General features: G+C 37.3%; 3 protein-coding genes and 3 long non-coding RNA genes across 14 annotated transcripts; all 6 read right to left on the bottom strand.

Annotated features, from left to right (window-relative positions):
* Positions 1-11,931: 11,931 nt before the first annotated feature.
* LOC104431876 lies at positions 11,932-17,425 on the bottom strand. Of its 8 annotated transcripts, none has more exons than XR_005549564.1 (7): positions 17,382-17,425; positions 17,116-17,239; positions 15,720-15,777; positions 15,547-15,629; positions 14,894-15,452; positions 13,250-14,772; positions 11,932-12,433 (listed from the first exon to the last, which is right to left on the bottom strand). XR_005549564.1 is itself a non-coding variant. In XM_039308957.1 (5 exons), the coding sequence occupies exons 2-5, from the start codon at positions 17,218-17,220 to the stop codon at positions 15,183-15,185; spliced, it is 606 nt and encodes a 201-aa protein (XP_039164891.1). In that variant the 5' UTR covers positions 17,221-17,239; positions 17,382-17,425; the 3' UTR covers positions 14,810-15,182. The 8 variants fall into 8 exon arrangements, 1 of the variants encoding a protein (XP_039164891.1); XR_005549562.1 differs by having other exon boundaries at positions 11,932-12,437; XR_005549567.1 differs by having other exon boundaries at positions 11,932-14,772; positions 15,547-15,623.
* Positions 17,426-17,763: 338 nt separating this feature from the next.
* LOC104435773 (disease resistance protein RUN1-like) lies at positions 17,764-19,402 on the bottom strand. The gene is made up of 3 exons (XM_039308547.1): positions 19,379-19,402; positions 18,890-19,216; positions 17,764-18,777 (listed from the first exon to the last, which is right to left on the bottom strand). The coding sequence occupies exons 1-3, from the start codon at positions 19,400-19,402 to the stop codon at positions 17,764-17,766; spliced, it is 1,365 nt and encodes a 454-aa protein (XP_039164481.1).
* A 657-nt stretch (positions 19,403-20,059) lies between these two features.
* Positions 20,060-23,594, bottom strand: LOC104431867 (disease resistance protein RUN1-like). Its single transcript, XM_039308549.1, has 2 exons — positions 23,347-23,594; positions 20,060-21,806 (listed from the first exon to the last, which is right to left on the bottom strand). Exons 1-2 carry the CDS (start codon positions 23,592-23,594, stop codon positions 20,639-20,641), a joined length of 1,416 nt encoding a protein of 471 aa, XP_039164483.1. The 3' UTR covers positions 20,060-20,638.
* Positions 23,595-39,671: 16,077 nt separating this feature from the next.
* Positions 39,672-40,282, bottom strand: LOC120291188. The gene is made up of 2 exons (XR_005549088.1): positions 40,202-40,282; positions 39,672-39,990 (listed from the first exon to the last, which is right to left on the bottom strand). It is a non-coding gene; the product is annotated as an uncharacterized LOC120291188 (long non-coding RNA).
* A 13,479-nt stretch (positions 40,283-53,761) lies between these two features.
* Positions 53,762-54,752, bottom strand: LOC108959124. 2 transcript variants are annotated; one of them, XR_005548974.1, is made up of 3 exons: positions 54,637-54,746; positions 54,268-54,374; positions 53,762-53,914 (listed from the first exon to the last, which is right to left on the bottom strand). It is a non-coding gene; the product is annotated as an uncharacterized LOC108959124 (long non-coding RNA). The 2 variants fall into 2 exon arrangements; XR_001986647.2 differs by having other exon boundaries at positions 53,764-53,914; positions 54,659-54,752.
* Positions 54,753-54,945: 193 nt separating this feature from the next.
* On the bottom strand, positions 54,946-58,673 carry LOC104443308. The gene is made up of 5 exons (XR_005548973.1): positions 58,465-58,673; positions 58,226-58,385; positions 55,431-55,775; positions 55,196-55,333; positions 54,946-55,112 (listed from the first exon to the last, which is right to left on the bottom strand). It is a non-coding gene; the product is annotated as an uncharacterized LOC104443308 (long non-coding RNA).
* Positions 58,674-72,089: the final 13,416 nt, after the last annotated feature.

A 72,089-nucleotide genomic window follows, 5' to 3' on the forward strand; every position in this document is an offset into this window, starting at 1 on the left:
CGTCACCAACAGAAGGCCGGATGAGGCTGAAAAACAACCCACAAGCTCACGGCTTAGGCTGGTAAACCGGTTTTTGAAGGTCTGGATCGAGAGAGTTGGACGGCTGGTTGATGTAGTTGAACGTGGGGGACGACGCGGGGACAAGCGAGGCTAGCTGCTGGTTGCTGGTGGGCTAGACGGCGCGAGCGGCGGACGGAGGTGGTTGGGCGTGCTCGGGGATGACGTGAGGTGGTGAGGAGGACCAGCTGGGTGATGGACGGTGAGGCTGGCTGGTCGACTGGAGCTGGAGTGGCTTTGTTTGGGCATGCGGCTGAGGGGATGGAAGATGGAGCAGTGGCAGAAAGCAAAAATAGAGGAGAAGTGTCACGCCCCGATCCTCAGGCACGTGCACATCCTTCTATTTGGTCGATTTTATAATGCGATATCCCAGGACTAGTATCGCCGACCCTTTCATTTATTAAGCACATGCGGAAGCAATTAAAATCCCCAGACAATAAAACGATGGGATAGAAAAGCGGGCCATATTTTTCATATTGAAATTTATAACCAAACTTTTATACAAAACAAAAACCACTTCAAAACTATTCACATCAAAATGGAGATCTCAAAAGAAGATAGGATCTCAATCCATCCATGCCATACTCAAGGCCCATCTCGGTATTATCTTCTTCTTTCAAAATCCTTCCCTTCAAGTTTCACCTCCAAGATCTCCTTCCCGACTTCTCCTCCTCGCTCCTTATCGGGTCCTGAAATGTTTTTCCCTAACTGGATGAGACTACGTCTCGCGAGTTCTACCCCACTAAGCCCGATTAGTAAACCATTATACTATAGGCTGCCTAAACACGCACAGGGGTAGGGACGTACCTTAGCATCGATCCCACCCGCAAGTCGGTACAATTCATAATAGGCACCCAAGCAATCATAACACGATCGAAGCATCGATCAAATCGACATAGTCGATTATATGCTAACAAGACCACTCACGGTCATTTCCATTCAGTCAATCAATTCACAACATCAAATCAAAGCAATGATCAATCGACCTCGTCGATTACATGTCAGACGGACCATTCTAGGTCAATTCGATTATTCCATCTCAATCATCAATTACGAACTACGGTCCTCAGATCACATCTTAAGCAAAGGTGGAAGACACACCACCACTCGACAACATTCAATATTTAATGGCTTTACAGTCCCCCACTCGACCACTTTCGAAATTCAATGGCTTTACGGTCCCACTCGACCACTTGCAAGATTCAATGGCTTTGCGCACTCGACCACTTTCAAGATTCAATGGCTTTACGGTCCCACTCGACCGCTTGCAAGATTCAATGGCTTTACGGTCCCACTCGACCACTTGCAAGATTCAATGGCTTTACGGTCCCACTCGACCGCTTGCAAGATTCAATGGCTTTACGGTCCCCACTCGACCACTTGCAAGATTCAATGGCTTTACGGTCCCACTCGACCACTTTCAAGATTCAATGGCTTTACGGTCCCACTCGACCGCTTGCAAGATTCAATGGCTTTACGGTCCCACTCGACCTTGCAAGATTCAATGGTTTCTCAATGAAATAGTTAACCACAACCATTTAGGAATATATCCTAAATTCCACATTCAATTCAATTTGGCACAATTCAAAGCTCAAATAAATAAACAGACTGCACCACGACAATCAGCACGAGATTTCGGTCGTCGGCCATCTCAATCTTAATTTCCGAAAATAATTAATTATTAATTAATTTCGAAAATTAATTATTAAACATTAAAAATTCCGTTTAGCTCAAAATAAGGCCCAATTAAATAAACGGACTTCACCACGGTCATCAGCATAATTTTCCGGTCACGGGTCATCCTAGTTGAATTTTCAGGAAATAATTAATTAATTAATTAATTTCAAAAATTAAATAATTAATATTAAAAATTCAATTTAGCTCAAAATAAAGCCTGATTAAATAAACGGACTTCACCACAATCATCAGCATAATATTCCGGTTCGGACCATCTCCCTTGAATTTTCGGAAAATAAATAATTATTTAAATTAAATTCCGAAAATTAATATTTAAATGCCCAAAAATCTCACTTAGGCCCGAATCCTTAAATTGAAGCTCAATTAGGGGTCCGAAAATTCCCGAGACACTCCCAATAAATAGTAGACCACGTCTACTTGTTAATTGCACAATCAATTTATCTAAATCACATCACAATTGACTAATAATTGCTAATTTATTCTAATCTAACAACCTAAATAAAATTAATTAAATCTAAACCAACCTTAAGCATAATTAGCCAACTAATCCAGGATTAGTGAGATTACTCACCAAATCGCGCGCAAATCGGATCAATTCGACGGCGGCGACGTGAGGAACGATTGTCCCCAAAGCACGGCTCGGGTTCGGGGCCCGGAAACGGCCCAAAACGGCCCACGAACAGCTGGATACCCACTCCGTGGGTTTGCTGGTTCGGCCACAAAACAGCAAGAAAGAGAGAGGGTTGGGGGCGGCAAGAGGTCGGGAGAGCGGGTGGTGGCTTGGCGAGGCCAAGCGGTGGCCCACGGTGGCCGGAGGTGGCCGGATGAGGGCTGGACAGAGGCTGGGCAGCGGCTGAATCGCGCACGGCGGGGACGGCAAACGCGAAGGGGCGGTGGCGGAACGCGCGGCGTGCGCGGGTGGTGCGGACGGCGGCCCGGCGGCGACGGTCTTCGGCGAGCCGTTGCTGTCCGTTCTTCTTCAGCTTCTGGTTTTCACGAAGAAAAAGGAAGAAGAAAGGTGTTTCGGTCACGAGGGAGAGTGGGGGAGAAGAGAGAGAAGAAGAGATAAGAGAGAAGAGAGAGAGAGAAAAGAAAGAAAAAGAAAGAAAAGAAAAGAGAGGGAGAGAGAGAAAAAGGAAAAATAAAATACATAATGCATTTATGTACATTTTCCTTTTCTCTTTTCCTTTTCCTTTCTATTTTCTTTTTGGTCTTCAATTTTCCTCCGATAATTTCTTTCTTGAAATTTCGGACTCGTCAATAAATTGACGAGCGATGAGACAGGATCCTATTTATCCAGTCAAATTAAAACCCGAAAATCGGGATGTCACAGGAAGATGAAGAAATGATGAAGAAGCAAGAAGAAGGAGACAGTAGAGAGATTTCGGCCAGGGGAGGTGCACGCATAAAGGGGAAATGGAGGGGAAAGAAGAAGGCCAAGAAGTCAAGGCTTGGGCCAATAGGGGGCCATGCAAAATATCCCATGCACTTGAGTGTTCAAGCCTCCAAAGTCTTCAGCCACTTTGTCAAGGGACCAACCATTGGTGATTTTCCTTCCAAATCTTCACATTTCAAGTCATTTTAGTAGCCAAAAATGCCAATTAAGGTGCCCATCCAAATTTCCAAAATCCCTATTTGCCGAAATTGATTTTTCCGCAATTTTTTGGGCTCGACGGAATTGCTTCAAAAGATGAGACGAGATCCTAAAAATAAATCGTGACACGCTCAAACGTTCAATTCCCGAAATCAAATTCAATTTTGCGGTTAAAGATCGACCGAACGCGATTTTAGTACAATCTAACCTACCGAGTAACTTTTAGGGATTTTATTGCGTTTGACCTGTGGTTGGTAATTTTCTATCTGCGTTTGTACATCTTCGACTCGTCGGTGACTCTTTGTTGTCGTATAAATCGCAAGGTTTCAATTATGGGCATCGAGTATAAAATTGACAGAAAATCGGGTTAGTGCTATTCGATGTGAATTTCATAATCATGCGGAATCACCGCAATTCAATTACATGATTCCGTCGAATCGACCTATATCTAATCACAATTCGATTATAACGGTGTCGTATTGACCATTGCCGATTATCACGGTCGAGCAGTCGATTTTCGATCGAATTCTCAAGTCTGCCATGTTTATATCCCTTAATGGCTTCACCTAATAGATTAGTTAACTTGTGAATAATCAGCTCCGAGAAAAAGGACCATGGGCACGTCGACGAAATGCCCATTTCATTTTATCGGGATGGGGTCGAAAATTCAGGATGTCACAATAACAATACAAGATAATTGAGAGAGAAGTCAGTCGCTTGATATGGGATTTCTTTGGGCTGGTAGGTCATCAAAAGTGATGCAAATCTAACCTTCTTTGGTAGCCTCCAATCCATTATCTCAATTCAAAAATAGATCTTATTGTCTACCTTGGAACCCCAAGATGGAGTGTATCTATGTAAGCTTACTTTAGGCAAGGATCATAAGTGTACTAGTATCTACCACTAAGATTCTTAGTAGAAATCATTCAAGGGTTGGCTCAGGTACTATAGTGCACTCAACATGTTCTCCAAATCTAGAGGACAATATGAGGCGTGGAGCTTTCAGATGTTTCTAGAAAAAATGCCTCTTTTCTAGACTTTTCCATTGAGAATAGATAGCATGAATTGCCAAGGCTAGCCATCTAATCCTAAGCTCTTACAAATTTAAATTACCAATGGAAAAGGTCATGTAAGAACTTAAGATACTTGGATATAGCGGCATAGCTTGAGATATCCTATTAACAAGTAAGTTAAACTCCCACCAGCAAACTTGATTAATCAAAATGAAGCGTGAAAATGCCCCTTTGTAATCAGAAGAAGATAAATTAACTTCAATTAGTACAAAATGTGAGAAAATTTCCAAGCTATACTCTACAATCTAGTATACATTGAATATGTCCTTGTATGGAATGCTCAATCATTAAAAAAGAGGAAGAAGATGAGCTAGAAGAATCGTTACAGTTTGAGAAACAAAATCATAAATCTCTGAAAACTATAAAGGTGCCCGACAACATTGAGACGGTATTCTGTAGGGCCTAAACCTACTAACTCCACGTGGGTATCAAACATTTTTGCATCTGACATAGCTAGTATATCTAGCATATATGACATCCCCACCAATTCAATTTCTTTACTTTCATGGACACTTTAACTAGTGGGCCCAAAAGGATGATAGCATGCACACACCCTTTACCATTCCAAGGATGCATTGACAATGTTTGGAGAAGTTCAAGAAACATCAAGCTCCTCATCCTTTGATGATTTTGTTTCCTTTTAGAAGTGCCTTGCGAAAGCTCTCTCGAACATTTCAGCACTTACATTAACCATTGGCATGATAACTGAATCATGCCAATGAGCCAGATGAAATCAATCCACCAACTAGCATCAACAAACTAGTAATAATGCTAAGACGTTTGCGGGTCTCTATTTGTCAAACTCGATATTCTTTTTGAACTCTTTGGATCCAACTAATAAGGCAGCTAACATCATCAACCACAAAAGCTTTGATCAAATTAGCATAGTGTATTCAACTCAAGATGTTTGCTTTTGGGGGACATAGGATGATTCTTTTCCTTATCATTATGTACTATTCATGCAGTAGAATTAATGCAAGACAAATTTCAAATGGCATATAGGATACCAAAAAGTTTCCTCAGGAAACTTACACAAATGCTTCCTGTGTTTTACTTTTCAGCAAGTAAATGAACTAAAAAGAGCTTATGCACTATATAAAGAATTATTTCACAATACAGCCAATTATGACAAATTCATTCTAGTAATGTCTTGCTCAGCTCAAAAGTTCGGGTATATGGCAGATGGCTTTAGCAGCAGTACAAACATCAAGGTGCATTCTTTGGGATAATCTATTATTAGCCTTGGAGTAGGTATATCTTGGACTCAAACCATGTATCCGTTGTCAAAAAAATTCGAATTACAATTTTCTCAATAGAACCAAATAATTCACAATGCTTTTGCTTTTGTTGTGTTTGCACTCACGACCACACCATTAGGAGAAGAGCTTGTTATTGGATTTAGCATTTCTAGACTGGCACGATTACTTTAATCAGCTAATGTAGATAATTTTGTGAGATAAATTGTGTGGAACTCAATGGGTGAACAAATCTTATCCCAAGTTAGTGGACTATGCATAGTAAGGGATGCTCTATCAATATGCTCCTTTTGCACTGTAAATTCACTCTTAAGTGTACCTTTGAAACATGCAGTCATGAATTGCCTAGTCAGCGCAGAGCAAACTAAAACCTCATATTAGAAGGATCGCCATATAGGGTCCTTCATTTAGCATTTTCTTCGACCTATACAATGACCTTCAGCATGCTATCGAAATACCTATACACAACGATTTTTATTCAGTAATTCCAGCATTCTAAAATCAATCAAATGTCGAGAATCTTTAATTTCCTACATAGGATGAAGGATCTTACCCAAAGACTAATGACAAATACCTATACACAACGATTTTGGAAGGTATAGCCTTTCCATTGAAGTGCACTCTTTGATATATAGCTATGACAAATGCTGGGGTAAGTACACTATCAGTGCCAAAACTTGTGTACGGCATTCACTTTGGTGCCAAAACTTTATTTTGGATCACTTAAGTGCCAAATCGGAGGAAAAATGATCACTTTGGTGCCACCGGCGAGAAATTCTAGCCATAATAATTACGTGGCTTTTATATTTTAAAAAAATCAATATGGCTTTTAAACAACATCATTTTCCATCCTCCTTAAGAAAACGACATCATTTTGCCATCCTAAGTGGATGGCCTCACAAAAACAACATTGCACAACTCATTAGGGGATTTTTTTTTTTTTGGATTGAAATTAGGGTTTTTTTATCCGATCCTCACCCAACATCGATCTAGCTCGCTCGGCCGCCGTCACTCGGTCGTCGTTGCTTGGCCTCCGTCATAGTTGCTTGCCATCGTCACTTGGCCTCCGTCGTAGTTGCTCGCCACCGTCGTTCGGCCTCCGTCGTAGTTGCTCGACTTGGCGAGCGAGGAGAGGCTGAGGTTGTTCTCGGGCAAGAAGTGACGGGAAGAATAAGAGGTGAGGGTGGAGGAGGAGGAGGAAGAAGGGGGTTCAAAGGTGGAGAAAGCGAAGACGAGGAGGGCGTAGATGGAGATGGCGGATTGGGCTCTGCTTAGAGAGCGGCTGAAGTGGGTCCTTCTAAAGGGGAAGGAGAAGGAGGAGGAGAGGAGGAGGAGGACAAGAGCTTGGACTTGTCAACAATGTCGGACGAACCGGAGGTAGAGTTGTGCTGGTGCTGGTGTTGGTGTGATGCTGGTGTCGCTGCTAGTTGGTGCTGGTGTTGTTCTTTGAGGAAGTAGACGATAGGAAGCCCATGCCATGCCTTCTCTCTCTCTCTCTCTCTCTCTCTCTCTCTCTCTCACAATTTGGGGATTTAGGGTTTTGAATTGGGGGAAAGATACCAAACAGAGTTGTTTTGTTGTTTAAATGCTGTTTGTACCCTTCGGCGAGCCACATTAGCTTCAAAAATTAATAAAAAAGTGCCACGTCAGATTTCCGACCAACCAGATCGGCGTTGGTACTGAAATGATCGTTTTTCAAAAGTTTTGGCACTTAAGTGATCCAAAATAAAGTTTTGGCACCAAAGTGAGTACCTTACACAAGTTTTGGCATTGATAGTGTACTTACCCCGACAAATGCTCTAATCTATCGAGGCCTTGAATTTCGGCTAATTTTTTATACAAATTAGCATTTAACATGTAGATAGAATAGCTTTGTTTACTAATTTTTTATCAGATGATATCTCTCTACTCTAGTTCTTTCAACATCTTTCTTCAAAAGGTTCTCTGATTTTTCACATGTAAGGAATGCAAGGTATATCATTCAAAGAGTGTGCTCGGATTATGCGCTTGTTTTGCATAAGCATTACAACCACATTGATCGAGTGCTATGTATTGAGTCTTGCCTATTTGCTGCTGTCCACAGGCAATACAACTGCTTTTCAGAATGCATCCACTGATAAATTATGATACCAAGTTCCCTCAATATCCTCCATTCGTTTAGATTATTAGTTTAATAATGATGTTGAGTTACAAACATAGTTCTATAATTACTAAAACAGTAGTAGAAGCAAATTTTATAAGACGACACAATAGCTATGATAGAGGGTTTAGCCAAAGGTGTTATGAGTGATAGACACAAATCGCCTTCTATTAGTGTCATATCAAGAGTATAGCGTCTCTCCATATTCAAGTAGTACTCGTGATCCTGGCCTTCTCTTCTTGTTTTCTCGGTCCTTGAAAATTTTAATTGTAGTCTCTTCAAAATGAGCTCGTCTAAGACTGCTCGTGCATAGTTTGATTTAATACGTGGTTTGCCCTGGTAGTGGACCAAATACCAATAATTTATTTTGTTGGTAATATTTATCGTTTCATCATATTATTAATTGTCGCTGTCACTATTTCTGCATTTATTATGCAATAGGAAAGAATACATTGATGACGTGAAGATTTGGAAATAAATTAATAAAGTAGGTTAATCTCATAGTAGATTCAGCTAAAGTTGACAAAGAAGCTCTCATAATGATAATTTATAAACAGAGGAATGGAAATATTACATATGCACATTTTACATGCATACAATCATATATACGATTACCATCTTGGTGCATATGATCAAATACAAAGCTATTACGTCTATAAGAGTTTCTCCTCTAGATTGGCAATAAATAATAGAGAACGAATGATAAAATTAAACAATTTTGGATTCTTGTATATCTATACATCATTAAGTTTTTTGGCTACATGATACTCTTGTCAAGAATATGAAATATAATCTCATAATCTTATACTCGTGTCGACGAGGAGAGCAGATACATAATAAGTAGGAAGAACAAAAGAACAAAAGTTTATAAAACTAGACTAGTGGTTCAACCAGTTAAACTTGAGAACCATACTCTACCGGTTCAACCAGTTGAACCAATTGCATGTGACGTTGTCTCATAGAATATGCATGTTGAGAACAAAAGGAGCCCAATCACTCGGCAGACTCGAGCACAAAAGACTGGATTCTGGTTCTCAGAGGCATTGTTTTAATTTCTAATAGACTAAGCCAATACAGTCAATAAATAAATTATCCGCCACAAAAAGAAGGAAGAAAACACTCGGAGCAAATGGTTGGCATGCCTGTTAGTTACGAGAGGTCGGAGTTCCAAACCCCAACCCATTTTCTCGAGAGAGATATCTACAACTCATCTAAAAGAATTACTTTCGAGAAAGATATCCATGTTCTTTCTAATGGTATGGAGAATACAATATACATGCGTCACTGTTCATTTTGTACATAAAGGAAATGGCTAGATCTCTTATAATGATTTTAAAGAATTGATTTCAAGGGACAAATTGTAAAAATAGTACCGCTGTGACGCAAGATGAAGAGTTGAAGACGCTTTTAGAGTTGATTCCCCATGTGGTGTGCTGCGGTAGTATATCAAATAGCAGTCGCCCAATGTACTTCATATTCTACAAAGTAGGCCGAGGTGATGGATAGGAAGATGCCGAACGGATCGGAGATACTGGTCAAGATCGTCAAATTTACAAGCATGATAACCCAAACAAAGGGAGTTCGACATATGAGAGTTGTGTATATGTGTTTAACCAAATCAAAATCGGGACTTCCATTACTACTCCCTCTTGGGTAAATTATCCAAAAAGTCCTAAACCTATTGCATTTTTGCTAATTTAGCCGTAAACTTTTCAATTTTGTCAATTAAATCCTAAACATTTTCATCTTTTACCAATTGAGTTCATCTAGTCAATTTTGGCCGGAATTTGCTAACGTGGATGGTAGGCACTGAAATGACACTTTTTAAATAATATTTAAATAATATTTTGAATATTTTTGTTGGTTTTTTCTTTTCTTTTCTTTTTTTACTTTTTTTGCTTTTATTTTTGGGTTTTGGAGTTAGGCTGGCGAGGCGGTTGGCTAACCTAGCTCGAGGGCTCATGTGCCCTCACTTTAGCTGGCGAGGGCATTGTGGCCCTCACCAGCCTAACTCCAAAACCCAAAAAAAAAAAAAAAAAAAAAAAAAAAAAAAAAAAAAAAACAAAAGAAAAAGAAAAAACCATAAAAAATTCAAAATATTATTAAAAAAGTGACTTCAGTGTCGGCCGTCCACATTAGTAAATTCTAACCAAAATTAGTCTGATAGACTCAATTGACAAAATGTTAAAATGTTTACGACTCAGCTGGCATGATTAAAATATTTATGACTGAATTGGCAAAAGTGCAATAAATTTATGACTTTTTGAACAATTTTCCCCTTCCTCTCTCTCATAGGCAAACTATGCTTGTGGAACTATTCTGAGTTCAAGATGAAACACATTATAAGATAAGAGTATATATGGCAGTCAATTCCACAGGGGATTAGAATGGACATAGACCATGGAATTTGCCAAAGTCACTCGCCCTCACCATCCACTGGCAAAAGGAAAAGGGAAAAAAAGAAGAAAAAGTCAGAAAAATAAGAAAAAATTGTAAACATTATACATGTAAGCAATTTCTGCTCAAAATTTGACTTGATGAATTACATTGGCAAATCCTCAAAAAGTTCATAATTCAATTAGCCAAATTTGAAAGTTTAGGACTGAATTGGTGGAAGCACAATAGGCTTAAGACTTTCTTGGTAATTTCTCCTAATATTGTGTGCCAAACATCCAAAACTCATTTGGCTTGAAAGGATGTCAAGTGTTTCCACACTTGAATAGCTAAAACTCACTTTCACTTAGGTGATGCCAAGTGGATATTGACAGGATATTTTTACCACTAAGTAGATAAGAAAAGATGTAATAAGCACACGGCGACATGTTTCTGTATGTATTTTTATCAATAGATGACTAGAAGATCCAATTAGAAAAGAAGATTAGTTGGTTAAACTAATATGAGGGCATTTAGGTGCCCCATCATCATTAATAAAGTTATTTGTTTGTGTCTAGATTAGCTTTGTTGCCTTCTTAAGAGGCTTTATTTCTGATCAGAGTCCCATGTATTAAGTCTTGCCAGTGTGCTGTTATCCACAGGCAATAAAGCTATTTTTCGGAACACCCACTGTTAAGACATGATGCTAAGTTACCTTGATATTCCCCAATCATTCGGACGGTTAGTTTAATAATGATGTTGAGTTACAAATGATCATTAGTTCTATTGTTACTAAGAATAGTGGCAGAAGTAAATTTTATGAGGCCCTACAATGGCTATAAATAGAAGGTTTAGCCAAAAGTGTCTGGCACGATAGACACAAGTTATCTTCTTAGACATTTCCTATTAATAGTAGAGCGTCTACCTTAGCCATACTTCTTTTCCTAGCCTTCTCTTCTTATTTTCTCGGTCCTCAAAACTTTTAACCACAATTTCTCCAAAACATGCTTGTGTAAAACAGGTCATGGAATTTAAAGTTTACATGGGATTTGCACTGGCAGCGAACCTATTAACAATCATTTATTTTGTTGGTAATGTTATTGTCCCATCTTATAATTAATGTTAAATGTCACTATTTCTACACATGCATTAGGAAGAATACATTGAAGACGTGAAGATTTGGAAGGGCTATAAATAAAGGAGGATTTAATTTCAGAGTCAATTCAGGCCATGGGCGATGGGCGAGGCTCGTTCCCAAAGATCTATCATCATGACAAATAATAAACATAAGAAAAGAAGTATCACAAATGTACATGTTACATTCATGCATACTTTCTCCTGGAGATTGGCAATAATTCTGAGAGAAAGAATACTACAATTAAAAAATTATTGATTCCTGGATGTACATCATTTAATTAAAAGACTCCATGATGCCCTTTATTAAGGATACAAAGTCCATTCACGATGCTGTAGACAAAATCTCATGATCTTAAACCTACCATCTATTTGAGGGCTCCAAATATCTAAGATTGGAATACAGGCTACGTTCTTTATTGCCAAACTTAAACCATATATCTGGCTAGTCATGTTCCCCGCAAGAATGCATTATCTACACCGGATCGAATGCGTCACTTAACAATGACACATGGAGAGGAGCAAGTCAATTTCAAGTAAGAGATCTCGACATTCAAATGCAGAGTTCGCTAGTTGAGTACATTGCCCGAACCATTCAGCCCAAAGTGTAGATAATCCAAACCAAACAATTGGTTCTCTTACACATGAAAATAGTGAACATATACAGATGAAGCAAAAGCTTGGCACTATCGAGCAGGTCTCAAAGCTTACAGCAATACCATTACAACAATTACCATCAGATAGAAGCCATGATTCAGCATCTTTCGGTCAATTCTATCCCACTCGATAGATAAATCGCTACATTTTACTCCACTTTTTTTTATCGACAAATACCTGCCTAGCAGAAAAGGCACATGGCAGGTATGGATTAAGACTTCTCCAAAAAGGGTGAAATTGAAGAGCATCAGTTAGAAAGCCCACATGCATTGCTTCTCACACCAATGTCTGCAACTCCAAGTATGAGAGGTCCACCCGCAGCAGCAACATAAGCATAACCACCACAAACTCTTGAACAGACAGTCATTTTGAATCAGAGATTTCTTCTTCATACTCGTCCAGTATGTAGATCAAGGCCCACTTTCTTGCAGCTAAAACACAAGCCACACCTCTACCTCCCATTGCCAAAAAAAAGATCAACTTGATTTCAGTCCAGTGTTCCTTGAATGTATGGCCATAACTAACATGATGTTTAGATACCTTTGTTGGGTAAAAGTAAAATTACAACGCATGCATTACGCTAAAACACAGGCAGGAAGCAAACCTTAATTGCCTAAAGAGGCTACAACATGCATGTAACTATGAATGCTCCACAGTATCTTGCTACACTAGATGCCATGATAGTATCTATGGTCATGAACTTGTAAATAGTGGTTCTCAGTCAGTAACTCAAGACTGCTATGCACCTACCATGAGAGAATGATTATTCATTTTGTATTTGTCTGGTGACTATTAAATCATTTTGCACTTTGTCCTCTCAATTGATTTAAAATTTAGGGGAAAACTAATACTTCATTTTTTTTACTTCTTCGACTAAAAAATATTCTTCTTTGGAGCATATTTTTGCACTTCTTCAATCTATAGGGACAAACATGAAGTGGTCTGTTAAAGAGGCACAGTGTACCTATGCCAGTCACATTTGAACTAAATAGAAGGTTCTAAGTGGAAATGTAGTAAGGAGCATGGACAGGATTAATTCAATTCCAATTCCCAGCCAACAAGATAAATTTGTTACCGACACTAGCAAGTTTATCAAACATTGATCACTAAGGAAAGAGTATGGGCAACAATAAGTTTCCAGACATCCAAAACTGCAAATGGACATGGCAAGAAGCCCAAAGAAAAAACCTTTAGAACTATACAATTGATGGCATAGCAATGAATTGATCCTTAGCTTGATGGTATGACAGTGTCAAAATGTTCTTACCACCAACTGACAAGGGAGAACTACAGGACGGGGAATGTTGTGAAGCTTCTCATTCTCCATCTCCAGGCGTAAGATATGGTCCTAGATGTGCAATTTCACGGGATTAGTGTTTCGGAAGTGAGAATAATACAACCCAGCAAAAATATCCTAACAAAATACAAGCAAAAAGGGCACTACTAAACCATTAGGGCCATCAAAGACACGTTTCTTAACCTACATACAAGGCTCCAGCTGTCAAGGCATGTAGGAACTTTTTGCAGTTATAGTAAGGTAGAAAGTAAAACATCCTTTGAAATCGCAAGCATGTAATGACATGTGTATGCATCATGCACATAGGAGGAAAAACTAAGCTGCTGCTAATCGTGTTGATGAGAATAGCAGATAAATAATAAATAGGAACAATAAAAGAACAAATGTTTTAAAACCAGACCAGTGGTTCAACCAATCAAAGTGGTAGAACCGTGCTCTTCCAGTTCGACCGACTGAACCAATTGCATGTGATGTAATATGATAGAATACTTTGCATATATTAGATTACACACTTTTAGAACAAAAGAAGTCCAGTGAGTCGGCAGACATTATAGCATCTTAATAGATTACACATGCTTGATGTCATCTTAATAGCATCCTGTTCAATTTTAGATTAGGCCAATATGGTCAATAAATAAATTATCCACCACGATTGTAGCAAGAAGACACTAGAGCAAATGGTTGGCACACTTGTTAGTTACAAGTGGTTGGAGTGCCAAACCCCAACCCAATTCCAATGTTACTCCTTTAAACTTTTTTACGGCCCAGAGTTGGTCCAGACTAGTTGACAGGTTTGCTAGGTATCAGTTGACAAGTACACCTGGTTACCAGTTGAACAGGGTCAATACCACTAGTTCTTGATCAATACTATTTTTGCTAGGAAACCAGACTGGACTGGTCTGGTTCCCAGTTCAACCAGAGCCACTTCTTAAAACTCTGACATGAACAAGAGTCGACAGAAAAGCACGATATGCTACTTTTTCCCTTTTCCCTTTTGGATAACACCAAAAACCAAAGACTGGCAATGTTCACACAGTCCAATTTTGAATCCGGGCAATCATACTCAAACTCCCATTATGCATACAATGAGATCAAGAATTTCACATTCGGTACACACATCAGCCATGAGGACCAAACTTGAAAGGGGGAAAAATGAATCACTTCAAACAGTAGATACCAGCAACGTTTTGTCTCATAATTCATATTTCTCCCACAGAGGTGGCATGGGTAAGAACACTTATGCATGGCAAACTAGATATAGCATTAATGAGAAGAATCTACAATGAAAGAGCAATAAACGACACATTCAGATACGAACTTCTATGCAAGAACAAGATTCTATTGCATCTCACATTTCTAATTCTTTTGTTAATACCTCTATTTCATCTGTTGAAATTCCTCTGCAAGTGTCCTTCGCAAATATTCACTGTCCCCAAAACCTCCAAGTTGCAGTATTCTCTGGCACAATAATGCGTGTAAGACGTCTTGCTGACCTAACCTAACATAATAAATAAAAGCAGAAAGCGCAAGAAATTAAAATTTATCTTTCAAAAAGTGAGACCTTACAATCCAACAAGAAACAACAATCAACCCATCTATTTTAACCCTCGTTACCATCTGGATAATTGAAATAATGTTGGACCAACAAAAACCAGGGTTGACGACCAGCAAACCACCCTAACTTGAGTCAATCTTATCTAGTTGAAGTGTTGAAGTGCTCAAAGTATTTATGAGGACTGTAGCAAGATGATCTGAAATGAAGAACTAACCTACAAACCAGGAGTCATTTACCATTGCACATCATCAGTTTAGCAACTACTGTGGACACGCTGCTAGAACGCATGAAAACAATACTAGGCTTGACAACATATCATTCTAACATTTAAAGCACGACCAAGTTCCATTACACCATGGTATTAGAATTCTCTCGCCTACAAATGTATCGCACAACCCAGTGAAGGCCTACCAAAATAGCTGCTAGAGTACATGAAAGCAAATACCAAGCTGACCATATTTCGCAGTATCCAAGGAATACTAAGCTGACCAACCTTCTCTCTTTGAAGCAATTACAAGGAGAGACTGTCCACAACCTCTGCCAATTGACATTGCCTTCGAGTCCTTCTTGACCATCGCTAGCCAATTCTTCTTTGGATTCCACTCCATTCGTCTTCACCTACCAATTAGAAATCAAGCAAACTTCAGAAAATCAACTTGGAACAATTGAGTCAACTGCCCATTAGGTCACAAAAGAACACTAGGAGCTGAACCTGAGAAGCCAGTGATTTATCGAACTGAAGCTGAAACAGGAGGATGACACACTGTGGTCCTTCGCTGGTCTCCATAGCTAAAGCTCCGTGAGCAATCAAAACGCAACATTAGCACTAGAACAAATCGCAAGGATGCGAGCTAAAAGAGGGCTTGTGAAGGATAGAGCTCAAACCTAGAGGAACGCTCGAGCCAGTTGAAGAGTGAGAGGATGAGGAAAGTCCACTTGAATCCTAGAGTAACATGTGGGAGAGAAAATAAGGAAGATAGAGAGACTTGATCACAGGAGTGGAGGCGGACATTTTCAGCTCTGCAAAGCTTCTGTTAAACATAAGCAGGGCAATGTGGGATGACAACATGCAAACAACCTTTTACCATTCCAAGTATGCATTGAGCTCCTAATCCTTCTATGATTTCGATTTATTTTAGAAGTGCCTTGCGAAAGCTCTCTCAGATATTTCAGCATTTTCATCAACCAGTGAAAAAATAACCAAATCCTGCCAATGAGTCAGATGAAATCAATCTAGCAACTAACATCAACGAACTAGTAATAATACTCTAAAGTTTACAAATCTCTATTTGTCAAACTCAATATTCCTTTTGAGCTCTTTGGATCCAACTAATGGGGCTAACATCATCACCCACAGAAGCTTTGATCAAATTAACATAGTGAATTCAACTCAAGTTGCTTGCTTTTGTGGGACATAGTATGATTCTTTTCCTTATCATTACATGATATTCATGCATTAGAATTAATGCAAGGCAGTTTTCAAATGGCGTATAGGATATCGAAAAGTTTCCTCAGGAAACTTATACAGATGCCTCCTGTCTTTTACTTTTAAGCAAGTAAATGAACTAACAAGAGCTTATGCACAATATAAGGAATTTATTTTACAGTACATACGATTATGTCAAAGGACATTGTAGTAATGTCTTGCTTAGCTCAAAAGTTCAAGTATATGACAGATGGCTTTACCAACTCTACAAACATCAAGATGCATTCTCTGGGATAATCTATTATTAGCCTTGGAGTAGGTATATTCTGGATTCAAACCAAATGAACAAGGATCCATAGTCAATAAAATTCGAATTGCAATTTTCTAGATCGATCCAAATAATTCACAATGCTTTTGCTTCTTCCCTGTTTATTAATTCACTCACAGCCACACCACTAGAAGAAGAGCTTGTTCTTGCATTTAGCATTTCTAAACTGATACGGTTACTTTAATCAGCCAATGCAAACAGTTCTGTGAAATAAAATGTGTGGAACTCAATGGTTGATGCCGAGGGATGCCCTGTCAACATGCTCCATTTGCACCGTAAATTAACTCTTAAGCATAACTTAGAAACATGCAGTCATGAGCTACATGGTAAGGGCAAAGCAAACTAAAACCTCAATTAGGAGGACCACCCTATAGGGTCCTTCATTTTTCATTTCTCGACCTACATAATGACCTTTGGCATGCTATCAGATACATGTATACATCAGTTTTTATGCACAATTTCCAGCATTCCTAGAATCAATCAAACGTTGAGAATCTTTATTTTCTGCATAGGATGAAGGATCTTACTCGAAAACTAATGACAAATGATGCACTTAGAAAGCCTTTTCCATCTATTTCCCTTACTGGCATGATAAGCAAAATCTTGTTGCCAAAGCACACAACAATTTCCATGGATATCTCCCCTCAATTCCTTGAATTCAAGTAAGGAGACAATGATGACATTGTCAGCTAGGAAATAATATTGAGAAGATCATAAATCTTGAAAGATATTGGGAGCAGGAAATACAAATGAAAATTGGATAGTAGATCTCAAAAGAACAAAGGTAACTTACCTGCTCTATGTACCTTTGATAGTAAATGGGGATTACTTCCATATTATTGACTCGTCCAAGTCATCCGTATCATCTAATTCATAGTGTGATCATCATTTTGCTATTTGTTCAATCTCTGATTCATAAATCCTATCAAGTTCTTTCGGCTAATTTTTCCATAAATCCCGGATTTTGGAAGGTATTTCCATGTAATCTCATTTGATCAAGATAAATCTGAGTTCCATTGATAATTCTTGAAATTCAGCTAATTTGAATTGTTTTGAAGGTCTACCTTTCATCGATTGATATTCAGATGATCTTCAGTTCCTGAAGGCCTTCAATATCTAGCCTTTTGTAATTTCTATCAAGGCCTTGAATTTCTAGCTAATTTGTTGCCAACCTATCAGGCCTTGAATTTCGGGCATTTCTTAATAGTCAATTTCTTTAGACCCTCGAGTTTTGGAAGGTCCACCTGTTTGATTGAATTGCAATGTGTGATATCCAAGCTTTCCAAATATATCAATTTGTCAAGACCTTGAATTTCAAATAGATTATCGCAATCGTAGACCACTAATGTCCTTAGATGGACAAACTGTGAAACATCCAGCATTTTGATAGATCTACAATAAGAGACTTCCAAGGATTCGAACTTGAAGGGCGTGTTTAGGGATTGTAGTGATTCCATTTCTTCAATGTTCGTCGGTTGGGAGCATTCTGAACTCTTTAATTGCGTTGATGGAAGCTCCTGGATGCATTGGATAAATCTGCATAAGTCAACTCGTAGTTCCTTGAGATGGGCTAGGTGGGAAAGCGAAGGCAATTTGCGACTTCGACAGGTGACGCCCAAATATGTTAAGCCGGAAGGAAGGTCCGGTAGCGATTGGAGCTTGTCGCAGTCTATAAAATCAAGGCATCGTAGGGAAGAAAGATTACACATGCTTTCTACCATTATCCCTTTCAGATTTACACAATGGTAAGCACGTAACTCTCGGAGCTTTCTCAGACTCCCAATACCATTGGGTAATTCTTCTATACCACTTTCAGAAATATCTAGAATCTCTAGATTCTCCAAAGACCCTATGTCATCTGGTAATGCAGAAAGGGATGAAGTATAGGATAGATCGAGTTGCTGCAGTGCTTTTAATTTACCTATTTCTGCTGGAAGCTCCCTGAGGCAGAAACGAGGAACGGGGCGTTCGGCACCTGCATCGGCGCCTACCGCAAGATGAAGCACGCGGGACGAGTCCTGCTCCAAGCGAAGGAGGCCCTCCATGTCTTCAATGGAAGCGTCGATTCGCTTCAGTCTCCTACACCCCCTGAGGATGAGAACCTCTAACTTCTCAAAAGCTAAGAGGAAGTCAATATTTTCCAAGGAATCACAAAATGAAAGGTCTAGATATTTAAGCTTCTTTGCCATCTACGAAAAAAAAAAAAAAAAAACAATAATGAATGTCGATGGGTGAGTGTAGAGTCATTATGATTCAAAAGAAAGCATAAAAGGAGAGGAAAAAAAAGACTTTAATTCTTACCTTGAAAAAACTCCATCCTCCCCATTTCTCATTTATCTTACTTCCTTGCAATTCGAGTACAACTAATTCCTTTACATCAAAATTGTTTACTTCAAAACTCGCGGGACATTTTCGCCATTGAAGCCATTTTAACCCCTTCATTAAGTCCTTAAAATCTCCACTGAGATGTGCATTTATCATGTGAAGATATCTTAGATTCGTCAAATTCTCAAATTGTTTTTCTGTGTAAATGTCACCATCTCTCTCATCCGTTCCTAGTGGAAATATTTCGTCCAAGCCTTTTGTGTTGGCTTCACTCAGATTAATCGCCTCAATCTTGTCCGTTCCCTATAAGTAAGAATCAATGTTCATTAGTACTATATCCAACTAAAGTCATCGAATGTCATTTGTTCATATTGCTATTGACATGCATTAATGTATCAAGAGACTAGCAATGTGAAGATATAATTTTTCTTTTTACGCCAATAAACTACAATTATAAAGGCTCACAAAGTGAAGGATGTCGACTTCCATTTCGAAATTTGGCCATACGCATCCGGATCTTAAAAAAATTATTATGTAATGGCTCGTACAAAGTAAAAACTTTACAACTTGTAATCTTCTTCTTTCTGGAACTGTAGTTTCATTATCACACTAGTTAAGACATGCATGCAAAGCACGGAATATAATCAAATTGCAAAGTGCAAAATCAAAATTTTACTTGGTCAATTTTATATTTCTATTAAGGAGACTTTTTCTATTAAGCAATGCATGGGTGAAAGGATAGATAAAAGGAGAAAAACCTCAGAAGCAGCGAGTCGGCGAGCAAGACTTACCACAGATTCGGTGTTATATAGGACTTCTAGCAAATATATATATAGTTGAAAAAGTTAGAAATAAAACTCTCTTTTTTCTTTTTTCTTTTTTCTTTTTTAATTTCAAAACATTCACAACACTTCAAAATGGAAATAACCGTTCTGACAACTCCAAAAATCAAAATGAAAGGGGGAAGATAAAGACGCCACAAGATCCCGGCCTAACCCTTTTTGATGAAAGAAATTAATTTCTCGCCATCGATTCGGATAATTAAAATAACTCAGAAAGGCTTGTTTCGAGTAACTTTTATTCTTCATCTTTTGTTTTTTTTCAAGAGCACGCACTTCGGCCAATTTTTTTTTTTGGCGATATATCCGTGAAACTTGTCGACACGCTGAATTATGCATGATTTTTTTTTAATAGTTTTCTGGAATCTGAGTATTATTTGATCTTTTGACGGGAGAGCAAGATATTTACTTTTGATTTTTTATTAGTTGTGGCGAGCAATCTATCTCGCCCTTTGCTTCAGCCTGTAGATTTTGTCTGAAAGGTATTTTGGGAGTACCTGTTAAGTAACCTGGCTGGAAAAAAAAAAAAAACTCTATAGGAAGTGGTTTTTATTAAAAGTATTGATTTAACATAATACAAGAACATGAAAATCGTGAAAGTCATCTCGAAAGAGAAACAAAGATTTTCAGCGAAGAGGGCCATTTATCAAGTGAAAAAGTTATACGTGAAATACAAGATTTTACTAATTAATATATCAAACAAGAGATTTAATATGTATATATATTGCAATGTACACTTAATTTCATGTGGTAGGGAATATTAATATATGACAGAAAAATCATAAAAGGAAATTCTTTCTATGAGAGAGCAACTCCCTACTTTCTAATCACGTCAATGAAACATTCGAGGGCAATAGTGAAGGTTCTCAGTCCACTAGACCAAGCACTAAGTAGTGACCAACATTACTCTTAAGCGTAGAACATGGACTAAATGAGAAAAAGAAACGAAAATAGTTACCTTATTTTCCTTTAGCACTTTTTGAGCTTCATCATAGTCCCATAACCTACTACGGCACCAAGGCTCTCGTTGGTTTTCTTCACGAACTATTTCCCTACCAAGATCTCTCAATTGGTCATGCATTCTGAGCTTATTATCATTTCCAACTTTTATTAATGACATGAATATCAATACTTCAATCCCCTCCTCTGGGACAAATTCACAGGCATTCCACATGTAGGATGCGATATTCCTCTTACTGCCGATGAAAAAGCAAGCAATATCCAAAAATATTTGTTTTTGCTGATAGTCCAATGCTTCAATACTTATCCTTAACTTCTCTTGCACTTCCTTAGGAGGCACTTTTTTTAACTTGTCTATTTTACCTCTCCAAAATGCTTGCTCTTTCCCACACAAAAGTGAACCTAAAACCTCAAGGGATAAGGGAAGCCCGTTGATGATGGATACGACTTCACGAGTGAGGTCCTCAAATTTCTCTGGAGGAGAGTTCTTTCGAAATGCATGTTTGCTAAACAAAATCAAAGATTGATTGCCATCTAGTACCTCATGTTCATGGTTGTAGTCTACCCTAGCTTCTTCAAGAACCCCCTTGTTTCTGGTGGTAATAATGATCCTACTTCCCGAAGAAAACCAATCATGATTACCAGCCAAACACTTCACCTGATTGACATCATCCACATCATCAAGAAGAACAAGGACCTTTTTACACTTAAACCTGGAGGAGATGAACTCAATCCCTTCATCCTTAGTATCGACTTCATCTTTTTGCTTCAATATATCATAGATTAACCGATTTTGTAAATAATGTACACCATTATGCTTCCATGATTCCCTTATATCAGCAATGAAGCTATGATGCTCAAATTGATCGAAGAGCTTATTGTAGATGGCTTTAGCAAGCGTAGTCTTACCAATGCCTCCCATTCCGTGGATGCCAATAAATAGGGTGTCATGAGATTTATTATCCACAAATTCCATAACCTTCTTCACATGAACATCAATTCCGATCAAATTCTTAGAAATGACCAACTGAAACTTTTTCTTTAGTTCGTTCAACACTTTTCGGACGATCAATTTCACCAACTCTACTTCAGACCTGTCAAATGTGACATGAGTTCAAATATGTAGCAACAATAATTTTATATTGTTTATCTATAGAGAACATAATAAATTTGGGGATAGATTGAAAAACTTTAAATATCATTGTTGTCATACCTCTATATGTAATGATATATGCTAAGTCTAAAGTGTGGTTGCTCCAAATGGGGTGCCCCATTTCACTATTACTCCAGCAGAATTTATCAAGCCAAGAAAAACTTGAGGGTATCACTTATGAATCTTAAATATTGTATATATTATGGATTTGAACCAAATTTAAACTTAAAAAGATATGAGGGATGACGTGGATGTGACTTTAAAAATTGTTTAGAGCATTTGAATAAGCAAAAATCCTATAAGCCAGCCTAATATGAGAATTAGATATCGATCAATATATAAGTCAAAACGTTTTATGCAAGTTGAATTCAGGTCCCGTAACACCAATCCGAAAAGTTTTTCAAATTGTGATATTGTGAACTACTTGAATGCAATTTAAGGGATTTCTTCTTGTTTGCGCAATGCTACAAGCTTGCAAATCTAAATTGTGTAGTGAATTTAGTATCATTCTAGATTGGTGCTCTTATCAGTTTTCATTGCCTCTAGGGATGACAACAAGTTGTACTTTATTTTCCTTTTGAATATCTATGTTCTATGATTTTAATGATCTAGTATTGAGTTTATAGGGAAGTAGAAGAATATGTTTTACCCAAAAAAGAACATTGCTTCAATATATGCAGATGCACGAGATAGAAATTACTTGTTGAAGATAGGAAATGCTTTGAAAATCATTTAAATGGACATATAATAAAAATTATCATTTTTTTTTACCATCATCTTATATAACCAATGAAACATTTCTTTTGTAAAATAATTTTAATAATAACTAATCAACTTTATCAATGATTTAATAAATGTAACTTGGGAAGATAAAGAATTATGGCAAAGCTTGGACCTACCATCTAATGAGCCTTAAATAAAAATCGTCAATGAGTTGTACTATTAATCTCAAATAAATATATAATTAGAAAAGTTTGTGACAAAGATTAATGTAACGCACCCTATAATTAGATTGGTCAATATCATCAAAGCAATAAAATTTATTCAAGTATTGTAAGTAAAAAATATTTTGATATAAGAGTAAAAAATCTTCTGATATAAGAGTAAATTCGTTAAAGCAAAAAAAAATTTACCATCATCTTATACTATTACAAAATCTTTTGATATAAGAGTAAAAATTCGTTCAAAAAATCTTATTATTCAAGTGAATGGGATCATAACAATAAAATTTATAATTAGATTGGTCAATATGGTTAAAGCAGAAAACTAAAAAAGAAAGAATAACTTATAGAATTCATGCACCGTAGGATCTTTACTGCCAGCAAGTTTTTTTATATGTTGAAAGAGAATGTAAAATGAAGCAGGTGAGAATTAGAACAATCAACATACCCAAAAAAAGAAAAAGAAAAGAGAATTAGAACAACCAGTAAACACCCACACACATTAAAAGAAATTAGAGAATGTTTTGGCGAAAATTTTACCCTTGGGTTTCGTATCCTTTCAAGGTGCTGACTTCATCGAGTGCTTTCTTCCATTTCTCCAAAGTAGTCGCTGGTCGAAAGAAGACCTCTTTCGACCAAAAAATACAAAAAGAAGACCTCTCACGTAAACGACTCTCACGCTTATGAAATGCCTCTCCAAACCTCCCGATTTGATATCGCACTTCAGCTGGTTTCACTTTGTAGAATATAGGCAACACTATCTGCCCGTTATTATTCTTGCACTCCATTATTTGAACAAGTTCATCCAGGCACCAACTACTTGTACTGTAAGTCACGGAGAAATGGGGATTAGAATTTTACTATTTCTAATTGCTGCCAAAAGCTCTGGTCTAATGTTCTCGCCTTCACGGAGCTCATCATCGTCTCTGAAAGCATCAATTCCGGCATCAACGAGCCCTTTATAGAGGTGATCAGTGAAGCCATGTCGAGTATCCGGGCCTCTAAAACTCAAGAATACCTCATAGCAGTTTCCAGTCAACGAACTAGATGCACCGTTGTTCGCTTTTGTCAGGGACGGACTAGATCCATTGGAATTAGTTTCCGTCGGTGCAGCCATCGAACCAGATGCACCAGTATCAACATCTTCTGCATTTCTACGCGCACTAGTTCTCTTCTTATTGAGAAAATAGAATGCGAGCACGAAGAGAAGGACCGGTGCCACGAGCACGGCAAAAGAATGCCCAAAAATGGAATGATGCATTTCGGCTTTGCTGTGAATTTGCCCTTGATATTCACCTTCAAGTATGACGGAGAAAAAAACTAGAATGCTTCTCAGGAAATAGGAAATGCTTTCTTGTTGCCTATTCTCTTATGGTTTGATTTATATAATGGAGCCAGTTGGCGACCAGAATCGCACCAATAAGTCAGGCTTTGTCAACCGCGTGCTTAGAGTCGTTGCCTTCACGTGGCTGAAATCTCATTACACAAGAGAATCCAAAGATAACACGTATAGAACGGTGGATCTGTTGGGAAGATGAAAAGTGGAGAGAGAATTGGGACAAGAATGTGACATGGATATGTGGGAGAAAATGAAAAGTTGGGGGAGAGAAGGAGAGAGGGATTCGTCCGTTCCACTAATTTCCAAACAAGTGCTCAGTTACAGACAAAAACATGCAAAGCGTCAGGACAATGAAGAGGGCACGCTTGGTCCACTACTTGCACCATTGAACTTTTATCTTTCTTCTGTTAATTAATTTTCCATCAGCAAAGGTATTTTTTGTTAAATATATGTAAGCTCTTAATCCCACTTAGGAATTTACCCCCTCATACTTTGAGCCTATTAAAATTGTATAGTCAAACTGACAAACTTTAATTTAATAATGAAATGTTGTATTATTAACGATAATTTATTCTTGAAAAAATTATGTAATGGACGCAGTCGAGGATGATAAAAATTATTAACATGCATATATATATTCAATACCTAAGCACAATGAGAAGAATTCCTTTTTTCTCTAGTTCTATCTTGCCTTTTTGCTTTCGTTTTTACTTTATTATATATATATATATATATATATATATATCTTTATTGGTTTGATTTATTCAATCCAATTAATTGGGCACACATCAATAATTTAAACTTACCCAACTAGACATAAATTAGTAATCCATTGACCGGGACCAAAAATGCATTTATAGTCGTTGCCTTAGTGCAGTGGAAGTTTCAATGCACAAGAAAGATGAACTTTAAGAAAATGTAGATGCTACAAGTAGATCAATCTTTCGGCGAAATTGCAACTTTTTGCTCTCTATCATTTCCTCATGCGTGCTCGGATAATTCTCTCTCTCTTCAATTTTTTTTTCACCTCCTCTGTTCTTCTTTTCTTTCTTTTCTTTCTTTTCTTTTCCCTACACTTTCTCAGTTTTCTTTAAAAAAAAAAAAAAAAAAAAGCTTTCTCTCTTTTTGCTGACCATGATCGTCTCTCTAAATCTCCTTTTCTTCATCGTGAAGAAAAGCTCAATCCTTTCCTTTTATGAGTTCTCTCCGGCAATGATTGCATGCGGAAAAATCGCCCAGCCATTGGGGCGAGAATCCTCTGCTTTTTCAAGCCTAGATTTTCTTCTCTTCTTGGCCATGAATTTCGGTCCCTCAATGCCAAGACTGTCCTCTTTTGTCTTTTTTAGACAAAAAAAAAGTTGTTAAGGCTAGAATTAAGACTATACGTTAAATTTGAGGATTTTTAGAGAATTAGGACTGTATGAACAGAGGGAAGAGAAATTCGAGGAGCTTCACTTGTTTTAATCATTTAGGGGGGCAGATTTGTAATTAAATAGCATATAATTTTCTTTTTCCGCCCTTGCTCGGTGGCTGAGTTCCATCTGTCCTTGCTTAACTTGAGGCTACCCCTCTTCTTTACCAAATTTTTGTCTATTTCTTATTTTGAATGAGTGGCTTGCTCCCCACTCTTTTCTCTACTTTATTGATTTCACAATATCTTAATCAACCCAAAGTGAAATTAATAAATCACAATTTTCAATTTTTTCCGGCTCATGGTTTTTATTGATTTAGTTTAGGGATTGCTGTACTGTACTGTTTTGCCCTTCTTGTTGTCTTGGTCAAAAAGTGGGTTTTTCTTCTTAAAAAAAAGAGAGAGAGAGAGAGAGATATGAAGGGATAAGGGAGGGGACGCAACGGGAGAGAAAGGAAAAGAAACGGAAAAGAAGAGGAAGAAACAGACAGAAGAGGGGAAAAAAAACAAGAGAAAGAGGGCTTTGCACAAACATGAGACCTCAACAAGTCAGATTTATTTTGATTTGCAATGCCAAATCTTTTGGTGATCTAATCGGAGTTGTTTTTAGAATTATATTTGAATTACAAAATCCGATTTTGAAGTTTTTAAACTGTGAAAGTAAAGCCATGGGATTTAACGGAAGATAATTAGAAGTAACTTTTAGTTAAAGCAAAATTTCTGAGTTTTGCATGCAAAATTTTGAAAAATCACATTGGTGAGCAATTTGTTGATACGCGAGAGTCAATTCGTTGGAGATTGAGTTTCCTCCAAAGAGGGTGTCCCGTGAGAATAATCTGTCACTATCAACAATGACTTTTGCAAGGTCTCCAACGCTGATCTTGTGTCCTCCGATCTTCAAAGATAAAATGATTTATCTTACTTTGGTTCTAACTTGAGCAAAAGTTGCACAACTTCAAAGCAGTGCTGAACTTGGATTTCGTTTTTGGCTTAGAAATTAAAATGATGATGAAATTTAATCGAGAGGAGTAAAATTCTTTGAAATTAAAGTGTAAGAGGAAAAGCGAACTTGGAGAAAACGTGGATATCACGAAAGTATATTAAACGAACTTTTGCTCTGTCCTTCCGTGACGCGTGCCTTGACAACTCTCTCTCTCTCTCTCTCTTCATTTTTTCTTTGCACCTCCACTGCTCTTCCTTTTCTGTCTTCTTTTGCCGACCACTTTCTCAAATTTCTTTATAAAAGCTTTTTCTCTTTTGCCGACCACAACCCTCTCTCTCTATCTCCTTTTCTTGGCCATGCAGAAAAACTCGTTCCTTTTCTTTTTCAGTCTCTCCTTGGCAATCGTTACGTGCTGAAATATCGCCCACCCCACTTGGGCGAGAATGCTTTGCCTTTTTTTAAGCTAAGATTTTCTCGACTTCTTTGACCGTGAATTCCGGTCTTTGAATGCCAAAATTACCCCCTTGTCAAGATGCAAATTGCTCTCTAGGGACCTTGTCCTTAAGGTTCTTCTCATTATTCGGAGCACATTTGGGGCTGAATATAAAATTTGGAAAGTTTTTTAGACGAAAAAATTGATGATTGATATAACATTGAGTTTAAAGTTGAGAATTTTTTGAAAAAAAAAATTGAGATAAAATTATGATTGAACCTAAAATTTGAGAGTTTTCAAGGAATTAGGATTATATAAAAGGAGGAAAGAGAAAGTCGAGGACTTCAACATCATCTGGAGGGGCATATTTATAATTAGATAGCATATGAAAATTTTATTTTCACCCCGACTCACGATGGCTGGATCCCACAAGTCCTTCCTTAACTTGAGGCTATTGCTCTTTTCTATCAAGTTTTTATCCATTTCTTATTGCAAAGGAGTGGCCAAGCCCACTACTCTCCTCTCTATTTAATTATGAAGTTACCAATTAATCCTTTAATCAAATTTATTGATGTCACGATTTCTTAATCAACCCAAAGCCAAATTCATAAATTTTTTCCAAATTTTTTTCTCGGTTTAGTTTAGTGGTTGCAATCTACCTTCAACACCTATAATTTGTAATGCATGTTAATTCAAATATCTATATTATTGAATGGAACTAATACGTGCAGTGTTAGTTCAATATTTTAAATAATGCTTTAACATAATGCATGCGGTTCCTCTTAAATAATGAGGGATAGCTATGTTAATGAAAATGTAAATAGGTTTTACTTACTACCAATAATACACCTAGGCATATTACTTTCATCTTTGCCCTGACTCTACCCTCGATTTTCACTTTCAAGTGTGGTAGAGAAAAAAATCGGAATGCCTCTCAGGATACAGAAAATGCGTTCTTGTTGCCCGTTCTCTTGCGGTTTGATTTATATAATGAAACCAGTTGGCAACTTGTCGGGCTACATATAAATTCGTAATTCATTTACTGGGAACCGCAACCACGTGCTTGGAGTTGTTGCCTTCACAATGCTCTAGGGAATCCGAATATTAATAATAGACAGGGGCTGTTCAAATTTCAATACACATAAATAAGATGGTGGATTTGTTGGGAAGATGAAAAGTGGAGAGAGAGAGAGACTTGGGACGAGAGCGGAACATGGATCTGCGGGAGAAGATGAAAAGTGGAGAAAGACACAGTCCATTTCCAGAGATGTGCTCAGAATGGATAAATATAAACAGAGTGTCGAAAAGGTGGTGTTGGGCACGCCGAGTCCAGTGCCCAAATGTTTTTGACCCTTTAACAAATCAAATTTATTTCTTTCGATAATCCAAATCAAGCACATATTTGTGTGCCCTTTTTTGTTAGCGAATTGAATAAGCGAACTAATCTAGGTGGACTAATTCCTAAGTTTTTGATCAAACACAATTTCATTTTGGATATAATTTTCCATGTCACTTTGCTAATGTGAATCTTTTTTCTACTTTAAAAATGCCACATCAAACAACTAACAATGTTTTTTAACATAAGGTTAACAAGGCAAATTTGAGATTGGTCGGTGATTTTTTTTAGATGAAAAGATGTTCAGGCTGGGATTAGACAAAAATTTTAGGATTTTTTTAGACAAAAAAAAATCAATGACAGATTTAAGACTATATCCAAGGTTGAGGATTTTTCTTTTTAGATAAGAAAGTTCGAGATAAAATTAAAACTGGATTTAAAATTTGAGGGTTTTTAGGATATTAGGCCTATATAAAAAGAGGGAAGAGAAAATTGAGGAGTTTTACCTATTTAAGGGCATATTTGCAATTAGATAGCATATAATTTTATTTTTATCCCTTTGCACTGTGGCTCAATTCCACCGGTCCTTGATTAACGTGAGACTATTGCTCTTCTCTATCAAATTTGTCCATTTCTTATTTGGAATGAGTGGCCGGGCCTATCACACTTCTCTCTACTTAATTGTCAAGTTACCAATTAATTTTTTTAAATATCAACTTATTGATTTTGTTTAGCCAGATTTATTAATTTGACAATTAATCAATCAACCCAAAGCTAAATAAGTAAATCAAAATTTACAATTTTTTGCGACGAATGTTTTTCCTTGGTTTAGTTTAGCTATTGCTCTAATATTTTTCCCATCTTCTTGACTTGGTCAAAAAGTGGGCTTTTAAAAAAAAGAAGAGATATAAGGGGAAAAGCGTGGGCACGCATGGGGAGAGAAAGGAAAACAATGATTTATTTAATGAAACGCGGGCTTGTTGCCCGTTCTCTTGTGGTTTGATTTATATTATGAAACCGGTTGGCCATCACAATAATCCCAAAAAGTCAAGCCAGTCAAGCTACATATAAATTAGTAATTCATTCACCGGGTCAAGCTACATATAAATTAGTAATTCATTCACCGGGAACCGCAACCAAGTGCTTGGAGTCGTTGCCTTCGCGTGGCTCAAATCTCAATGCTCTAGGAAATCCGAATTTTAATAATAGACTAGGGCTCTTCAAATTTCAATACATATAAATAAAACGGTGGATTTATTGGGAAGATGAGAAGTAGAGAGAGAAGTGGAGAGAGAGAGGCTCGGGACGAGAGTGGGACATGGATTTGCGGGAAAAGATGGAAAGTGGGGGGAGAGAGAAGAAAAAAAAGTAGAGATTCGTCCCGTCCAATATTTTCCAGACAAGTACTCCGACTAGATCGTTAAGATAGTGACGTTAGGCCTGCCTAGTCCAGTACTTGCACCGTCGGACTTTCCTCTTCTTTTGTTAATTTATTTTCCATCGGAAAAGTTATTTTTATTGAATATATTTAAGCTTTTGATCCCACTTAGGAATTTTGCCCCTCTCACTTTAAGCCTGTTAAATATTATATTGTCAAAATGATATACTTCATGTCAAGACTGAAATGTCTGACGATTATGCTAAAAAATGTTATTAATGCGTGTTGATGATCATAAAAAGTTATCAACATGCTATATGTATATGTATATGTATATGTATATGTATATTTCATTTTGTGCTCTAGCAAAATAAAAAAAACTTTCTTTTATTGCTTTGTTTCTATCTTATTTTATCCATCAAATCTCATAGATAAATAAAAATGTCTTTTTGCTTTTGCATTTACTTTATTACATATATTTCTTTATTGGTTTTATTTATCTAATGAACCGGTTGGCACACACCAATAATTCACACTTGCCAAGCTAGATAAGTAATTCATTGACCGGGACCACTAACCATCCGTTTGAGTTCGTTGCCTTTGCACGGTTGAAGTTTCAATGCACATAATAATCCAAGATGATCCCACCTAGGAAGAAGAAAACATGTGAGCAAGTTCCGATGCAGAAGCAATTAAACAAAATATAAAACCAAAAATTAAAAGACAATTATGGTTACGTTATCCGCAGACAAGTTGTAAAGTACATACAAAGTGTCCCGAAGTGGTTGCACAATTGAATTTTCCATCACTTTAGTTAAATTTTTTTCCCATCAGAAAAGTTATTTTTATCGAATATATTTAAAGCTCTTGATGTCACTTAGGAATTTATCTCTCTCACTTTGAGCTAGTTAAGTATTATTGTATCAAGTCGATAAACTTCATTTTACTATGAAAATATTGCATTATCAAAGATTACTTATCCTAAAATTTACCATATATAAAGCCTTCGAACGATCATAAACCCAACGAAAGTCAAGAGAAAAACCCTGGCAACTTGATATCTTGACTCCTTGGGGGAAGTAAGCAAGGATTACACTTTTAGGACTTCCTGTGCAATCTTCCCTTTATTATTTCTTGGACAAACCAAAGAGCAGCCAATAGCATTAAATTACACCCATTTCAAACTATTTTTGGTGACACGTAAGTTTTTACACCCGTCCGCCTTTATTTTGCCAGTAAATGAATACAATGGGCAGATATAGTGGGATTACTAAATATATAATAGGAGATGAACAACCACTTGCAATGCATCCGGACAAGAGATATTAGATTATAATTTTACATCCACTTTGAGAAAGGTCCTAATGTCAAGTAAGAATCAATCAGCACATGATGCATTGATCAGTGTTAATTATTCAAGGGGTTGTAGAATAATCGGTAAGTACGTGTTGATAAATCGACTACTCTAACTTTTTACTACACATCTTTTAAGGTGGAGACCACTTTGAACACACTCATGCTCAAAATTTTTGTCTTTATTCTCATTTAATTTCTTTTCAAGGTAGAATTTTTAACTTCACGACAACTCTTTCTCACTCCAAATCCTCGATCTTCTCATTGTTGTCACTGCTTCACTCACGTGATCGTAGAGTCCTAACCCCATGCCCACGGTCATTCTTGGCAGCTGACGAGCCACCCTCCTCAAAATCACCTTGCAAGTTTGTGAGAGGTGAATGCATCAATGCCAATGATGATCGTAGCGTCTCATCTTTGCTCTTGAGATTAGGGCTTGTTCCACTGAAAGAGCAACCATGTAATGGGACAAAAGTTTTAAAAGTTATGAGAAAATTATGAATTTTCTTTAAAATAGAGTCACCACCAATCAATTTAAGAATATTGAGCCGGTTTGAAACCTAAGTGCATATGTGAAAGCATTGGTCATTTGCAAGTAGTCTTCAATTATGTGCAGGGAGGGTTCATTTTCTCTATGGCACCCTTTTGGTACCCCATTTTCAATCAAGTAATTTGAGTGCAATTATCAAATAATTTCAAAAGTAATTGCTGCAACTTTTTTTTTCAAGGATATAATCAAGATAATTTCCTTACGTGCCAGCATGACTCCATGCACCATGTGTATTTGTGTTTTCAAAATATGCAATGGCATGTTTAAATATGCATAGGTCCTAATTTGCGACGTATGTTCATGTGCAATTGACCATGACGTATAATCAAATGATGCATGCTTAGTTTTAGTCATCCGCTGCATAAAGTCCAAGTAAACGAAATTAATTCTTTGACATTTGCCTATCCATTCTCACTGGATAGAAAGACAGTGAGAATCTCTTTACTCCACTCAAGGAGTAAACGAAAAGTCTTTTAGGAAGTATAAGATATTTCGAATGGAGATCAATGAAAGGTGAAATTTATTTTCCAATGGCTTTGATTGTACTCCATAAGGCTTTTTGTTTATTAATCCAAAGTCCAAAAGTCCCGCCACAAACTTTTGAATTTTTCTTCCATTTTAATTGAAATTGAGCTTCATTCATCAGCTCAAAAGCTCACGGAGGAAGAGAAAATAGATGGGGCCCACTACCAAAATCTTATTTTTCAGGCCCCGCCACCACCAAAACCATTTTCCCTTCATCCTAAAACATCTAGAAACTAGAAAAGACACGAGAAGGTACCTTTATCGCATTATATAATAAATTTTACCTATTTAGTAAAAAAAGAAAAAAAAAATTTACCTTATCTAACTCATTAAGATAATAATGATTGTTAAGAGTACAATGAATAATTCGAGATAGCACAAGAGATTCTCAAGTTTTTAGCTTTATATTTGTATAAATAGATAATCTTTAGGACTTAAATAAATCTGTTTCAACCTTAGAAGCTTGAGAATTCTAATTCCACAAAGTCTGCAAAGCTAATTCCTTACTTACATAGTACCAATAATCGCCCAATCTCAAATGGTGTGTGTATATATATTTCGAAATCAATAATTTTGAATTTACTTTTCTTTAATATTATGAAATGGTCAGGGACATATCTGTTATAAGATAAATTTATTCTTGTATTTGGACAAAATGATAATCTAGAAGAGTATAAGCCCGTGTATACAACCTTATATGGGGCATACATGCACAAAACTTATAGGAAAGTACACTTTAGATAATCATATACGTGTGAATGTTCGATTTGAGTCCTTATTAATTGTTTTGGTGACAAAACTAGTCAAAAACATTTTCGTTACATTGATTAAATGTTTTTGACAATTTAACAAATCAAATTCCTTTCCTTAGATAATCCAAATCAAGCACACATATTTGTGTGCCCTTAGAGGAATGGAGTAAAGGATAAATGAAAGCACAAACTAAATTTTATTCAAGGACTTTTGGGATACAAAAAATATTGCTAGTGAATTGAATAAGCAAATTGATTTAGGTGGATTGATTTCTACTTTATATTTATGAGCATCTTCCGAGACAATATTCGACACATTGACAAATAATAAATTAGAGTAATTATAACACGGATATTGATGTAAAAAATATTTCTTAAAGTGGTCTTATTTACTCTTAGTGTGATGGTTAATAAGAGAGTGGATGGTTAAATTCCTCAAGTCGAAAAGTGGATAATCAATTGATCAAGTACTACTTAATTAACTGATCCGTAAAAAGGATGAGATTGTAAGTCACGAGATATTAAAAGATGAGATGCACGCTCTTTCATTTTGAGCTATAAGGACACCACTAACAAATCTAAACAATAGGGAGCATCTTTCTAATAAAGCTGGACAAGTAGTACTGGTACGTTTATCTTTGATTAAATTATGGGGAGCATCTTTTTGATCAAGCTATGCTTCTTTCTGATCAAGCTGGACAAGTAGTACCGGATCAAAGCTGGACAAGTAGTCTTTGGTACATTTATCTTTGATTAAATTATGGGGAGCGTTTTTTATCTTTGATTAAATTATGGGGAGCATCTTTCTGATCAAGCTGGACAAGTAGTACTAGTACATTTATCTTTGATTAAATTATGGGGAGCATCTTTCTGATCAAGCTATGCTCCTTTATGATCAAGCTGGACAAGTAATACTGGTACGTTTATCTTTGATTAAATTATGGGGAGCATCTTTTTGATCAAGCTATGCTCCTTTATGATCAAGCTGGACAAGTAATACTGGTACGTTTATCTTTGATTAAATTATGGGGAGCATCTTTCTGATCAAGCTGGACAAGTAGTGCTGGTACGTTTATCTTTGATTAAATTATGGGGAGCATCTTTCTGATCAAGCTGGACAATTAGTACTAATACATTTATCTTTGATTAAATTTATTATTCTTGATCTCTCCCTCGAGTCAATGCGATGCTGTCTGCGAATATTTTCAATTTCCCGAGGAAATATGGCAAAAATAACGATGAAGCACACGAAATACGAGGTGCTCTGGTTCCATATGGTACCGTGCGACCATATTGATCACTTGCAAGTATATAAAACCAAAAATTCGTGTTAAATTGTACTTTCGAGTGCCTAAAAAAATTGATCAATTACTTATCATATGAAAAGGGTCGGTGATTTAGCCAGACACAATACCTATCTATATAAAAGGGCCTACTTCTCTAAAAAAAATCAATTTTAGGTATAGTTCCAATTTCCCATCTTTTAAAGAAATTTTTTTTAAGTCCAATCCCAATTTTTTTCTAAATTATTTTTGTCTAAAAAAAACCCAACTACTAAATATTCACCGTTAGTCATCTCCAATTTTCCTAATTTTCTCATTAAAAAATGATTTCGTTTTGGAGAATAATTTCCCTCCTCACTTTGTTGATGTTGATTTTTTTACTGACATAGAAACATCACGTCAAGCAACTCACGATTGATTTTGGATTGAAATTAAAGGGAGCAAATTTGAGATTAGCTAGTGATTTTTTAGACCAAAAATATTCAAAATAAGTTTGGGATTTAACATAAAATTTGAGATTATTTTTTAGACATAAAATTGGGGGCAAATTTGGGATAGGATCTAAACTTGACAATCTTTTCGAGATTGAAGTTGGGATAGAATAAAGACTGTATTTAAAGTTTGAGGATATTAAAGGAATTAAGCCTATATAAAAAGAGGGAAGAGAAAATGGAGGAGTTTCACTTGTTTTAACCATCTAGGGCAGACTTGTAATTAGATAGCATGTAATTTTCTCGATGGTTGGGCCCTATCGATCCTTGCTTAACTTGAGGCCATCCCTCTTCTCTACCAAGTTTTTGTGCATTTCTTATTTTGAATGAATTGCTAGGCCCACTTCTCTTTCTACTTAATTGTGAAATTACCATTTTTTTTTATAGATGTCTAACTTATTGATCTCATTTACTCAAATTTATTGATTTTACAATTTCCTAATCAACCCAAAGCAGAATTGATAAATCAAAATTTCAATTTTTTCCGGTAAATGTTTTCCATTGGTTTGGTTTAGTGACTGCAAATTTCCTTAAACACCTATAATTTAATATATGTGTTAATCCAAATATTTATATTATAAAATGGAGATGATACGTACAGTCTTAGTTCATTTTGATTAAATATAACTTTATATGATACTTAAACATAAATGCATGCGGTTTCTCTTAAATAATGAAGGGTAGTTATGTTAATAAAAATGTTAAATAGGTTTTATTTACCATGTAAAATTTGCCTAAGCATATTATTCTCATCCAACAATTCATTTATTATAGATTTATTTCTATTAAATAACGAGGGGTAGCTATCTTTGTAATATATGTTAAATAGGTTTGCTTACCACTCATATTGTTATACAACTTGGTTGTTGCAAGATGTGAAACAAATTGTACGTTCAATAGTGAGTTCATCCATTTGGAGGAGGCTCCGGGGAAGTCAGAATAGGAGAGCACTCATCTTGGGGTGGGCTTACTACTTAGATGCTATATTGCCTTTTTTTATTTAGTTACTCAATAAAACAATGCTCTTCAGAGATTGAACTCAAGCAAGATATTTGTATAAAGAATTGATTGAAATGTTAAAATCCAATGCCATAATTACTTCATTTTACAATAAAAAGAAGCTTATTCTGATATCCACCTGTAACAATGCAAGCTAAAAGAATTATTAACACTATTTATATAGGGAAGAGTATATAGAAAAATATATAGAAAAAAAGTCCTAAACCTATTGTAATAGTTTCAATTGAGCCATAAATTTTTCAATTAGACCAATTTAACTCTAAATTTTTTCGCACTGATACCAATTAAGTCAATCTAGCCTATTTAGAGGAAATTTGCCAATGTGGATGGCGATCATTCTACATGACACTATTGACGTTGATGTAGGTATTTTCAATAATATTTAAAAATGATTTTTTATTTTTTATTTTCTTTTTCATTCTCTTTTTCCTCTTTTCTTCTTCTTTCTATTTTTTTTACTATTAACGGTCGATGGTCGAGGTTCAGCAAGCCCCCTCGGCCACTAGGCGAGGGCCGCGGGTGAGGGACACAAACCCTCGCATAGATCTAAGCAAAGGGCAAGAATCTTGCTGTGGCTAATGAGGGATTAGCTGCGGCGAAGGCTGGCAAAGGCTAGCACTTAGATTTGGGCAAGAGCTCATAGCCCTTGCTAGCTGCATGCAAAGGCGATGATTACTCATTGAGGAGGGCAGTGACCCTTGCCTAGTGGCTGACGAGGGCTTGTGGGCCCTTGCCCATTGGTTGGCAGGGGCCACAACCCTCGCTAGCTGCTAGTGAGTGCCTAAAGCCCTCGCCCATTGATTGGCATGGGTCGTTGGTCCAAGTCTCAATTGGTGATCCACAAGGGTCACGGTTGTCACCAGCTGCTTACGAGGGCTTGTAGGCCCTCACCTATTGGCTAAAAGGGGTTTTCGGGCCTCAATTGTTGGCTGGTGGCCCTTGCCGACCATTAACAAAAAATATAAAAAGGAAAAGAAGAAAAACAAGAGAAGAAAAAAAGGAAAAGGAAAAACAAGGAAAAAATAATTAAAAATTCAACAGTTATTAAAAAATTATTTAAAAAATGTTCACACCAGAGGTGGTTGTGCCACATAGAATAACAGTCATCCACGTCGGTAATTTTGACATAAATTGACTAGATGGACTCAATTGGTACTAATTGGAAATGTGTATAACTAAATTGGTATGATTGGAAAAGTTTATGATTGAATTGGTACTGATGCAAAATGCTTAGGACTTTTTTGGGTACATATCCCTATTTATGTACGAGCAATCCAAACTACAATGTCAAGTGTAAAGAAGAAAAAAAGTGCTCATGCATTTCACGAGCACTCTTTATTATAGTGTTAATTTACCACATTTATAAGTGCTAAATTATCACTTTATTTTCAGGAGCTTAACTGCATTATTCTCTTGAGCTGATCAACTCAAGCTCGTAATTGGATAAAATGCATCTAACTTGAAAGGATGAATGTAATATATCAACCCATACATATTTACCACTTTACTAGGAGAGTACTAGGTATATTCACCACAGTATCTGTTGTGATACCAACATATTTGGCCTATCAATGCATACAATTATCGATAATAACTTTGACACCATAAAATTGACATCTGATAATAGAAAACACCATCTTATCGAATTCGATGCAAAATTCTTTGGTAACCAAAAGGCAATGCCATGACTTTATGCTTTTAAGTTTAATGTGTTGATACTTCGTTATATGCATGCTATTTAGTTCTGTAAATATTGCCTTAAGTTTGTATTTACGTTGTTCTTTTTTTGCACTTGTTTTTACAACGTCATTATACACGAAAATTTGACAAACATCTTGGCCCTCCAAGTAAATTTTATTATGAAGTCTTGTCTAAGGCTTTTGCAATGTCATTGGCCTGTATTGAACTTGCTGGAAAGGGGATTTTCATAGGCTCTCTCAATCCAACTAGAACAGAGCAGATCCCAATAGCCTAGAGTAGAGCAAGAAGTATGTAAGGCGGGCTAACCTCAGCCCAAACGACAAAAAGCTTCAGATAATTGTTCTATATCGAAGTTGGAGGTGTCATCTCTAAAGTGACCAACGGAAGTGAAATCTAGCCTGGGTAAATGACATGACATAAACATCTAGAACTTTTACAAGCATAAATTCACCAAGAATAGATGTCTATTTAACCAGTCCATTACTTTCCGAGCAATACCGATCAACTGCCAATCTACCATCAAATCCATTTGTTAAGAAAAACTGCTGCATGAGAATTGAGAAGCAAGAACAAGGAAAGGACTCATCGACTTACTTTGATAGACCATACTGCTAAATATTTGATTTGAATAGACAAGACGCTTACAATATTTTATGATTGGAAAGACACCAAATATACTGAAGCACAAAACCCCATCTTTTATCTCCACTGCAAAAGATATGCAAACATTGCTTTGAAGAATTTGAGAGCTCTACAAATGAATCTCGAACATCGTCAGTTAAACCAACATCTCCGGGCACTAGTCCAAGCATTTGAGGAACTCTTGGACTTGGAGGGAAGAATCAAGTAGTGCGATCTTGAAATGCCAAAGAGTTACCAGAAGCATTCTATAAATGAATGAATAATTACTTCTAGTTGGAACATAAAAAAGATGAAAAAAATATGAGATTAAAGCTAAGGAGGCAAATGAATCAACAAGTTACAGATGAGACCAAACATACTCTTTCAAAAAATCTTCCATAAACCCCATAGTAAAGCTGTTGGACTGTGAAATAAGATCCTAAGTATTTAAGAAAACCAAACTAAAACAACTATTTAACTGCAAACGAATCATTATAAAAGGTGTGAGCCATAAGATATCAGTTATTGGTAATAAAGATCGCAAAGTTGTATCAACTTTTAAGTTGAAAGATGCCACATACACTATTAACTTGAGCATCCTCCTCCCAGTTGAGACACACCATAGCTGCCATATGGGAAATCAAGCTTCTTAACAGTTTTCCATTCTGCTTGTTATCTATACCATGCTTATTATACTATACCATGCTAGAAATGATTATACTGTCCGCTTTGGACACCTGAGTCCTCACGGCTTTAAAACGCGTCACACAAGTTTAAGTGCATAAGACCCCTCCCTAAGCGATGTGGGACAAGAGCTAGTGCATATCAAAATTCTCCCCCTTGGGAGCACAGCGTCCTCGCTGTGGCCCCACGCTGCAGCACATCACATATCCATTGTTCCATAAAGACACATATCCATTGTTCCATAAATTTTGGTAAGATAGCATTCATTATGTACAAACAAACTCCCTTCTCAATAAAATGTAATCCATGAAGAGGACGATTAGTAATAAACTAGTAGATAAAAGTTCAGTGACATTCTCTGCCACTCTACTCATGACCAAGCAGCTAATGCTTAATGGAAACATAACTAGTTATTTACAAACTTTTCCACCCACAAGCATAATTGAAGCACATACTAATCATATCATTTAAGAGTCACCTTAATAATTACCTTCCTAATTTGACTGAACTTAATTTTACAAATAATTGAAAGATATTAATTTTGATGAAAATGAGCATGTCGCAGATGAATGCTTCTACATGACACCATCCACTCAGACCATAGATTCTCATAACGAGCTGGAACCCAGAAAACCTTATGCTTTAATTTGTCATTGACGATTGAATTAGTTTAAATCATTAATGATGACATTAGCATCGAGGTGGAATTTTTTTGTCGTACACAGGAATGCAATTAAGCACATCAATCAGATTCAAGTCCTAAAGTACATAAATCTATTGAATAGTACATAAATTATATATGATATTTGATTAAAGTAATTCACCTCTGATTTCACTGATTAGATATGAGTCAATCCATTTCTTTGATTCATAATTTACTTCATGCATCAAACAATGTTGTGTCAAAAACATTTATTGGCTTTGATGTAGGACAATGAGTCCTACCATAAAGAATAAACATTTAGGCATCACGCGCAAAACTGCCTAAGCATTACACCTAGGGTTTTTTAAGCAAGACACCAAAGAGGAATCACATCACACAATCTGCGAAGTAAACACTTACCAAGTTCAATAAATTACCAACTCTATTGAAAAGTAAAAATTATAACTATCTTTGTAGACCCTCTAAAAGTTCTACTCCTAATTGAAATAGGAAATCTCTAAACAAGAAACATTATTGGAGTATACGTAAGATCCTACTACTCAAACTTAAAATGAAGAAGGAAACTTTGTAAAATCCTAACAATCGCAAATCCTAGTTGATAAATTCAGTGATTAAACTTCTAGCAGAATCCTGATCCTTGTTTGAGTTTCAAAGTCAATCTTCACCAAAAACTTGGGAGTCACCTTGCATGACTTGTTGGCTGCATCAAGCTCAGTGCATGGTTTGATTGTCTTATACTAAATTCTATGAATGGGAATCTAATTACAATACCCAATAATACTCAAATCCTATTTAATCCTAATTGTCTCATACTAAATTCTATGAATGGGAACCCAATTACAATCCTATGTACATGATCTTTGTGTCCTTGTAGTCAAATGGATACTTATTTGACAAAAGAGTAGCAATACCTCATGTCTGGAAATAATAACATTAGTTGACTTTGAAGTGTCTCTATCATTAGTTATTACCTAACAATAAAAATAACACCACACTTTACAAATAATTTACATCTGTCATTGAATACCAATCTCAAATGTTATAATAGACTTTATGATTCTATCACATGATATTCACGATCCACAATCCATACATTTAATTTTTTGATTCATGACTCAGATTTCCATGTGACAACTAAGGGTGACCCTAAGTGGTTACTACTTAACAGTTAACTCAATTAATAAACGAATATTGTTCCAAATTCAAAGTTCAAACTGCGAAACAGAAATTGACTTATGTAATCCATCTAACTAAACAAGAGTGCCCACTTGATTAACAACCTGATCTATCATGATCTGTTCATATTTAGTTCATTAAGTTCTCTAATAATAACCATACATGAATTTTGTTTCCATAGTGATTACAAATTACAATTTGATCACACCATATAAATATAACATTTCATGTAAACCTAGGATTTTGTAAGCTTACGAATAGTTTCTTTTCAAACTTATTTGAGATTGATGACAAAATGGATATTGTACATATGTTGTGTCAGTCATGTTAGGATTTGAATGACCCATTCAATTCAATATAATTAGTTAACTGGGTTATTCATCTCTTGTAATTTGTCGACCTATTTAATAAATGAGTCATGTTCAAATAGAGGTTTCTAATAAAAATTTTCGTTAGTCTTATCCTGCTCAGATTCACGTACCTAGCAATCCATATGAATTTGGAATTGACAGACATGACCAATAAAAATGGATTGCCATCTCCATTAGCATTTGAATGTTCATTGAGCAAGTTTGCTATTTGCATTGCATCATGCAGATTTTGAGCAATTCCAAATCTTCCCCACAAGAGATTAGAGAAGAACACGACCTAACGATAAAGGACTGTTGCAGGAGGAATTTCTAGTTGAGAAGTAAAGATGGTAACATTCAAGTAATAACATAGAAAAGTTACTTTGACATCATGCAGTAAAATCATATCATCTTCAAGTCCCAAGACGACAACTGTGCCATCAGTACGCCAGCATAATGATGTTATACATTTGCCTGGAGTAAATTAGAATGACTAAGAAGAGCCAGTATTGATGACACACATTGAAATGTGCAAATAAAGTGAGTTCATTATAAAATAAAAAAGAACAAAGAATGAATAATCTGTTCCCAATTTAACACAAGAAGAGGAAAGATAGACCAGACACGTTATCCAACAAAATGTTAATCAAAATTTGTGAAGTGAGGCAAAACGTCATAACTGTACAAAATAACTAAAAGGGATATCAGCAACTTGATAGAGGATTTCTATGGGCTAGTAGGTCATCTAAAGCGAGGGCATATATATCTTGTTGGCAGACTCCAATCCAATCACTGAATCAAAAAAATTTTGTTGTTCAACAATAGAACCTCAAGGTGGATTAGATGCACAAAAGCTTACTCCAAGCAAGGATCGCAAGTGCACTAGTATTTACAACTTAGTCATAACAGAAACCATCAAAGGATTGGCTCAGGTACCATAGTGCACTTCTCCATATCCAGAAGACATATGACAAGTGAAGCAATTAGATGTTTGTGGAGAAAATATCTCCTCTCTAAAGTTTTCCAGTGAGAATAAATAGCAAGAACTACCAAGGCTGGGCATCTAATCCTGAGCTCTTACAAATTTGAATTACCAAAAGATTAAGTCACATAGGATCTTAATATACTTGGATGCAGCTCCCTTTACCCTCCTAGTCCCTTTGCTTTTCCCAATTCCTCCCTCTGTACCCCTCAACCAGATTGTCACACAAGTATGCAGCACAACTAGAGATATATCCTATTTGAAAGTCAAACTACCACCTGCGAGCTTGATTAATCAAAATGACGTGATAAAATGCCCTTCTGTAATGAGAAGAAGATAAATAAATCTTCAAGAAATACTAAATCTCTACTTGTACGGCACACTCAGTCAGTAAAAGAATGGTCAATCAGTAAAAGAAGAGGATCCATCAGTAAAATTACACCGTGAGAGTCACCATCAGAAATCTAAGAAGATCTTTTTAGACGCCTGATGACACTTAGATGGTATTCTGCAGGGGCTAAACCTGCGAACTCCAAGTGGGCATCAAGCATTTCTGCATCTGACATATCTAATCTATCTAGCATAAATGGCATCCCCCCAATTCATGTTAATTATTTTCATGGACACTTTAATTGGTGTATAAAGAAGGGAAAAAACCTGGTTGAGAAGTGGACAAGAATCCATTGTGCCTATAAATAAAATCCCTTCATTCAACTAATACTAGCTTGGAATTCTTTACTTGCGACAAAGTCATCTCTAGGTTTCCACTCGCATCACCATCATTCACTCTTTGTTTCTGTGTAAAATAGACCAACTCCTTGGTTCGACGTCACATTCTCATTCAGACTTCCAAACACTTTATACCTCTATATTCGTCCAATTCTCTTTCGAACACAATTCAAGCTAGATTGCCACTTACTGCGGTTCCTATGGTGAAAAAAGAGGAGTAGCACATTTAGGAAAAGCTAAAGAAGTAGAACAAGATAATGCCAATGAGTCAAAGGGCACGCACACCAAGCCATCATTGTAGATACGAACACACTGAATATTTGAAGAAAAAGAAGGAAAAAAGAAGAACTTTCTCAAGTCAAAGCAATACCCAGGAGAGATTGTTCACAGCCTCTGCCGATTGAAGCGATGAAGCACCCACCTTCATGTTCTCCGTAATCATTGCCAGTAAATCCTTCTCCGACCTGCCAATTGGAAGAAATCAAGCCAAAACCTCACCGAAACCATCGAATTGACCCGCCCATTAGGAGGTTGCAAAAAAAAAAAAAAAAAAAGCTCGAACGAGAGCCAAACTTGAGAACCCAAAGCGGTTCATTGGAAATGAAGCTGAACCGGCATAAACAACAAAAAGCTTAAGATAATTGTTCAGTATTGAAGTTGGAGGTGTCATCTCTAAAGTGACCAATAGAAGTGAAATCTAGCCTAGGAAATGCAATAAACATCTAGAACTTTCACAGGCATTAACCTCGCCCAGGATAGTTGTTTACTGAACCAGCCCATTACCTTCCAGCAATACTGATTTGCTATCAGTCTACCATCAAATCCCATTATTGAGAAGAACTGCTGAATGAGAAGCAAGAACAAGGAGAGGACTCATTGACTGAATCCAAAAGACCATACAGCTAAATATTTGACACTTACAATATTTCCAATTGGAAAGACACCAAATATACTGAAGCACGAAATTCTATCTTTATCTCCACTACAAAGGATATGCAAACATTGCTTTGGAGAATTTGAGAGCTCTACAAATGAATCTTGAACATTGTCAGCTAAACTAGCATCTCAAGAACAACGAGAGGACTCATTGACTGAATCCAAAAGACCATACAGCTAAATACCAAATATTTCCGATTGGAAAGACATTCGAGGAACTCTTGGGATATGCAAACATTGGTTTGGAGAATTTGAGAGCTCTACAAATGAATCTTGAACATTGTTAGCGATCTTCAAATGCCAAAGGGTTACCAGAAGCATTCCCTAAAACAAATGAAAAATTACTTTCCAATTGTAAAATAAAGAAAGATGAAAAATATGAGAATAAAGCTAAGGAGCCAGACAAATCAACAAGTTGCAAATGACACCAACTATACGCTTTCCAAAAATCTTCCATAAACCCATACTAAAGCTGTTGGGACTTTGAAATAAGATTCTAAGTTTGAAAAGAAGCATTTAAGAACACCACGCTAAAATAACTACTTAACTGCAAACGAAGCATTATGAAAGGTGTGAGCCATAAGATATCCACTATTGGTAATAAAGATCATGAAGTCATACCAACTTTTAAGTTGAAAGATGCCATACTTTATTCACTTGGGCATCCTCCTCCCAGTTGATACACACCACAGCCGCCATATGGGACTTCAAGCTTTTTAACAGTTTTCCATTCTGCTTAATATTTATACCTTGTTAAAATGATTATACCACAGCGCGCATAACTGCTGCAAGCACTAGCATATCAAAAGCAGCACACCGCATATCCATAGTTCCATAAAGACAGGTACTTTGGTAGGATAACATTCATTATGTGCAAAAACTCGTCTCAGCAAAATGTAATCCATGAAGTGGACGATTAATAATAAATTGGTAGAAATCTCAAAGAAACAAAATTGCAGCAGCCTCAGTCAAGTTCTCAGCCATTCTACTCATGACCAAGAAGCTACGGCTTAACGGAAACAAAACCAGTTATTTACAAACTTTTCCACCCACAAGCATAATTAAGGCACATATGAATCACATCATTTAAGAGTCACCTAAATAATTACCTTCCTAATTTGACTGAACCGAACATATTTTACCAATAATTGAAAGAAATTAATTTTGATGAAAACGAACATGTCACACATGAATGCTCCTACATGACACCATCCACTTAGACCATAGATTCTCACAACAAGCTGGACCCCAGTAAACACTATGCTGTAATTTGTCATTGACAATGAAAAAGTTTCAATCATTGATGACAACATTAGCAACGAGGTGAAATTTTGTCCTACACAAGATCGCAATTGAGCAAATCAATCAGATTCAAGTCTTAAAGTATATAAATCTATTGAATGAGTATATCAATTACGTATGATAGGTTATTAAGGTAATTCACCGTTGATTTCACTGATTAGATATGAGTCAATCAATTTCCTCAATTCATAATTTGACTCATGCATCAAACAATGTAACGTCAAAAAAATTCCATGGCTTTGATGTAGGACTATGAGTCCCACAATAAAGAATAAATATTTAGGCATCACGCAAAACTCCCTTAGCATCAAACCTAGGGTTCTTAAGCATGACACCAAAAATGAATTGCATCACACAATCTGCAAAGCAAACACTTGCCAAGTTCAATAAATTATCACTCTATTGAAAAGTAAAAATTACAACTATATTTGTAGACTCTCTAAAAGTTCTACTCCTAGTGGAAATAGGAAACCTCTAAAGAAGGAACATAATTGGAGTATACATAAGATCCTACTACTCAAGCAAAAAAGAGAAAGAAAAGAAAAGACAAAAGAAAAGGAGACTTACAATTAATTTACATATGTCATGCAATACCAATCTCAAACATTATATCAGATTCTATGATTCCATTAGATGAAATTCACGATCCACAATCCATTGATTCATGACTCATATTACCATGTGACAACTAAGAGTGACCCTAAGTGGTTATCTGTCATATCAAAATTGTGGATACTTACTTAACACAATTAATCAGCAAATATTGTTTTGGGTTCAAAGTTAAAACCACGAAACACAATTTGACTCATTTACTCTATCTAACTCAACAATAGAGCCAACTTGATTGACAATCTGACCTTACATATGCCATGTCAGTCATGTTAGGATTGGAATGACCAATTCAATTCAATGTAATTAGTTAAATGGGTTATTCATCTCTTGAAATTTGTTGACCTATTTAACAAAAGGGTCATGTTCGAATAGAGTTTTCTAACAATTTTTTTTTGTTAATCTTATCCTTCTCAGATTGACCTATCTAGCAATCCATTGTTAACTTGACATTGACAGACATGACTAAATTATCTAACTAAACAATAGTACCAATTTGATTAACAACTTGACCTATCATGACTTGTTTATATTTAGATCAGCAAGTTCTCTAATAATAAATCAGACATGAATTTTGTTTCCACAGTGGTTACAAATTACAATTCAATCACCCCATATACATATAACATTTCATGTAAACCTAGGATTTTGTCAGTTTACGGCTAGTTTCTTTTCAAACTTGTTTCATATTAATGGAAATATGCATATTTACATATACCAGGTCGATCATGTTAGGATTGGAATGACCCATTCAATTCAATCTAATTAGTTAAATGGGTTATTCATCACTTGTAATTTGTTGACCTTTTTAACAAAAGGGTCATGGTCAAATAGAGTTTTCCAATAAATTTTTTTGTTAATCTTATCTTGCTCAGATTGATGTACCTAGCAATCCATTGTTAACTTGACATTGACAGATATGACCAATAAAAATGGATTGCCATCTCTATTAGCATCTGACTGTTCGCTGAGCAAGTTTGCTATTTGTGTTGCATCATGCGATTTTGAGCAACTCAAAATCTTTCCCACAGGAGATTATAGAAGACCACGTTATGATGATAAAGGATTGTTGCAGAAGGAATTTCTAGTTGAGAAGTAGTGAGGGTAACATTCAAGTAACAACATAGAAAACTTAGTTTGACATCATGCAATAAAATCTTACTGTCTTCAAATCTCAAGCTAACAACCTTGCCATCAAGACACCAGCATAAGGATGTTATAAATTTACCTAGATAGATTAGAATGATCAAGAAGAGCCAGTATTGATGACACACATTGAAATGTGCAAGAATGTGATTTCATTATAAACAAAAAGGAACAGAGAGAGAGAGAGAGAGAGAGAGAGAGAGAGAGAGAGAGAGAGAGAGAGAGAGAGAGAGAGAGAGAGAATTTGTTCCCAATTAAATTAACAGAAGAAGAGGAAAGATCAAGCACACACATTAACCAATAAAGGTTAATCAAAATTTGTGAAGTGAGGCAAAACATCATAACTGTACAAAATAACTGAGAGGGATGTTGGTCACTTGATAGAGAATTTCTTTGGGCTAGTAGGTCATATGAAGGGAGGGAATCTATATCTTCTTGGCAGGCTCCAATCCAATAACTGAATCAAAAATATTTTGTTGTTCAACTACGGAACCTCAGGGTAGTTGGATGCATGAAAGCTTACTTCAGGCAAAAATTACAGGCGTACTAGTATTTACAACTTAGTCTTAACAGAAACCATTCAAGGATTGGCTCAAGTAATATAGTGCACTCAAAACATTCTCCATATCCAGAAGACAAGATGACAAACGAAGCATTGAGATGTTTCTGGAGAAAAAATATCCTCTCTGAAGTTTTCCAGTGAGAATAGACAATAGGAACTGCCAAGGCTAGGCATATTATCCTAAGCTCTTATGAATTTAAATTACCAAAAGATTAAGCCATATATGATCTTAACATGGATGCAGCTCCCTTACCCTCCTAGTCTCTTTGCTTTCTCCAATTCCTCAGTCTTTCCCTCTTGACCAGATTGTCATACAATTATGCAGCAGAGCTCGAGATATATCCTATTCAAAAGTTGAACTCCCACGAGTGAACTTGATTAATCACAATGATGTGACGAAGCGCCCTTCTGTAATGGGAAGAAGATAAATTAAACTTCAAGCAATACAAAAAGTGAGAAACTTTCCCCCTTTAGTCTATGTTTTAGTATCCACTAAATCTCTTTGTGTAGCGCACGCTCAGTCAGTAAAAGAATGTTCAATCAGTAAAAGAAGATGAGTCAAAAGTAAAATTGCATTGTGAGAGTCACCGCCAGAAATGTAAGATCTTTTTAGATGCCTGATGACATTTAGATGGTATTCTGCAGGGGCTAAACCTGCAAACTCCAAGTGGGCAACAAGCATTTCTGCATCGGACATAGCTAGTCTATCTAGCATAAATGGCATCCCCCCAATTTATGTTCTTCATTTTCATGGACACTTCAACTGGTGTACGAAGGGCAACGAGATGGCCATACAGGAGTATGGTACGCTTGTGGTCAGTGTAGATGATTGTTGGCTAGGCTATGGAAAAAATCTCTCCCAAGGCAATAACCTGGTCGAGAAGTCGATAGGAATCCATTGCGCCTATAAAAAAAATCCCTTCATTCAACGAATACCAGCTTGGAATTCTTTACTCGCAAGTAAGTCATCTCTAGATTTGCATTTGCATCACCTACATTCACTCTTGGTTTCTGTGTAAAAGATCAACTCCTTGGTTCGACGTCACCTTCTCATTCAGACTTCCAAGCACTTTATACCCCTATATTCGTCCAATTCTCTACCGAACGCAATTCAACCGAGATTGACACTTACAGTGGTTCTTATGGCGAAAAGGGCAGAGTAGCACATTTAGGAAAAGCCTAAGAAGTAGAACGAGATAAGGCCAACGACTAAATGGGCACACACGCCAAGCCATCATCGAAGAAACGAACTTTCTTGACTCGAAGCAATACCCGGGAGAGATTGTCCACAGCCTCTGCCAATTGAAAGTGACGAAGCACCGCCACCTTCGTGTCATCCATGACCATAGCCAGCAAATCCTTCTCCGGATTCTACTTCGCCATCTTCACCTGCCACTCGGGAAATTGAGCAAAAACCTCACCAAACCGAGTCGGAAAACAATCGAATCGATCCGCCCGTTAGGAAGTCACAAAAAGAACGCCCGAACGAGAGCCGAACCTAAGAAGCCAAAGCGGGTCGTCGGAACTCGAAGCCAAAACGGAAGCAAGCGCCGGCGACCCTCCTTTGTCGGTGTCCATTGCTAGAAAGATCCGCAAGTAGCCCGGAAACGCAGTGTACAGAAGTGACGGAGGCAGTTGAAGAGCGAGACGAAGAATGAAAGAGCGAAGGGAGGAAGGAGGTCCAATCGGGCCGGGCTTTACGACTATAAGGCCTTGTCAAACAACGCCCAAAACTGTCCTTTCGGGGCCATGGAGGCTGAAGGGTCAGACTCATGAGGCATCACATCGATGCGAAGGGGGTGAATTAATTATTGAAATGTGATTTGGAATAAGGAATGTGATCATCTTCATTTGCTTAAATGACGATTATCACGTTGATGCAAGTAAAAATCCAAAAGATTTTTTTGACCCGAACCAAACCACCGTAAGGCCCAATGTTTTAAGCTATTAAATGAACCAGCAAAAGCCCTGACTTGAAAAGATCCAAACTATTTAGTTCAAATCAAGTTGTTTTGGATATTTTTTACACCCTTCGCTGGTGGGGGTCATGCGCTCTTGGCTACTTGGCATGTGGTATATATATATATATTGCTAATATGTAAAAAGTCAACTTGATCAACGGACAGAGGGTAATGAAACCTTATTGGAGAAAACAACAATATACTTGTATTTTTTTACTATATATATACTAGTAACTACATTCTATGAAATTCCATATCAATTACCTAGGGATAAGAACACTAAGGGTGCCATAACTGTCATATAACATTCACTTGAGTATTAAATTAATGTATAATTGTTCATTTGAGTAACTATTTTGACAATATGTCATAAATGGCTTTTTTACTTAATTTTATATCCAACGTGGTTTTCTAAGTCCAACGTTTTGTCCAACATGGCGAGTTTAAAAAATGTATGTATCTCTCTCCCTCTCTCTAAATACTTCCTCTACTGCAACGATAATGTCTCTCTAAGTGCTTTGTCAAATGATGACATTTCTCTCTCCCCGAAAGCTTCCTCTATGAAAGTCGTAGACCCCATAGAAGAAAAAGCTTCCTTTCTTGTGCACGTCATCTGTCTTCTTTACTCTCTCTCGCTAACTCAATGTCACCTCTCTCACTCAATGGAGACTAAAGGCATGGGAAAAGGGAAAAATCAGGACTTGGTGCACGACGAATCTTGTTGGACTTCATGGCCCCAATAGCAAAAAAGTTTGACTTTTATCTTGGTTTTTAATTTGAATTTAATAATATAATTGGGTTTGTGTATAAAAAAAAGCTGGGATGCTTGGGAGCTGATGATTGTTCTTTCGCAAAGGATATGATCATTCATTCATTCGACGAGCTTGTTTGTTTTATGTTTGTTTCCACTCAATGTCATGGCTACGTCATAGCATCTATCAATTGGCTCTGAAAAAGTTACCGTCAAATGTGTGTTTTCACTGCAAGCCTTACTAGGATTTTCAAGACCTTTGCAACTTTGATGAAAAACAATTTTGGAGCCATGGAAAGGAGTTCCATTGTGGGGCAAATCATCTCAAAAGGGTTGAAATTGTCAGGTTCCAATTTGACTTTGTTAAATCATAACTTCTGTTTCCCCTGGCTAAATTTCTTCTCGAGGAGAAGATAATAATTGACACTGAATTAAGGATGTCGTGTCATGGGGTGCCTGTTGAGCCTCATGATCTTTGGTATTTCCTTGAAGTGATTCAACTGCAAGAAGGCCATCGAAAAGCTTCACGAAATGCTAAAGTAATAGCCAATTTTCGTTTTAGTAGACCTCATTACGAGCCATGAAAGCATAAGCAAATCACAGGTGGATGGTACACCCTTGGAAATAGAATTACTTTTTTTGTGCCACTTGTGACAGTGTGTGAAAACAGTATGTGGACAATAAGTTGGGTTTAACAAATGCTATGATGTTGCTTCATTTTCAATTTTTCGAGCTTAACGTTTTGTTTGGATCGAGCTTTTCCAATTTTCATGAGCAATTTTTCCTCTCATCCGATCATGAGCTCCTTTTGAGCCCCAAGATTGCTACATCGATGTGAGACTCCTTTTTGGCAAGAATAAAGCATCGATCCCCTTATTTACAGCGAATTCTCTTATTGGAGTTGGGCCTTAGTAGTGTATTTGTGAAAAATATTAAAGAGACTCAATCTATCTAGACTAGCACCATCATAAAGAGTCTACGAGGCAATCTATCTAATCAATAGCTATGATGGTCTCGATCTATATAGACCGAGGCTAGTTAATTATTTATCTAGTATATGTAATATTTGATAGGCCCAAGCGCTTGTATTGGTGTGACATGAAAAATTGAAAATTGACATGTCAATGGTGGGACCTACCTTGCCATGAAAGGCATATTCAAATCTCTCTCTATGATAAAAAAATAAAATGCAAAGGAGCATTTTAATCTCATACTTTACCATTTAATATCATGAAATGTGGTTGGTGCATTATAATCGCATAATACTAAATGTGAAGTAAAATCCTAACATGTGTGTGTGTGTAAAATTAAGACTGGAGCAAAGTGTGGCGCCCATGACATCGGTGGATAAAGCGGGAGCAAAGCTTGATGTCAACTCCTTGACCATTGACAAGAGTAAGAAGATTAACAAGTTCCTCGACGAACCCTGAGGATTCTAGAATCATAGCGGTAATCCATCTTTCCTGCGCAGGGGTTTTCTAGGGCTGGAAAATTCAAAGCCGTTTTGCTGTCATATTTAGTTTCCATACACTCTAATTTTCCTCCTCACCAGATACACAAGAGTGAATGCCTTTCTTGCTGTCTCGGTGTTTAATCAATCTTAGTTAGTGCAGGTTCCTATGTTGAGATGAAATTCCATAAGCCCCACGACAAATGCAGCCTATCGGTCTGCGTATGATTTTGATCCCTCCATATAAAAAAAAAACTAATTTTGATCATATGCAGTGCAACCACATGTGTTCAGGTTTTAAATTCAGTGGTCACGGCGGATCATTCTGTCTAGCGCAAGCTTCCCATCATCTTGACATCTGTGCAAGCTGTGAATTATTGCATTTGTGGGATGCCAATTTCATTAACTCATACGAGTAATGATCACATTAAAAGTGATGTATTGATGATACAAAAAATTATACATTATATTCACTCTAACGTCAATAACTCGTACTTCTTTTATGTTACTAAAAATCTTAAATTAAGTAGTTACAAAATCAATGCTCAATTTTCTTTTTTTGTCACCAGACCCAATAAAAAATATGCTCACAATGACAATAGTGGCCTAAATTTTCGTAATGTTGATTTAAGTCTGTAGTATTGATGACACAATTCTTTTTTTTTTTTAATGTATTGGTGTCATATCGAATAAAGTATAGGATTTCTACAAGTAGATGGAGGGTATATTAGGCACGCTACTATGAGTTCGAGTTGAGGGGTTTTCGCAATGCAGAAAAAAGAAAAGGTTTGTTAAATTATGCATAGTGAGTATAATTTATAGCTTAGGAAGTATAATTTAAGGTTTTAGCAGTATTTCCTTTTCTCAAATTACAATGAAATGACTAATCCACCACTTTTGAGCCCATGGAGACTCGTCGTGAAGCCTGAAGTACCTATTATGTTTGTAATATAGTTTGATCCGACCTGGCTTGGCCCGCCCGTTAATTCAAATAAGTCCGCCTTGACTAATTTAATCAAATCTCTCTCTCTCTCTCTCTCTCTCTCTCTCTCTCTCTCTCTCTCCGCTCTTTCTCTTCTGCAATTTTCTCCACATATGGTCAGGAACGAACTCTGCATCGATCGCCGACGAACCACCTTCTCCTTCCCACATAGCTTCATTAATTAAGGCCATAAAAAATTCAACACAGCACCATGTGTGGATAACGCCATGTTAGATTAACATAGCCATTAGACTTAGGGTATGGATTTGCTTCTGGATCTTTGAAGGGCCACGATCGATCACTAAGAGTTCAAACGTGTTAAATCGTGATTCATCGGAAATCTTGGAACATGGGTTGGTGTTGAAAAACAGCTCAAGGAAGTATCCAGTACCGGGCACGGTTTTCGCCGTCATAGCTGGTCTCAAGGATGAGGATCTTTCAAGTTTGGATCTCAACGAAAGCTTGTGATATGCTTATTGCTCCAATGTATACGGGCTACTCCTTCAATTTTGGTTCGTGCCTTAACTTAATCTATCTAGTAGGCTAAACCCTTCCACATCGCTTCTGAAAAAGCTGAGTTTATCTTTAATATTGTTAAAAGAGAGGCATTGTGAGAAGTGGCACAAAGTGAAACAACGTAAGAAGACCTGCAGTGAGGCTCTCTTGGGTCACGAGGGTATTTCGGTGTGTTGTTTTGATAATTAGGATGACATGTTTATATTTTGTCGTTTTCATTTTTGTAGTTTGAGTAAATTGCATCCAACATCACTGCCTTCCTTTCCTTCTCTAAGGATTGCCTCCTCACCTTGATGTTTCAAAAATATGAGATTTTATAACTTTTATAAACATTCAAACTTGACTTTCAAGTTCTTGAAGTGGCCCCTGTGAAATTCTCTCTACGAAATGTAGAGTTTCTTCTACCTCTATGGTAGTTTCTCCACCAATCCCTCCCAGTCACCATACCATCTCACGAAGCTTCCAAAGCTGGTTTTCTTTCCCCTGGAGTTGCGATTTTTGCAGCTTCCCTCCGTCAACTTCCACATCACCCATCTGACCTACTCCTTCTATTCCCTGCTTCTCCACTCCTTGCTACGTCTTTCTTCTGGTTTGCATGTCACAATCGACTCGCTTGCCGGAAGCCCTCTCTCTTGGTTTACCCATTTCCGTCATGGCTGGTCGTTGAGCAAGGGGATTATCCTATGGTATTTCTTTTGCGATTCTGGGTCTTTCTTTATTTTGATTGTTCGATTTTGTCTTTGAAATGGACCGAACGATTGCTGGAGATGAATTTCGTCTGTCTGCATTATGCAATCGCCTGGGTCACCTGTGGTCTGAACAGCCGTTCAAGTATGGGACGAAGCAGCCCCTAGCCACAAAATTGAAGAATGCCGGTTAACTCTGGTCGGTAAGATCCTAAACGACCCTTCGGTAAATTTTCTAGCTTTTCAAAATACTATGAAACGGATATGGAGAATTGATTTAGTGGACATCTCACAAGGGGAAGCTAGTCTATACATTGTAAAGTTTAAAACAGAGGAAGTAAAGCAGAGAGTTCTTGAGAATTCACCTTGGTTATTCGCCAATCATTTGGTTATATTGAAACCTTGGAGAGCGAACACATCGCTACATTACTATCATTTTACAACATGTGAATTTTGGGTGCAAGTTTTTGGCTTGCCACTAGAATGCTGCACAGAAAACATGATTAGTAAGGCTGTTGCTCATATAGGCAGGGTGGTAGTTGTGAGGAATGAACATAAAGATGGCACAACACTTAAAGTGGGGAAGGCTCTGGTAGAAATGGACCTTCAGACCCGCTAAAAACAGGGCTTCTAATCAAAGTAAAAGGAAAGAATCTTTGGCTAGATTTTCACTATGAGAAACTATCTCATTATTGTTATTCCTGTGGTAAGCTTGGTCATTATGACATGTCTTGCAAAGACTTTCCCTATGAGGAGAGCAAGATGGATGAAAAAGATAGCCTATTATATGGTTCATGGCTCAGAGCAGAGGTATGGGCACACAGCCCCTTCTGGCGTACCTTTTATGATGAGAATCATCCCCAAGATGCTGCTGATGAGTCAATCCCGGAGACCCCTCAACCTCCCTCAGCAATAATCCCTGTTCAAGATTCTCCTCTTGCTGTACCTAAGGTCCAAGTTCAAACAAATAGAGGCAAACAACCTATGAATGCTCCTGACTGCAATCAAATTATCACATCTTTCAAACCACTTCAATGGCAACCTATGGTGGAGGAAGCGTCAAGTAAGACTGAACAGGACAAAATTCCTGTCATCCCACAGCATTTAAAGATTAACAAAGTCACACCAAGTTCTATCCAGTCAAAAAAGGTTACACACTCACGTCTGAATGCAAGGTCAGGCCCTATTAAGAAAGCAAAAAGACTCACTGCTCATGATGTTTGGTCTCACCTCCAGGAGGAGTTTGATGAATTTGTTTTGCAAGAAACTCCAATTACTGAGGCAGATGCTCCTGCTTGTTGGGCCTTGTTGGCTGGCCTTAAAAAGCCACCAGGTGAACAATGAGAGTAGTTGACTGATCAAAAAAAAAAAACAATGAGAGTAGTTAATTGGAATTGTCAGGGGTTGGGCAATCCTCTGACAGTTCAAGCTCTACGAGTCTTAGTGACCCAGGATCAGCCGATGTTTTGTTTTTGATGGAAATGAAAAATCATGAAAAGAAACTCATCTACCTTCAAAGGAAACTCAGATTCTCAGCAAATTTCATCGAAAATCCAGTAGGTTTGGCTGGAGGTTTGACAGTTTTTTGGAATGATCGAGTGTCTTTGACAGTGACCTCTCACTCTTTGGCTATCCTTGACTTCATCTACACTAACCAGGCTTATGGGATCACAATGCGTCTTACCTGCTTACATGCTCTAGCAGTTTATCATCTCAGACAAATTTTGTGGACAGAATTAAGGCATATCAGTAACTTAAACAACTTACCTTGGCTGTGCATAGGCGATTTTAACGAAATTTTGTATCCATGGGAGAAAGTAGGGAAGCATCCTGCCGAGACTCATCGTATGCTTTCTTTTCGGATCTCCTCAATGATTGTCATCTCATGGACCTAGGAAATAAGGGCTGCGCTTTCACTTGGATTAATAACAGACAGGGCGACGACATTGTTAAGGAGCGTTTAGACATAATGCTTTGCACAAAGGAATGGAGATTGACTTACCCTCTTGCGGAAGTGTTGGCTTTACCAGCTATTGGATCTGACCACAACCCACTTCTCTTGTCTATTGAAGCAACACAGTGTCGTAAACAACAAAGATCTTTCTACTTCGAAGCTTACTGGCTTCAAGATATGGAATGTCGCTCCACAATAGCTGATTCTTGGGCATCTTCCCAACTTGGAGACATGATGCTACACCGAAAACTACAAGCTATCTCTGCTGCTTTATCATGTTGGAGTTGATCCAAATTTACTAATGCCAACCTCCAGATAAGTTTCCTTAAAAACCAGCTCCAAGTGCTGACTAATCAGCCTCATGGCCACTCGAATTAGGTTGTCTTATCTGACCTGAAAGAACAAATTCATAAGTTATGGCAACAGGAGGAAAAATTTTGGGCAATGAGATCCGGGGTTAATTGGCTTAGATGGGGGGACAGAAACACGGAGTTTTTCCATGTAATCACATTTCAAAGAAGACAGCGTAATAGGATCAGCATGCTGCAAGATGACCAACAGACCTAGGTACGCGACCCGAAACTTATAAAAGAGCTTACCTCTAATTTTTTCAGGAAATTATACACATCTGCAAGGTATAGAGACTATGGCCGGACTCTAACACATTGTAATCAAGTGGTGACATCGGATATAAATAATCATCTTATAGCAGAAGTTACTAGTGACAAAGTCAAGACTGTGGTTTTTCAATTAGGGGAAACAAAGGCACTAGGTCCAGATGGGTTGAATGGCCAATTCTATCAAGCACATTGGGACATCTTACATGACAATATCTTCACAGCTGTTCAACAATTCTTTCAAACTGGGGTTATGCTTCTTGAATTTAATCGCACTTCTATTTCTCTGATCCCAAAAACATCTCACCCTGAAAGATTGGACCAATTCCGCCCCATAAGCCTTTGCAACTTTATTTACAAAATCATTTTAAAAATTATGGCTAATCGTCTCAAGCCTTGGCTATCACAGCTGATCACACAAGAACAAAGCGCTTTTGTTGGAGGTCGGCAAATCCAAGATAATATTATTGTGGTTCAAGAAGTGCTGCATCAATTAAGAACACGGAAAAGGAAAAAGCACTTTAATGCTGTCCTTAAACTTGATATGCAGAAGGCATATGATCGGGTTGAATGGGATTTTCTTAAAGCCTATCTTCTCAAGCTTAGCTTCCATACTCAATGGGTTCACTGGATCTTACAATGCATTACTACGGTTTCTATGAGTGTTAAATTCAACGGTGAATCCCTACCCTATTTTCATCCGAGTAGAGGTCTGAGACAAGGCGACCCTCTATCTTCATACCTATTCATCCTACTTCAAATGCCTTATCAACTCTTATTAACAACGCAGTCGAGATGGGAAACATTAAAGGTATTAAGCTGAATTATTGGTGTCCCACTCTATCTCATTTACTTTTTGCCGATGATGCCATTTTCTTCCTAGAGGCAAAGCTTACCGAATTTTAGAATTTAGCAAGTGTTCTACATGAATATTGTTCAGCTACAGGACAAGCTATCAATAGAAACAAATATGATATATTTTTTAGTAAGAATTGCCCTACCAGTTTGCAAGAAAATCTTGCCAAAGAACTAAGAGTACCTATGTTGAATAAATCTGGCAAGTATCTTGGCATACCATCTAACTGAGGGAAATCTAAACGAGACATGTTTGCGTGGATTTTGGGTCGAGTTCATTCGAAGCTAGAAGGATGGAAGGAGCAGCTTATTTTAAGAGGAGGTAAGGAAGTCTTAATCAAAACAGTTGTGCAAGCGATTCCTCATTATACAATGTTTGTCTTTAAAATCCCTGCTGTTGTTTGTAAATCTATCAAACGGATGATAGCTAGGTTCTGTGGCAAACAAAAAACAGCAAATCTAATATTCATTGGAAGAATTGAGAGGCTGTTAAGAGTAGAAAAAATGATGGGGGATTGGGATTTCGTGATCTTATGGCCTTCAACAAAGCACTATTAGGAAAACAAGCTTGGCGACTAGCTCAACAACCTTCATCTCTGTATAGCAGAGTTCTAAAAGGTCTGTATTTTCCCTATCATAATTTATGGCAAGCAACTAAAGGTACTAGACCCTCTTGGGGCTGGCAGAGCCTATTGCTGGTCCGAGACTCTATAGCAGATAAGTCTCTTTGGTCTGTCGGTAATGGTACAAAAATTAAAGTTAGAGAAGATAGATGGCTGCCTAAGGGTGTTCTTAGAGGCCCTACTCCTAGAGGTGAACCTGAAGAAGTTGCTAGTTTTATGATACTAGATTCTAATGTTTGGAATACAACCTTACTGTGTCAAAGTTTTGACAAACAAACAGTTGAAGAAATTACCTCTATCCCTCTATGACCGCAATTCACGGAGGATAAACTAATTTGGAGCGGAAAGCAAAATGGGGAATTCACAGTGAAGAGTTGTTATAACAAGATTAGAGCCCAGCAAACAAGTAATCACAACTTTCAAGCTTCTTCCTCTTTTCAAGTGCCTCGCAAACTGTGGAACTCAATTTGGACATTAAATACCACGCCTAAACTCAGATCTTTTTTTGGTCAGTTTGCAATAATGCATTGGCGACTAAAGAAAATTTATATAAGCGACATATTTTATCAAACCCGCTTTGTTGTCTATGCCCTAACCAAGTACTAGAGACATGAACACATTTTCTTGTTTTGTCCATGGACATTAGATGTTTGGTTTCATCTAGAAATCAACATCAATCATCATTTCACAGGAGTGCATCGCATAGAAAGATCATTGCTTGATCTAATCGGAAAAAAAGACGGCTTACCAGACCTAGCGACAACTACTTCAATCCTCTGGTATATTTGGAAGGCTCGGAATCATTACATATTTCGGCAGTAGCAACCAAACGCTGAGCAGGTCGTTTTTTCCGCCTTAGCAGATGCCAGATCCCACTATTGTATCAAGGAGACCCTACAAAGGAGAGGCTTGCCAAATACAAAAACAACTCAAAGATGGTACAAATAGGACCAAGGAGTCTTAAAGATTAACATTGATGCGGCTTACCGATCCCTTTCTAGTGACGCTTCGGTGGCTTGTGTGTGTAGGGACTCCTCTGGCCTCTTGATCAACGGTTTCATGCGTGTCGCGACCTTCTCGAATTTTTTTTGAATGTGAATTACCTAAATAAGGCTAATGAATTCTAATTCCTAAGACTTGGCACGGACCCTCCCAAGTCCTACCAATCGCGACTTAATGTTAAGAAATTAATCTATTTAAACATGCAATTGTATTCAATTTGGAACCGTCATTAACCAATTAGGGTTGATTAGAAACCCAAGTAAAGTATGGGAGAATACTTTACTTTTGCGAACCAAAGATTCAGTAGGTCCGGGGACATGATTACGCTAGATTAGTCTAACACCCTTTCGGTACCTTTTATTTTAATTCCAAAATATTTTGCAAGCAATGTTGTTTAATTTTAACTTAAGCTACTAACATGCAAATGGTGGTCATGCGGGTGCACAATCAATAAAATAACATTCAATAAAAAAAAATGTTAATAAAAATGCATGTCTAAAACATGATTTTCTAAATGACATGACACCTAATTTTTTCATTTTCTTTTTTTTAAATGTTAATTATATGCAATATTAATTTAACTTAATATGCATGAATTTATTTTAATGACACGCGAGATGCAATTCATATGATATGACTTAAACTCATCACTATATATATGCAATCTAATTTATATAATCCTAAATATGCATGTGCTATGTGATATGGGATGAATGGCATGGTATTTCTATATGCATGCTCTTTTATGATTTTTTTTTTTTATGATGATTCATTTTTTAATGTATATATGCAACCTATGCTAAATAATGATGATATGAGATTAATTATGAATTAACCTATTAACTAACCAAGGAAATGATCTTTTTTATTTTTATTTTTTAATGACATAATGTTTTTTTATTGAAAAGAAAGTAACTTAATGGTGCAATGATTATCTTTTAGCATTTTCTTTTTTTATAAAAAAAAATAAATTGTAACTCATATGGCATGCATAACATTTTTTGTTCCTCTTTTTGTTTTACTAAATGAAAATTGATTTAATCTAAAAATATCTAGGTGTGTTGCTTTAATATGAAATGTGTATTGACCTAAGTACCTAAGTTCTAGATATGACAATATTTACTAATAAACAAATTCTAATTAAACCCTATTATGCAAATTAATTAATATGTACCTAATATTTTTTTGATTTTTTATTGAAATTCGAAATTAATAAAGAATAATTAAAATATCTAAAGTGAATAACATTCTAATTTATTTTAGGAATCAATTTAACTTAAACTATATCTTATCTTAAAAGCTATATAAAAAAAAAAATCAAGACATGCCAACATTATTTAAAATTAGCCCTAACAAAAATCACTCATCTAAAAATATAATCTAAAATTATAATCCTATAATGCAATTCTAATTTACTAACCCTAAAAATACCGTCCTAATTTACTAAACCTAAATGCTTTAATGCAATATTTAGATTTTTATGCACTTTTTGATTTTTTGATTTTGATTTTGATTTTGATTTTTCTAATCTTTCCAAGCAAGTAATTATTTTAAAAAGAATGAAGATAAGAATTAAAATAACCAAAAAAATAATTCGTTGTCTCACAGATTAAATTAACAATTATTTTAACTCTACAATGATTTAACGATTGAAATGTTATCAAAATTCCTAAAAATTAAAGTAATTAAAAAAAATGACCCGATGTTTTATGAGTCAAATTAATAATTACCTTAATTTGGGATAAAACTCCTAATGTCTACAAGGTCTACAAATATTAACATACAATACTACAATTCAAATAACTAAACTTAAAAAAAAAAAGCTAACATAACATGGAATAAGTAAAAAATAAAAATATACTCCCTAAGGCTTGGAAAATGGGAGCAGCAACGGTGCTTCAGTGATGGCTCGTGGTGGCTGGGGTAGGGCGATCGTTGGAACTCCGGCGAGGCTTGGGTAGCAACCGGACCTGCAACGAAAACAGGGGAGACAGCAGGTGGCGGAGCTTGGGGCGTTGTAGCGGCGGACACAGGCGGTGCGGAGGTCCGGCGAAACGCAGCTGACCCGCAGGCTACTGGCGCGAGCGTCGGGGTGGAGCGGCGAGGCGTCCGGCGGCTGGGTCGGCGAGGAGGGCTCGCGGGCTGGTGCGTCGTAGGCGCTGGAGTGGAAGGCTTCGGCTCAGTTGCAGCGAGGTAGTGTGCACCGATGGTCTGCGCTTCGCGGCTCCTGGGTTGACAGGGGCGGAGCAGAACAACGCCAGGCCGTCGGTGTCTACAGGCGAAGGCGACAACACAGGAGTGCGGGGGCGCGAGATCGGGCATGGCAGCAGCAATCGTCGGAGGAACAAAGAACTGCCAGCGTCTCTGGTGGCTCGGAGCAGCACGAGCACGCGGACGAGGCAGGGGTGCGGCTTCAGCAGGCGTCGGGTCAGACAGCGATTCGACTTGGGTCCAGCTGCTGGGCGACAGGTGGTGATCGGGATCTGACGCGTCGGGAGTTTCGGCTGCAGGCGGTGTCGGTGCGGTGAGTAGGTATAGCGTTGACGCTCGTGGGTCGGGTGGAAACGAAGCTGAGGCGTTGCTGGTGCTCGGGCGCAGGGCTGGCGGAGCGTGGCGAGGACAGGGAAGCGCGGACGGATGCCGGCGGAGCTGTGAGCGAGGCAGACGGCGGGCGCGGCGCTGGCTGGGGCGCGGTGGTGCAATCGTGGCGGCGCGGGTGGCGCAGGTGCGGTGGGCAACAGCGGGCACCGGCGGCTTCGGAGAAGACGGACTGTAGCCCCTTTTCTTTTTTTTTTTTTTTTTTCTCCCTGCTCTCACTTCTCTCCCTCACGTCACTTTCTCTCTGACTCTTCTCTCTCGTGTATTCTTTTTTCTTTTTTTTTTTCTCTCTCACCTGTCTCTCTCACGTCACTTCCCCTCTGTTTTCTCTCTGCACACTTCTTATGACTTTTCCTTCAGCAAATTTCTTCAAAGGCATGAACGAAAAAGTCATGAAAAACCTTTCATTCTTTTCACTTCTTTTGAACCCCGAGAAGCCCCCACACTTTTTTCTTTCTCTTTCAATTTTCTATTTTTTTCTTCCCTCGAAAGATGAAGAGAAGCCCCCTATTTATAAAGTGAAAACTCAAATTCGTTTCATAGGTGGAGATTTTCGCTCAACCTCTCAACAATAAAGTGGCCCCAAAATCCCACAGTTGAGTTTTTGAATTCAAATTTTTTTAAAAAAAATTCCCTCTAATCAAAGATTATCTTCTATTTCTAAAAAATAAATTTAAATAGGTGTCAACAATGCGTTCCGTCCCTGTCTCTTCGGCCTTGCACGTTGAGGTGATGGCCTTTAATCTCACTCTTCATTTTTTGCTCCAGCATGGACGAGGACTAGATCGAATGGATGTGGAATCTGATTGCTTGACTCTCGTGGACGCTATCATCCACCCTGATCGAACGCCGTGGGAGTTCAAATCTCTCTTCAAAGAAAACGCAGCTTTGATGCGTCATTGCCCTAATCTCCGCATTGCTCATTGCAACAGAGAGGCAAATACCGTTGCGGATCAGGCCGCGAAGGCCCATGCAGCTTCAATTCTTCCTACTAATTGGGTGCTTTCTCCTCCGCCTTTTATACAAGATCTTTTGTACTCTGACCTTATGCTAAGTGTCAACTCGACGATGGGAGTTTAATTGATGAGTTTTTCCGTCCAAAAAAAAAAAACTTGACTTTCAAGTTAAAAGGGAAAATGAAAATACAAAAGTATAGCCAAATGTGCATTATAAAATCTGTTCAGAACCAAATACAAGGATTCTAAAACTTCCCATTAGACTTTTGGCTTTGTCCCTACTAAAATCCTTCCGATAATTACATATATCTGCAAATCGGGGATTTTAGAACTTTTGAGATGTTGGATATAATATAACTAGTAAATTTTGTTTGTGAGCAATCTCAGTCAATTATCAAATCAATTGACTTTCACTTCCATCTCCCTTTAGACATCCTGAAATCGGTGAAGAAAAAATCACCTTTCTAGGTGCAATTGACTTGGATCAATAACCAAAAATGCAAGAAGTAAAATAAGAAATCTTCTTTGCCAGTGCAATTTGTGCTATGCATATACAAGACAAAGAAAAGAAAATCCAAGACTAATTCTATCATAATGTGAGCAGTAGAACCAATGATGATGTTTTCGAATGAGAACATGAACTTATTTAGATCCTCAATATCGATCGATTGCAGTGTCATTGGTTTGTCCAATGAGGTGAATTCCAACAAGACGCAAGAGATCATTCAAGTATCTACCAATTTGTTTTCATCATTTGGAGCTTCATGTTAAAAATTGAAAATCTTCCCTACAACCAAGTAAGACATTTTGCAGCAGTATAACGAATCGCACTTATAAAGAACTTTTTTCTTTGTTCAACGTGTAAATCACCATGTCACCGAAACAACACAAGCAATTATGCACTAATAGTCAGAGAGTACCTCTCAAAAATAATACCATTAGTATTGCTTACATCTGGCTTCTAAGGATCTTTAAAAGACACATAATACCTTCACTATAGCACTAATATAAAAAACTTTAGATCCTGGGTGCTACTTCTAATAACTCCTTGTTTCTACTTATGCTTGTTATGCTGAATGCATTTTGAAATCAATTAAGCATTCTTAGAATCTCTTGGAGGCATACAAGTTGCTCGTAGAATTCAAGCAATTTGCCAGGATTAATTAGCCTTTTTTCTCCTTTCATGTCTTTTAGCTTTGAGGACCAACTTTTTTAACATCGCACAGCAAATACATTACTGCATAAAGCACAGAATTTAGCTCTAGACAATCAGCATCTAACCCATCAATCTCAATCCTCTTTAGCTGTCGAGCCATACCCACAAACGACTTCTAACGGCAATATTCCTCTGCAATAACATTTCCAAACACTGACTCATTCTTGATCTGCAAATTGATAGCAAACCTAAGTTTCTTTATTTGGAACTTGACGGTGGTAGCTCCCCATCACCAATTTCGTGACGTGATGCTTAACAAGATCGCCATGAGCCCTTAACTTGATGAGCATGTAAGTAGTCATCTTGAAGTTTACTTCGGCCTCAACTAAAGAAGATATTTAATTTGGTATGAACTCTCCCTTAAAAGAATCGCCTAATGGGCACAATTTGAGAAGATGAGCTGCCAAAGTTTTCAAGATTGAACCTTGACGATGAGAATCACCAACTCTCTCGAACCTCTTGACTCAATTATGATATTATTGAAAATTTTGCAATATTTCAACTCTAGGAATTCTAGAACAGGGTTGTTACTCGAAACTCTAATCATCGCATCATCCTTCAATGCATCTTCAATTCGTAATGTCTTCAGTGAACACCAATTTATGGTACCCAATGTTGAAAAACAGCATCGGGACGAGCAAACTCACCAATGTAGTGCTTGGAACAAGATTTGTGGCAACGCGTAATAGTTATTCCAATTCTATTTCATTTAGTTATTTAGTTTAGCTTTAAGCAATTTTTTATTATCAAAGCAATAACAATTTCATCCAACATGTGTTGTCTCAAGCTTCAAGAAATGAAAAATGATTTGTGGTGTGAAACAAAGAAGTCATCGAGACAATGCACATAAATTCAATGGTCTAAACTAAACTTCACATGTTTATATGGTGAAAAGGCTATGACAGTTAACCGACAAGATCTTTCCATATGGAATGAGATGGAAATCCATGGTTGATGGTTTGTTGCATGTGATGGAGACATGTGGGCATTGCTTATTTGCCACCTCAACATAGTGACATGAGTAGGCCTGTTAAACGGGTGGATTGTATCGGGTTAAGTTTGGATCAGATCGAAAATAGTTTGACCTGAATTGATCAATTTAACCCATTTTGACCAAATTATATGTGATGCGTACTTGATTGGAGTTGGGATCCATTTCAAGCGATTTTTCCCCTCTCTTTTTGTCTTTGACTAATCAACCAAAGAAGTTACTTGATCTAGTCCAAATTTTATTCTTGTATCACTTCCCAATAGGCATAATTTCAGTAGATGAGTAGCTGATATATCCAAGAGCAAACCATCACAGGCATATAACCTGTTAGAGTTAATCACCAACTCTCTCACAGCTCTTGATTCAATTCTCATGTGCTTAAAGCTTATGCAGTCTTTCAACTTAGGAAACTACAAAACAAGGCACCTCCTCAAAAGTCTTCGATCCATCAACTTGGCATATCGAATGCGCAGTGTCTTCAGCGAAGACCAATTCACAGCATCTATCAACCAAAAATCGCCTTGAGACAAGTGCAAACTTACCAAAGTAGTGAGGTGGAAGAAGGAAGCCAGCAACACATGAACCTGAAATGCCAGGATGCAGGTTTAACGACAACTCTTCGACGCCATGCCCGATTACAAACTTAACACTTAACGCAGCTATTAATACTTGAATCCAACAAGGGCCTTGCAAACTCAACACAGCTATTAATAATTGAATCCAACAAGGGGTGACAGGAAAATTTTTCAAGTTTTGGAACATTTTTTTTAGAGAAAAGCTCTATAAGATAATGCATTCTACTACTCAAGTATTAGATGAATACAAATGAGGGGCTAACATTCCTATTTAGACAAGAGTCCCTCATGTAACATTCATTGATTGGTTCTCGATCTAATGATGGAGATTTATATAAGAGTCTATCAACGGGAAAATTACCAAAAAAGTCCTAAACCTATTGCAATTATGCCAATTCAGTTATAAATTTATTTATTTTTGGCCAATTTAGTCATAAACCTTTTATAATCATGTTAATTTAGTCCTTCCAGCCGAAATTGACTGGCCAATTGAGTCATAAATAATTTTTTTTTAATAATATTTTATTTAATTGATTTTATTTATTAATTTTTTTTATCTCTCTCTCTCTCTCTCTCTCTCTCTCTCTCTCTCTCCTTCCTTTGGCTCCGACGACCAGGCAAGCTCACCTCGCCATCGCTGGGCGGGGGCAAGCTAGCTCGACCACTGATGGGCGAGCCCCTGCCGGATCTGGCGAGGGCTCACCCCACCGTCACTAGCTGAGCTGCTTGCCCAACCACTAGCAAGGCAAGCCCTTGCCAGATTTGATGAGGGGGGCCTCATTGTCATTGGGTCTAGTGAGGTGAGCGCTTGCCAAATCCAACGGGGGCTTGCCTCTCGTCGTTGGACGAGCTATTCACCTAGGCACTGGTGAGGTGAGCCCTTGCCAGATCCAGCGGGGGCTTGCCTCGCCAGTGGCGGCCGGGCGAGCTCGCCCTCTCCTAGTGACAACGAGGCGAGCCCTCGCTCGATCCGACGGGGGCTCATCTAGCGATGACCAACTCAATCCGGTGATTAGCCAGACAAAGGAAAAAGGAGGGAGGAGGGAAAAAAAAGAGAAAAAAAGGAAAAAAAGATTTAAAAAAATCCAAAATAAAATTCAAAAAAACATTATTAAAAAAATTGTCATTGGCGCTAGCCGGAGGCCACATTAGCACTGGCTGGCCAATTTTGATCGAAAGAACTGAGCTAGCACGATTGCAAAAGATTTTTGACTCAATTAGCAAAAAAAAAAAATGGCACAATTACAATAGGTTTATGACTTTTGTGGTAATTTTCCTGTCTATCAACTACCGACATTTATGATAGGAATTTTCTAGAAAATGCTACGTTTGTCGTGTCGTCCATCCTTGGGAATATTCTAAAAGTCTCTAGAAACTCTAGGAGACTTGGTCAATCTTTTTCAGTTGTACTTAGTCCTTTGTTCATTTGTGTATATTTTGAATATACACAAAATATGTGCAACTTTTGCTAGTAACAATAGCTAAATAGAAGGAATTCTTTAATGCACAATCTCATCTAAAAGTGTGTATATATGAAATAAGAAAACGTAAATTACACCAAATGGAAATAAAATTTGTTTTCTCTTTCTGTGCCACTTTAGATGGTGCGTGAAAACCAAGTATGTTGACACTATAAGTCGGGTCTAACAAATGCTTTGACATGGCTTCATTTTGAGTTTTTTAAGTTTGATTTTTTTAAATTACTTATTTCTCACGTAATAAATGAACTCTATTATAATCGGGTCTGGGTAGGCTCAAGAGGGGTGGGCTTACGTATAAATGAGCCTAAGCTCCATAAAAAAAAAAAAAAAATTAATTGCCCGAGTTAGCCTGATTTGTGATACCACATCCAAACGCTCTATTTACTAGGCAGTAAACATAAATAGGTGGTGAAACTTGCAAAATTCTACCTAAAAAGTTGAGCATAAATGACTTCTCAGAGATAATTCCTTAGCAAAAACCACATTCGTAATCAAGTTTGGCATCTCATGAGCTTAGGAATAGCATAATCACATCTTAAATTACATACACGTTCCCTTTTCTTTTCTCTTTTTTTTTTTTTTCAAACTGGCTGACAAATGTGGCACCAAAGAAGATTATTCTCGCCTCCCAATCATGCCAAGTACAGACTGCGATGCACGTCGCACGTCTCTATTTTGACGCCGACTCCACTGTTCTACTAAAAAAAGGTTGCCGAGTTTGTGCATCAATTTCTATCCAAGTTGGCGTATCAAAGGTCGGAAGCCAAAATAAGTAGGAGACGTGTAAGCAAGCGTCATGGGGGAGCTACGTGGAGAGGACTGATCGCTCGGCCCCGGCTGCCAACTAATACATTTAGTTTCCCCTTTTCTAGGACTACCTATTGATTTGTTTTTTTGGAATGTCGAGTTATTATCGCATGGCATAAGCACCATGGGGTGGCTCTTAACTTTTTTTCTACATATAAATGTACTTAAAATGAAAATACACCTAAATGAACTATTAAAGTGGCTTTTAGAAAATAGGAGGGATATTGAAATAATTTCATACAGAAAGGGAAATGTTCTTGCAAAAAAAATCAAAGGTTTAAATATTGCCAACTCTATCCACATATATTTGTTTTTTTTTTTTGGTAAGAAAGCATTTAGATAATATTTAGTCACTGAAAATTTAACTATCCATATTACGATTAGGGTAATAAGAATAGTTTGAACAATAGCTTTTCAACTTAATTGCAATGCAGAGGAATCGCACCACGTCCATGAATGCAATGAAACTCTTGAACATTTGGATACCACTGGTGGGCAGAGAGAACGATATATGTGGATTAGAGGTCCGAGTGGAATGCCATCGTTTAGACAAGACAATGGTTTTGACCGCGTCTTTTGTGGCCAAGAAGGAGAAGATATGAAGGATGATGGCACCGGGCAATTGACTGATGTAATCCACTGAGCTTCGGGTTTCATCCCGACCGGAAGGACGAGGTAATCGTGGACAGGGACGTTTTCCAGTTGGATTTGCCGACTATTCGATCCAGGCCTTGTATGGAGGATTCTTCAAGTCTTTTGCCTGTGGCCCCCGACGGCGATGGAGCCAAAAATTAGGCCTTATTCTCATTTTCCCCAAAGCTTTAATCAGAACAGAGACTAGACCCACAAACTCTTCTTATTTATCTTCAAAATTCAAAAAAGAAAGATATCTAACCTTTGGATAAAAATGGAAATAAATTTAGATAGTTTCAGATAATAAATTCTCAAGAGCCTATGGAAATTATTACTAACAGAGAGCAACTATCATATCCTTTTCTTTTTGGTAATTTTCCTTTTTCACTATAATTGTACTTATTCCTTTTCTCGTTTTGGATTATTGTGGCCGTGGCATGAGCCCACACAAGGGCCATGTTAATGTACCTGCCACACCTATTATTCTTAAAATTTAAAATACTCCAAAAGAAAGTATCATGATGCTTTTTCAAAAATAAGAGAGTCGTTGAAGTAATGTTTTCACAAATAAGTCGTATATTTATTAATTATTCAAGTATTTTAATGCGGCTGATTCTATCAACATAAACTTAGAGCTAAAATAAGCTATAAAAATATATATAATAAATGAAATATATTCAAATCACTTGATTTTTTTTTTTTGGCAAAAAGTTCTAAAAAAATTCACTCAACCTTCTTCATAGCGGACTTCAACTTTTGCAAGCCATCGAAGGCAATTGTTCCGCTCTTTTGTTTCTTCTACTTTTCCCTCTTTAGTACTTTTCGGTAAATTTATTTTATATTTCAAGCTATTGTGGCTGTGACATGAACACCACATGTTAGTCCCCTTAACTTTGTTGTCATATCAATATTTTCCAAATCAAAAAAATTTAAAACATATTATCTTCCAGAATAAGAGGGATATTGAAGATTTTTTTTTTTCAAAAATAAGTTGTGAAATTACAAATTATGGAAGCATTTTAATATAGCAACTTCTATCTATAGATTTAACCTAACAGTATAAATGTCATTATAATTAGAGTATAAAAAGTTGAAGAATTATTAAGATATGTTTAAATGCTAAGAAAGAGTAATTTTTAACAAATCATGAAAAAATGTGACTCGTCTAACATAGTTGGTCAAGAATTTTTGTATTTTATGACCATTGTGCAAAGAGGGTAACTATCTCTACCCTTTTCATTTTGATTAATTTATCTTTGTAATGTTTTCAATTTATTTTTATTTATTAGAGCTAGTTTATCCTTTTTAATTTTTTTTTTTTTATAATCTTTTGGCAACGGCTGAATACTATCGTTACCTTTTTTCTTTCTAATGGTTTACCCTTCCTAGTACTTTAGCCCAGTTTCACATATCAAGCCCAAGCCCATTTAAATATAGCCTCAAGTCCACCACAATTACAATAAGCCCAAAGGCACCAAAGCCCGCCCAAAAAACCTAATTCTCCGTTTTTGTTCTCTCTTCCTACGCCCGGTCTGCATCACCCGGAAGAACAGAAAATGGACTTTGCAAGGCCGAAGCTCGCCAAACCAGAATATCAGCAAACAAAGCGATAAAAAATAGGTGCACAAAGTGGAAGATAGCTGTAGGGATCCATCAAAACGCATCTGACGAGCGACGGGCACCGGCGATGGACTGAAAACCAAAAGCAATCGGACGAAGTTCATTTAGGCATTTCGTCGAACATGTGGTAGGCACCGTCCGGGAAGGAAAAACCGAGCCGATTAAGGCCCAAGTTTGCAACGACGTTCGGCACGGATGGTAAATGGATATGTCATGGAGACCAGGGGAGGCTCACTGATGCTCGAAATCGAGCACAGGCGTGCACCAATGAGTCGCTGCCTCGGTTGGCCGAGACAAGGACCAATGGGGTACTAAAAGGGGTGCTGGCGGGGTCCCTACCAAGCTCGGTGGCAATGGACGGCGGACGAGCATAATAGATCGGGCTATGTCCGCTCGCCTTGCACACCTGAAATCGGACTGGCGCAAGGCCAACCCGGCCTCTTTTTCCTTTTCCCCTTCCCCCGCCTGGGCCAATCCATTTTTCCCTCTTCCCCCGCATGGGCCAGCCCCTTTCTTTTTTATCTTTTTCCCTTCCCCGGCCTAGCCCTCTTTTTTTCTTCCCCTTTCCTCCCCATCCTTTGGGATTTGCCACAATAGCATGGAATGGAGGTCGGTGGCAAAGCAAGGCAAACGGGGCAGCCCAATTGAAGTTGGTCATCAGGACTAGGCCGGCAAGGTAGCTAGCAATGGCAAAGGGCGAGGGAGTCTTTTGGCGACTCGACTACACCTCAGCCATGTCTAACGACCACCAGCCAAGGCCTTGAGTTCGTGCTTTCCCCCTTTCTTGGCAATCTTCATTTGTGCCTTTGTCGCAACCTTCCCTCGACATGCATCATCTAGGATTCAATTAATATTATTAAGTCTAAACTTAACTTGGGCTCTCCCAAAATTATAGCAATTTGCAACTTAGGTTCAAATTTTTAACATACAAATGACTTACAATAAGGAGTCATTACTAATTAGTTTATGATTAATCGATTAGAAAATCAAGTAAAATAATAGTGATTTACTTAACTCCTGCGAATAGCGGAATTTGGGTAAGGGAACTTAGTTATATTAAATTTTTCTAACGCTCTTTAAATACCATTCATTTTATCAAAAAAATAAAATAAAATTATTAAGCAGCTTGGATATATTTTATTATTTCCTAATATATGAGGTAATCATGCGGGATTTTGGTGAGAGCCTATTGTCCCTTGCCTCTGGTTGGTGAGGGTTGCCACACATCAAAGACCCCGCCAACCATGGCCAACACCTCACTTGTGATGGGGTAGTGTCCACAAGACAGGAGAGTTGGCCTAGCCTTTGTACCTAGTTTATTTATTTTGTTTAGTTTTATCCTTTTTCTTCTTTGAGTTTGTGTTTTTATAGAAAAAAAACATAATAAGGAAAAAAGAAAGAAAAAGGGATAGAAAATAAAAAGAATTTAAATGATAGAAGTGCTCTTGATCATCCAATGAGTTCGGATAATTTTTTTAGACTGACATGATCACTCTAAGCCCTTATTTTAAATAAGGTCAACTCCATATTCTTATTTGAAAAAATGAGGCATTTCATGTCTTTATTTTAAATAAATTTCATATCATGCATTTATTTAAAAAAATGATGACACTTCATGCCCTTATTTAAAAATTTCCCTAGATTTCATAATAAAAAGCTGCAATAATTCTTGACTAATTTATAATCACCAGAAGTTATGATATAGTTCTACTAATTATTGTTTATGATTGCAAGTAAATAGTAAGTGACATATCAAATTTATAATTTGAAGAATCGATATTATGATTTCAGGATTTAATCTTCATAAAATTAAATTGATTTAAAGAAGTTTCAAACTTGCGGATGTTATTCTTAAATTGTTTGGTGAATCGATTAAAAGAATCTTTTTTTGTAGTTATAATTTTAGTTTATTTTAGTATATTCCTGCTATTTCATTTTGCAAACCAAAGGCCCAGGGTTCGCTTTCTCCCTAATTGAAAAATCGGGAAGAGCCGACACAGCCAAAATTAGAATTTTATTATCCTAAATGTTTGATGAACATGCATTTGTTAAGGAAAAAAATAAAAGAAAATACCGACCAAGTTAGCATAACACGTAAGTCAATTACTTAATTTACCTTTTTTTCTAAGCATAAATTTTAATTGTAGTCCTCCACCTCTTTTCTCACATCGAAATCTTCTAATTTTTTTTTGCAATCAAATTCTTTATTTAGTCATGCATGATAATGAACTGGAAAGAGAAAAGTTTCGATAAAAAAAATTTCAGCGACAAAATAGGAAAAATATATAAAAAAAAAAAAATTGAAGGATAAGGCAGTGTGTTTAAAAAAGGATAGGAAATCGGATCGAATAAAAAAAAAGATAAGATTCCAAATTGTATCGATAACTAATTGATTGCTCGTGTAGAACAAAATGAAAACGAAATGTCCTTGGAAACCTCAAGGGAACATCAGCAGAAACCCTAGAATTTCAAATCATGGCGACGCACTCCGTCCACCAGAAATCCTCCGGCGACCGTCCTATTCGCACCAAAGGAAACCGACCTCCTCCTCCTTTGAGCCCTGGGGATCTAATCAGCGCCTTGCCGGACGCCGTGATCCACCACATCTTCTCGTTTCTGTCCCTCAAAGACGTCGTCAAGACCAGCGTCCTCTCCAAGCGCTGGCGGTGCACTTGGACGTCCACCGCCCACCTCGCATTCAATGGAGTCCGGCCTCGCAATCACGACGCCTCC

This window comes from Eucalyptus grandis, chromosome 3, assembly GCF_016545825.1.
Source record: "Eucalyptus grandis isolate ANBG69807.140 chromosome 3, ASM1654582v1, whole genome shotgun sequence".
NCBI classification, from domain to species: domain Eukaryota; kingdom Viridiplantae; phylum Streptophyta; class Magnoliopsida; order Myrtales; family Myrtaceae; genus Eucalyptus; species Eucalyptus grandis.

What these genes read in the sequence shown, in the direction of transcription:
- LOC104431876 (XM_039308957.1), bottom strand. Translation starts at nt 17,220, where the DNA reads ATGGAAATTGTTGTGTGCTTTGGCAACAAGATTTTGCTTATCATGCCA. An exon ending in CATTTGTCATTAGTTTTCGA is followed by an intron (nt 15,866 to 17,115) that starts GTAAGATCCTTC and finishes TATGTTTAACAG; the next exon opens with AAGCTTTGCAGAGCTGAAAA. An exon ending in TGGCTCGAGCGTTCCTCTAG is followed by an intron (nt 15,632 to 15,719) that starts GTTTGAGCTCTA and finishes GATTGCTCACGG; the next exon opens with AGCTTTAGCTATGGAGACCA.
- LOC104431867 (XM_039308549.1), bottom strand. Translation starts at nt 23,594, where the DNA reads ATGGAGTGCAAGAATAATAACGGGCAGATAGTGTTGCCTATATTCTAC. An exon ending in AAAGGATACGAAACCCAAGG is followed by an intron (nt 21,807 to 23,346) that starts GTAAAATTTTCG and finishes CACATTTGACAG; the next exon opens with GTCTGAAGTAGAGTTGGTGA.
- LOC104435773 (XM_039308547.1), bottom strand. Translation starts at nt 19,402, where the DNA reads ATGGAAGTCGACATCCTTCACTTT. An exon ending in AAGTCGACATCCTTCACTTT is followed by an intron (nt 19,217 to 19,378) that starts GTGAGCCTTTAT and finishes TCTTACTTATAG; the next exon opens with GGAACGGACAAGATTGAGGC. An exon ending in GAGGATGGAGTTTTTTCAAG is followed by an intron (nt 18,778 to 18,889) that starts GTAAGAATTAAA and finishes TTTTTTTCGTAG; the next exon opens with ATGGCAAAGAAGCTTAAATA.